This window comes from Leptosomus discolor, chromosome Z, assembly GCF_034619465.1.
Source record: "Leptosomus discolor isolate bLepDis1 chromosome Z, bLepDis1.hap2, whole genome shotgun sequence".
NCBI classification, from domain to species: domain Eukaryota; kingdom Metazoa; phylum Chordata; class Aves; order Leptosomiformes; family Leptosomidae; genus Leptosomus; species Leptosomus discolor.
Window position 1 is genome coordinate 15,314,601 of NC_141419.1, and position 62,101 is coordinate 15,376,701.

Consider the following 62,101-nt stretch of genomic DNA (forward strand, 5'->3'; position numbering starts at 1 on the left):
TCCCTTTTGGAGGGGACAGTCACAGCAAGCAGCTGGCTGCAATCTCCCACCAGCTGAATCTGAGACATCCTAACCCTGGACACAAATTAGACTGTGTCCCCTGACACGAAAGCTACCCCAAAGCACAGTGGCTCTGCAGGCATTATCCATGGAGAATCTCATTTGGCTAATGAACAATCAAATGCTTATTTTAGATTTCTTTCCTATCGTCTTCTTTTCAAAATAAACCAACTGTTGTCATGCTAGCTTGATTAGAAAATTTAAATCCTTCAAAATCAGTAATGTTTTTCAGATGTGGAAAAACACGGGCAATGAATTGAATAAAAAAAGACTTGTCAAATGGCTGTTGTCTCTGAGGTTTGGTTTTCCTTTATAACTATGTACTCCCATGTTCACCTGACTGTAGGGAACTGTGCCCTGGGGAATGCTATAACCCTGGTCCCATGGGGTGTCAGCTCCTACATCAGTGCACCAAGGACTCACAGTCTACAAATCCAAAGGGGAAAAACGAACCTCAGTTGAAGTTTCTTTGCAAAGAGTATCTAGAGAATGGGAAAACCTTATCCATGGACTTCTAACTTAAGTCCAAGAAAAGATACCCTAGTCGTCCAGAATAGACTGGGATGTTAACCTACTAAAAACTCTGGCTCCAGCAAGTGCTGGATGAATTTCAGGTACAAAAGTTCTTTGGTAGACCTGCATCTCAGGGCCAACCAGAAACATATTAGGTGGGGAAAGTAGAAGAGGAGGTGGCTGTAATAAACAGGCCTTCAGTGTCGTGGCCAAAGCGGATCCCCAAGGATGGCTGTGGGCACTGTGGGCAGTAAGAAATCACCCAAAGTAGTGCTGGGCTTAAGTGGCTGGAGATAAAAGCTTCATATGGCAAGAGCTAGGTGGCTGTAGTTATTTCTGTTTGCAGGTAGGCACTTAATTAAATGCTCAGTAAAGAAACAGCTACATTTGCCACACTGCTGCCTGTATAACTTAGTCTTGGAAAGCATTTACAGTTTGAAATGTAAAAATAGAGTTTCTCATCAAGGATTCCTTTGTAACTTGTGAAATTAATAACTGCAAGTTAATAAAGGCTATCTCAATTCCTTCTCAAACAAGAAGGTCAGGTCTGGTTTTAATCATGGGTTAGGTCTAGACCAAGAATATTGCCTAATTGTAACCCAGATGCAGACAGAGCTGGGGCCACAGTCGGAGAGGAGTGCAGGTGAACTTGGAATTACAATTTCCACACCTCTTCCTCCCCCAGTTTTTAAGCAGTCTGAGATGGAAGTTGCATTGTAAATTTATAAATTCTGAGCCATTCTATGTCAAAATTAAGCCAACAAGCATAGTTTACAGCTTTCTGATAATAATCTTTTTCATTTGCGTTTACAACCAGAGAGGGACCACACAAGTAAGTGAGTTATATTCACAACGATTGTGAGCCAATGACCTAGATCTGTTTTCTCTGAATTTAACATCAAACAGTCAAAGGGATTTATAAGAAGGCCAAAATTACTCTGAATGGAGAGGCTGGTATTAACACAACAGGTCTACACAATTGATTTATGACAATTAGTTGCTTCCACTTGGGTGTAAACCCCAGTCTGGTACAATACTTAAAGCACACACCTACCTTCAACCTCAGTGGGGTTTAACTATGTGCAAATGTAAACCCCAATGTCATTGCCTTACTGCTTTTCCCCCCACCATCTCTACTTCGGATAATTACCAGGAAAAGAAAGGGGAGTCTGCACCTGCCCACTAGCTCCTGGATCAGGTCCTTTCACAAATGACAAATAATTTGCCCACTTATTTTTTCGTCTAAAACAAGCATTCAGATTAGAGGTCAGTAATTACAAATATGCCCAGAAGTGCATCCATTTACTGTCATTATGGACAAGTTAAGTGGACTGTTAGCCACCTTTTCCCTTTTTTTTTTTGCAAAGTGAATGTCTGATTTTCCACTGGTCATCAGACATTCCTAATAAAAAAATCAAGCACTGAGCTTTAAATAGAGCTAGGATTAAATTAAAAGCATGACTGAGAAGAACTCTGAAGAGATAGCGCATGTTGCTTGACCTTATTCACTTGTCAGAACTTATCCCTCATGAAAAGTGGTTTTCATAAACCCAGTCAGCAGGCTTTATCTATAATCCTTTCTTTTTTATTAATAAGTATGGTCTGGAGTTCTTAGTTTGAGAAAAATACTAATTTTAATAAAATCAAACTACTAGTTCAAAGTTAGGCAAAGGATATCAGAAAATAACAAGTATATCAAAATGTAAGGCATATCATCCTGGTATGTGGCTAATGGTACTGCATCTGGTCAGCAGTGCAAGTGCAATTTCCAAGGCTCTAAAAGCAGTAAATTGCATACATTCATTCAAAGATTTCAGCCTCTTAACTTCACAGATGCTCACCACTAGCAAGGTGCTGAGTTGTTTTAACTTCCCTGAATCTGCTGTATATGAAAAAACTCAGCGGGAGAGCAATATATGTACTTAAGTCTCTACAGGTCTTAAGAGTAATTGCAGCAGTGGGATATAACAGTGTAATGTGTGTTCTTACCAGAGACTGTTTTGGATTCTCCTTTAGATTGCTGGAATAGAAAAAATGCATATAGGGCATTTCAGTGAATTGTTGGATGGATGTTAACTTCAGACCAGTGTTTGTAAAAGCCCTGTCATATTAAAAACTTGACTGGGCACTATCCAGTCTGTTGTGCAGAGCAACTCACATATTTGTTCTATTGCAGATACAAACAGAATATGACAAAGGAAAAAAGTCCAAACAAAATTCTACATCTTGTCATTTCCAATTGTCCAGTTTCATGAAAAGCCACAAATCAGAATCTGAATGGCTTAATTAGCCTTCGGGTTTTTTTTAGTAGCTGTCATCCCAAACAAAGGCTTAAATACAGATGTCTTTTCGTTGTCACAGAATCTGCCCAATGCCAGGATCCAAATCATCCACTATCATCCAGTTGTTTTCCAGTGCTGCCTCCTAGCTCACAAAAAACTCAATCTTTTTTGAAGAATTGTGAATACAACACAGAGCTGATCTACCTATTTCAATTTTCATTACACAATCATTTCATTTTTCAGAGAAATCATTCTCTATTTTTTTGTTGCTCGAATTACAATAACACCAATACTTGTGTCAACATGGTAGCATTAGAATCTGGAGTTGAGAAATATTTACGTTTCTATCGGTGTGATGCCAAAAAAAAAAAAAAAAAAAAAAAAAAGATGAATCTGCCCAGAGTTTTTCCCTTAATAGTTGCACAAATAATACAGACAAAAACAAACAAGCAAATCACATTTATGATTGAAAGCAGCTGAATTATTCAGGGTATTCAGGAGTAAACTGAAAAATCTGGTACTGAGTTTACATGTTGAACTACGTATATTTCTGCCAAACACTCTCCTAACATAGAGCCCTCAGGTTTTGAAATTGGTGTTGCAATTAATTGGTGTAATGGTGTAATCAGCTTTTGAAATTAACAGCTGGTGCAATTGGTGGTGATTTAGAAAGATTTAAGCTCTGGTCTTACATATGAAATGACATCAACGCCTTTGAAATATCTGACTTTGGGCACATAAATAAGTTACCTCTGAGAAAATTAGGATGTGAATTTACACTCTCTGCACTTCCATGTGATGTGATGTGCATCCATGACCACTCCTTTCAACTGCAAAATAATCTCTTTCTTTTTCAGTTGCAAGATGGATAATTAAAACAGAGGGTGTTTAAGGTCAGTCTCTAGGGACAGCTCCACAGGAGTAGGATCACTAAAGTCTTTCTGAAGTCAGTGGGTGTCATCTGGTTAAAAGACCAAACAATTCTTTGTAAATTCACTTTATGGCTTCTAATAACTACTTTTTGACAGTTAACACAGTGAAGGTTCTGTTTTCTAAGCCTTCAACACAAAGAAGGAATAGGAAGAACACCCCCAGGGTTATCGATGGGATTGGACAAAAAGCAACCTCTGCTCATTGGCACTCAAATGCTGCAAGTCTGAAGCCCACTTGGCACCCAGGTGGGATCAGTCTGGTGGTGTCTTTAGCAAAGTCAGTGCTGGAGGGGAGGAAGTGGAAAGCCCAAAGAGGTGAAAAAGAATGAAAGAGTAAAAAAAAAAAAAAAAAAAAACCAACAAACAGAAAACAGAGGGCCTCTAGCAAAGCACACTGCTTTGGGCAGACACTTCAGATGGCACCACTGCACATGTTCTTTGTGTTGGAAGAGGAGATGAGTCGTTACCCACCCGGCAGTCTGAAGGGAAGGAACATGCAGAAAGCTGCAGAGGAATCAGCCTCTAGCAAAGTACTTGGTTCAGGACCTCAGCCAAAGAGGTTCGCTGGCCTGAGGAACATACAACAAAGCCAGCTGGACCCATTTGTCTTGCTGGAAAAAGAGACGCACAAGCAGGAATCTGGTGCAAGCCATGCAGTATTTTCATATTCTGGGGCAGAACTGAGAGGCTGTAGAATTGCCACTTCCTGCAACCATAATGCATCATGAATTTTCCATGATCATAATGATCACTAAAGAAAAGCATGTTCTACAACACACAGAGATGGGATTCATTGAGTCTAATTTCAGTAGAAAGAGTAGAACAAGGAACAGTGCTTTCAAAATGTCTGAGTAAGGGCATGTAGCACAATTATGTATTACCAATTCTGACTGACCACACTGGTTGTCTCACAAAGTCAGATATCAGTGCTGCAAATATAAAAGCACCAGCAGACTAACTGATGTCTATCCCACAGATTATGAAGTGATTAAATGCAAAAGCAATCCCTTCTACTATGGAATCTCCCTTCATGCTCAGCAAAGACTTTTACCTGTATTAAAATTAAATTATATCCTCACGTTTATCCACTTACAGGGTGGGAATTTCCAAACCATTCAGCACTGGCCTGATTTTGCTGCCTTTTAAATCTATAGGCATTTCATCATAGACACCGCTGGGGGACAACTAGAATAAGCACAAGACCTTCTGAAAAGCTCATTCATATGGTACTGAATGATGAAGGCATGACTTTCTCAATACAGAAAGGAAAACTTAAGATTTGTATTTTGTTCATTAGGGGCAAAAAAAAAAAAGAGGGAAAATAACCCTTTTGGAGAAAAATAAGATAAGAGCAATAGTCTTTCCAGTGTTAAGATGAGTTCCTCTTGGTTTTCAGATTTCAGCACAAACTGCGTGTCACTCAGACATGGTAATCTCCACTCTCACACCCTCATCCTCATCTGCCTCCTCCTGCTTTTGCCAGTGTGCTGTGCTTTATTATCTTCCTTGTGCTCTGAGATAAAATCATTTCACCTGGGGCAACATCTAGCTAATCATTAAACTCACCACACAAAATTCTACCCTTAGACTGGTCTCATTCGTTTTCTTCTCTCTTTCGGTTTCTATAGTTAAAGTAGAGCAGCCTTATTACTGAAAAATCTAACACTGCTTTGCTTTAATTGATAGTGACACGGTACCTTCATTTTGACTTCAAATTATTGCTGACCCTTTTCAATTTCTTATTAACCTCTGCTTCCACTTCATTTCTTTTTGAAGGGATGATTCATCCAAGCAGATCTCAACACTTCCCTTGCAAGCACTTATCCTTTGCTAGGGATGGGAGCTCTCTGCTGGCCGGCACCTTTGGTTTAAAGCTCCAGGGATGTTCTCTGCTCAAGTTCTCCACCTCATCAGACCACTACCTATGAGTGCCTTACAGCTCCCAGTGCTTGAAACTGCAAACCCTTCTTAAACACCTGATTTTGTTAGAATACAGTCACAGCCAGTCCCAGGCATGTGAAAAATTTCTCCACCTCCCATAGGACCTGAACTACACCCGCAGACAACTATTTGAGCAACCTCATCTGTATACACTGGCCTCTACAGCTGCCAAGTCTTCATGTGGTCTGCTTATCCTGCTCAGGTACAAGTGTTCCTCTTCTAATGCAGCACTTTCAGCTCACAGGTCCCTTTAATGCTTATTTATCATCCTGGATGCTACCAGTTAGGCAGATGGCATGGCTCCCACCATGCTTCTGCTGTCAGGAATCAGCAGAAACAAAAGTCCACATACATAATATGTTATGTTCAGCAGAGACCAAAGAGCTCCATCCTAGAATACCAGAAGAGTTGCCACATGAAATTGCACATTCCACACCAAGGATTTTAATAAAACTGTAGAATCTGAGTGACGATGCCTGCAACAAAGCAAACACAGGATCAGAGGCACTTGTTCAAGTCCATATTGTCTGTTGCATTGATTAGTACATCCGACCTGCTTCATCATCAAAGTCATGTGAAAAAGGCAAATGCAGTTCCCTGGCACATCAGACAAGGTATCCAGGAGACAGGTAAGCCATTAATGTGATCTTATTAAACAGGGATGAAAAACTTCATCTGGACTAGTCTATACAGTTGAGCCATCTGTGTTCAAAGACGAGCTGAAACTGGAAGAGATACGGGGCTGGACTGCTGGGACAATCAGTGGAGGAGGCAGCAGCAGTTACAGAGGATATGTGAAAGGCTTGCTTAGCACATCAAAATCAGCATCGAGAGGGAGTATGATTGATCTCTAAAAATACACCAGAGGGTAAATCTCAGGGAGGAAGAATGGCTATCAAGCTAAATGACAGTACTGGCACAGTAACAAAAGCACACAAATTATCTGTTAATACTATTGGACTTCAAATCTATACATCAGAGCAGCAAGCTTCCCTCCAATAGAGGCAATGAAGGGCAGAAATTAGTAAGTTTTAAACTGGCATTCAACAAATGAATCACAATTATTATATGGCAGACTAGACCATATGGCCTGAGCTTGAGAAGGTAGTCCATCATATCTTCTATCATTTTTTACTTACTATTGACTCCTGCTTACCATGTTGTATTATTTTGTTGCATTTCATTTATTCAGAACTCTTTCAGGTTAAGTCCTGATGGCTTTGCCTGCTAGTTAATATGGGACAATATTTTATCATTTTCTAAGTTCCTCCAGTATCAGTCACCAGCTTTACGTCCCATATAATACTGTGAAGTCATAAACAAATTCTGCCAGGCAAAAGTGTATGAGACAGTATTCCTCTTACCAAAGTAAAAAAAAAAAAAAGAATTATTTTGCATCATATCTCATTGAATACAATACAGCAAGTTCCTTTATGATTAGGAACCCTAAGGAGTTCTTAACCTCTTCTAAATCACATTTGGTACCAGAGTGTTCTTTGACATAAATTTTAAATCTCCCAATATAAAAAAATTAATTATTCCTTTTGGCTTTTTTAAATTTGCTGAACCAAAACTCTTTATTGAAATAATAATAAATCCATAAAATATTTAGGCCAGCAGAAAATTTTAATTTTCAAATATTTATACAAAATAATTCAATCAGTTCAATAATGTAACTGATCTAATAACACTCTTTACAAGACATTTCACTTGATACCACACAACATTCTCATTAAAAAAAAAAAAAAAAAAAAGAAAGAAAGAAAAGAATGAAAATAACCCACATATGGCAAACATTAAATAGCAGATTTCTAATGGTAATTGTAAACAGACAACCAAAACCAAGTAGATATGCTTTTACTGCAATTGCAGAAATTAATTATTGACCCTATACTATATAACATTTTGTGAACAATTCAGAGAAAATACATAAAACTGTTAGTGTTGAACTAACAGTTCAGATGACAGCAAGACTGGGAGAATAGTAAACAATGAAGAGAGAACAGGACACTGAGCAAGAACAACCTGAACAACCTGGATTAGCCTTGGCATGTTAGTCTAGGCAGACAGATATAAAACCATACATGTAAGACAAATAATAAACATTATACATACAGGATATAGTATTTCTGTCATGGGAAGCAATGTTGTTAAATGATTCAAGGATGGATAATCTCTGTATCATGATCTGCTAATGTTAAATATAGGACTAACGGGAGTTTTGGGTGTGAACACACGAAATATTGAATAGGGATAGAGATGCTAAATGCTTCTGCATGTAGCACTGGGGCAACGACTACAACAATATTGTGTCTGCTTCAGCAGGTATATAAAGACATTGATAGCATAAAGAAGATTGGTATAACTGGAAGGAGCCTTATCACTGACTGAAGAATAGGAAAATTATGGTTAAGGGAGAGAGGAAGGCTTGGGAATATTAATCGCTTTAGCCTACTCATCTCCATGCAGAACAGACTTTTACCATAGTGGTTTTTAGCTGACCATGCATAGCTGCAACAAGCAACAAGGAGCTGGAATTAGAAGCAAAATAGTTCAAAGTAGAAAAAGACTGAAACAACTTATCCCATACCATAATTCATTTTCCATCACTGCTGATTTGCAAATCGAGAAATGGAGGCTGTTGTTAAAGACAGTTAATGGAGGGAAGTCCTAGTGATCACGCCAAAAGTCCCATGAGCCTACCCCAGTGGCCTCTCATTGCACATAACAAATCAGAGAGACACAAAGGTGAGGGGAAGAGACGGGTATAGCTCAACAAAGCTGCTCTCTGTATTTTCCAGTCTCTTTTGATGCTTCCTTAGCATGAGTCCTGCTGGAACTCCGTTGCACATTTCAAGAGCGATCTTCCTGGTCTGGAATTCATCCTGCAATATTCCTGTCCTGTCCCTGGAGGCCACCATGACCACAGTACAGCAGGAGGTCAGCTCATCACTTGTCCCTCTCAAGATCAGTCCTCTTATTCTGGGATATGTTCACAGACTTCAAAGGGAATTTCAGTTCTTCTTGACAGCACATCAGCATGTGGTGGTACCTCCAGCGCTTTCTTGCAGCGAGATCTGATGTCTGCTATCCCCAAGCTTTTCACTGGCACTGGTCTGCTACCGATCTGACACATCTACTGTAAAACAGAATGTATTAGACCCGAGATAAATTTCTCATAGTTGTATTTTAAAAGATATTTACTTTTGAGCATTGTGTAGTCTACTCAGCCTGCATGCTGTCCCAGCTTTCCAGCTCACATGATATCTTCCTTGATCGGGCAAACCCACTGTCTCTTCCACCACCCACTGGCACATTTCCTAAATATAGGCTTGTTTCTTAAGAATAGGGTTTCTGTTTACTATTCCCTCCTATCCAGGTCATGCGTATCGCCACCACCACCTGAGGCCCATGTTCCACTGCTGGAGGCTCTCCATTCTCTCAGACATGTGGATGGCGATTTTCCACTGCAGGAAACCAAACCTTCTTCCCTAGGCAGCCACGCTGACGCCAATCTCAGCAGCCCCTGAGGTCTGCCTGGGTTCTGGTGTGGGCAAAAGAGACATTATAGAGTTATAACCATTTTGCTATCTTCTACAAAGCTAGCAGTCTCTTTCTGAAGGCAATTGTTTATTTGCCTATTTCCAGACCTGGCCCTAATGCCAAAAATATCATCATGACAGTCCTTGAAAAAACTTCCATTTATAGTTATGGTAAGGAATTCATAGAGTAAATTACTAATGAGTTAATGAGTTTCTTATTTATTCTTTTCTAAATGAAGCAGACATTATCTATTGATTATTCCCTTCTTACACCCCCATCCTATGTCTTCCCTTGCATAAAATGTCCCTGGCTTGACTTCCTCTTTTCCCACAGTACCTCCAGGCATACAGCAATAACCTGTATGCAGAGGTTCTGTCACAGTGAAAGACTAGCCTTTACCTTCAGAAAACCAAAACGACTTTTCCCCACTGATTACGACTTTTTGTAGATCAGAACATACACATTTCCCTTCTTTCCAGCTACTTCCACCCTTAAAGTATTTTACAGTGAAGACCAAGTCTCTGTGTAAGAGGGCAAAGATAGCACCAGGTGACAAACCAGCTCTCTGTGGTTTTCCAATAGAAGATTCAAAGCCCAGCCCATAGCACAGGGACTACTGACCCAGCTTTTCAGCATGGACCATGTGAAAAATCTGTATTCTGCCAAGGCAGCCTGTTTGGAAAAGGAAAAAGTAATGTGAACATCCTGGGAGAGGCTCCACTGCTTTTTTGCAGAAACAGGGGGGTATAAGGGGGAATGATATTCTCGGTGTTTGTTTTAAGCACATCATATGTCCTGCTGGCAGTCTAGTAATAAGTGCATTTGCAAAAGTGGAAGCAAAGGATGATCTTACAATCATAGGGGTTTAATCATGCAACAGCTGGAACATATTTTAAACAAGCTCCTTAGCTTACTGAAGTTGCATGTCCTATATTTTCCAATTAAAAATCCCCTGAATCCAGGTGCTACACATCCCTGCAGCGATGCTTGATCAGACTGCTCTGCGTGGGATACAAGGGAAGTCCTGTCATGCAGAAAAGAGCATCTGTTTCCCATCTATCAATATCCTATGGAAATAAGCTTGCAGCCCTCATTATTTCTAACTGATAAATGTCTTTTGTACGTAGTCTTGGGGGAAAAAAAATAAAAAGTAACATGCGTTATCTGAGTATTTGTAGTTTAAGATGACTTGAATGTGCAGCTGTTGGGATTTTTCTCTAATTGAAGAACATGCAGCCTCTTACACCTTGGAATTTGTTAAAAAAAGAGTCTATGCTACTCTTCTGTTTGTCCTGGTCCACATACAGAAGCTGTCTCAAAGGGCAAAGATCTACCTGAATCTAGCTGTGCTTCCATAGTAAACACATAAGAGCTGCTGCAGCTTGTGGCATAGAGGAAGCTAGATTAACTGGAAATGGCCTTGAGCACAAGGTTTGAACTCACATCACCACATCTGCAGCTGAGTCTGTTCACTTCCCTGCTGTCACATTTAAACAAAAGCTGTTGCTCCACAGCCCCTGCTTATTATTATTTAAATAAGATTTATTTAGATCAAGGTTAAGTTAGCTACATAAAAATTCAAATAATTGAAAATTAAATGTGTTCTTGAGGCAAAACAGCTTTCATTCAGAGGACTGCAGAAATGCGGTTACTTTGGTTTTATCAAGCCCATACAAAGTGCATACTAGAGACGTAACATTGGTTAATTAGATTCAGGAAAAGTACGTGAAACAACCAGAAAATCTGCTTGGTCAGTTTTTTGATCTCTAAGTTTATCCTGAGATCAGCAAGCACCAAAGTCAACTTCAAGTATGCCAGGAGTCAAGAGGTGATACAAGGCATCAGACTGCTTCTTTCTAGGAGTAGTGAGCTATTACTCAGCCTTAAGAAAATGCTCATTGATTTGTAACTAAGAGGGAGGCAGAAAGAGAAGTAATAGCAAATTAAGCTGTTGCTCCTGTGAGCAAAGAAGCAAAGGGGAAACCACCCCACCCCGGGTGCCTGTCCTGCTCAGCAGAGCGGCTCCCTGTCTCCCCGTGCTGCTGCCGAGCACAAGCCCCGCAGGAGGACACATGAGATGGCCAAAGAACAGCCCTGTGCTGACGGAACCAGTCTCCCACCAGGGCTCATGCTCACCTCCAAGCATATGCAGCACCACAACACATGGGCATGCCAGAGCCTGGGCGCAAGGCTGGACACCATGTTTGGTCTTTATCCTCCTGACAAAAACTCTTCTCCTGGTACCCTATCTGTCCATAGGTTATGACTGGACAGAAAACCCCCACCAACCCATATGGATTGTGTCTCCAGTCACCTGAAGTTATTGCCCTGTACACCTCTGGCAAAAATGATTCAGTTCACTGTAGTGGCTGTAACTATGCTGTAAGAGGTAAATAGAAAAATGTACGCAGCCTGGCCTTACTGTACCTCTATTTCAGTTGTTTTCATGTTTTATAAGAACACTGTGGCAAGCAATAACCTATCCTAGATGATGTTGTTTGATGTGTAGGGAGGATGGGCTATTGCAATTGGCAACACAATGAATGAGATGTTTCTTCTTTCCTCAAATATTATGCTGGAGCCGTAATCTCAAAAGGTGATAGTCACATCCCTGCTCTGCAGCATTCGGCTACGGACATCAGACCTGATTTCAGCAGAGATTAATTAAACAGTATCAGAGCCTTCCCTGAACTGAGGCCTTCCCTTAAAATAAGGCTAATGGATAACACATAGGCGATGGAAAAGGCTGTACAGCAATCACACGATGAGATTTTACATTGCATGAACAAGTCTGACTAGGAGAAATAATCTGTAAAGGGAGCAGAATAGTGCTGAGGGATGTGTAGGAAAGAGCTGAAGAAGTTTCATTACACTGAAAAAACCAAAGATCACTTCATAGCATCACAGAATCATAGAATAATTTAGGTTTGAAGGGACCTCTGGAGGTCATCTAGTCTGACCTGCTCAAAACGGGGCCTGCTCCGAAGTGAGATCAAGTTCCTCAGGGCCTTGTCCAGCTGAGTTTCAAATATCTTCAGGGATGAAGAGTCCACACACTTTCCAGGCAACCTGTTCCAACAGTTAATGACCCCTACTATGAAACAACTCTTTTTTTATAGCCTACTGGAATTTCCCTTGTTGCTACTTGTGTCCGTCATCACTCATCCTTTCACCATGCATCTCAAAAGAGTTCCTACAACCATCAAGTAGGTAGTTGAAGACAGCAAGTAGATTTCCTCCCCTTAGCCTTCACTTCGGCAGGCTGAACAAACCCCACTCCCTTGGCCTCCTGTTCTACACCCTAATCATCTTTGTGGCCCTGTGCTGGACTTGTTTGACTGTCTTTCACATAGTGGTGTCACCAAAACTAGACATAGATGCAGCCACAGGAATTCCAAGTAGAGGAGAATAATTGCTTTGCTTGACTCACTGATCCAACACTTGGCAATGGAAGCCTAGCAAATGGTTGGCCTTCATTGCCAGAAGGGTGTACTGCTCAACTGTGTTCTGTTTGCTGTCCACTATGACCCCCAGATTCACTCTTTGCAAAGATGCTTCCTACTCTATCACACTGAGCTCTGTAGAGCTGCGTGAGGCTGTCCCTGCTCCCTGTGAAGGGCATCATGTACTGCCAGCTAAGCTTCACATCACTGATCTCAGCTTTAAGCTTTCACTAACCTTGTACTCCACCCACCCAACCCATATCTCCACAGTTTGTCACAAGGATCCTACAGAAGATGAAGGTCCATGACATGCACTACTCTCCCCTCATCTGCAGGACCAGTCAACACAGAAGGCAACTGGGTTGATCAGGCAAGATTTTTTTCCTTGAGGAACACCTGCTGGCTTTTCCCAAGTATCTTATTTGCTTTCTTGTGCTTGGATATGACTTCCAAGAGGATTTGCTCCAAAACCTTACAAAGGACTGAGGGGAGACCAACCACACTGCTCTTTTCTGCACCATTCCTCTTGTCCTTTTTGAAGATGGGTGTGACAATTTCCTTTCTCCAGGCATCAGAAGCCTCCACTAATCACTAAGACCCTTCAAAAATGGCACAGCCTCTCAGTGATGCCCACTGGCAGCCTCAACATCCTTGAGTACATCCTGTCCTGTCCCAAGACTTGTGCATTTATTCTGTGTAAGACTTGCATATTTCAGCCTTCATTTGCTCCTTGGTAGTATTTCTTCCCTAACAAAGACCAAGACTGTATTTTTGTAGCCCTAATTTCTCTGATTTTTGAAACAGCGATCATGAATACATCCAGGCATTACCCAACACCAATAAACCTATTTTGGAATTCTTTAAAGAAGAGGTCTTCTTTAGGGCAAGATGTCTTTGGAGTAAGTCAGACTCCACCAAAAATCAAGGCCTATAGTTCTCAGTAAAATACTCTGACTACTACAGCAGACAGATTTCACAGACAGATAACTCATCCCAGACCTCGCTATCAGACCACTTTGCACCTCATCTATATACTGCCCGAAACCTTATTCAGAAGCAAAGACTAACAGAGGAGATAGATCTCACAGCAATTCATTTCCAGGGGCTGACTTGGTTACATGAGGCATTTTGATTATGAAGATGAAGGGGTGGATCCCCTGATTTTTTGCACTCCTGATACCACTCAGGCAAGGAGAGATCTTGTTGGGAACCCTGTGTTAAATTCCTGAAGATGCACTTTGCTTTTTCTCTGAGAGTCTTGATGCTAAGCCCATCAAAGTCAGTGGAAAGATTTTATTGCTTTTCAGTGTTTCCGTTCTTCTAGTACTGCAGATGCAATATTTTAATTACAAGCAAGCTGCTTCCAATAGGAACTCCAGTTCATCAAAAGTATATACACTTTTTTAAGTTTTGTTGCTTTGATGTAGAAATGGCATGTGACTTCTCAGCTGTTGAAAGAGTTCAAAATAAAAATACTTTAATCATTTAGCTTTTATTACCTTTTGTTCCAGTTTCTCTTTGGACCAAATGAAAGATAAAAAGTAATTTGGCAAATGCCAGCCCTTTGCCAAAGTTCACAGTTTCCTAACATTGTGAACAAATCTAAGCACCCATTTGCTCAAAACAGCTTCTGTGCACTTAATTTTCCATAATCATAATCAGGGAGCTACTGGAGAGAGTCCAGCGGAGGGCTATGAAGACGATGAGGGGACTGGAGCATCTCTCTTATGAGGAAAGACTGAGAGACCTGGGGCTCTTTAGCCTGGAGAAAAGAAGGCTGAGAGGGGACCTTATCAACACTTATAAATACCTAAAGGGCGGGTGTCAAGAGGATGGGGCCAGGCTCTTGGTGCCCAGTGACAGGACAAGGGGCAACAGGCACAAGCTGGAGCACAGGAAGTTCCACCTGAACATAAGGAAGAACTTTTTCACTTTGAGGGTGACAAAGCATGGGAACAGACTGCCCAGGGAGGCTGTGGAGTCTCCTTCCCTGGAGATATTCAAAACCCATCTGGGCACGTTCTTGTGTGACCTGCTCTGGGTGAACCTGCTTTAGCAAGGTGATTGGACTAAATGATCTCCAGAGGTTCATTCCAACCCCTGCCATTCTGTGACTGATTCTGTGATTCTGTGAAGTGCCTTGGGAAATTCATTCTATCAGGAATATAGTATTCATCCTCAAATTAAAAAAAAAAAAAATATCACAAGGGATGCTGTGATTAATGCTTACAAAGGCTACATGCAGCTGTGTAAATTCCTCAGGGATTGGTTTCAGTCTGATAAGCCGGAAGTGGTGTGGGGCAGCAAGGGTAGGGAGTCAGTCAGGAAAACCTTAAGCAACTCTTTTTTTCCTCAATCCTCTATGCAGTCCTGGCAAAAGTCACAGGGGAATATACTAAAGACATAGGAGAGGGAAATTTATGCAAGGTATGGCAGATCACCCTGATGCGGTACCTCTTAATTTTTACCTCCCTGTGACAGCAAGAGCATGGCCGGTCCACAGCAGTAAAAGAAAATGGTGCTAACGAGGCCAGGGGTAATTCATCTCCTGCTAAAAACACTGCATGTCTCCCACTGACTTCAGTAGCAATGAAATCAGACCCACAATTTACAGGTACCTTCAGAAAATGTTACCTACTGCAAAACAGGCTCAAGCAGATAGTGTTAGACACAGACATGAAGGAAAGGACCCATCTTCAAAGTGCTTTAAGATGGAAAACGCAGCAACACCTCCTGGGTTCTTTCTAATCACACTTTGAAAACACTATTTGGATTTACACTTCTCAGGCTGTGTCCTCCTACAGACTCACCTGCCTTCCATAACCATGTAAGACAGCCAACTGTCTGTGCCTTCCAGCACGCAGCATTGTGTGACAGAATATAATCCAGCCCAGCTCCATATTTCAGAACTGAGGACTTCTGAACTATTTAGCAGCTCTGGAACTTAAAGACGGGTGTCATAAGCTGTAAGTCATTTTCTGAGTTCACAGAGGCTTCCTTTGATATGTCGTAAAATTGCTGGTAATTGAATCCCATAAAGGATTGTTTTCAGAGCAGTTTGTGAATCAAACTCTGTTAACAAATAATGAGTTTCTCATGTTTCCCCCTGTAGGAATGTGATTCTGCAGATCCTGAGGTTTCTCAGCTCTCACCGATGCTGCAGATGTCAAGGAATGTGGCCCTCCAGTCAGGCTGAGCAGTTAGGTAGCATGTTTTTTCCAAGTGAATGCACAGCAGTTAACAGAAGGAAAAAGGTGCAGGACTGCAGATTTGCAAGCATAACATGACAATCTGTAAGACAACAGCTCAAGGCATTTCTTTGTCCTGCCAAGCCTTACAGATCTGGCTGGAAAGCAGGAATCAGCCCTGTATGGTTACAAGTCTGCACTCCCTTTGCCTTCTCACCAGCAAACATTTTCTCTGCTATTTCTCTCTGGTTGCCGCTCACCTTTGCCGCCTGGTGTGGTCAGTCTCTACTGCTAACCCAAGTCCCACAACCCAGCTGTGCTCTGAAAGAGGAGGGAGACTGAGGAGTGTACCCTGATCTGGGAACAGGACTTTGCTTCTCCAGGCAGTGCTGGAAACCCTCCTTGCACTAAACACTTAGTCTCCAGCCAGGGACCGTGCCAAAATTTCCTGACTCTGGTCTTTGCTTCCTGGCTCCCTCCCAGGTCCTCTGAAATCTTCCACAAGCAGCTGTAGCCCTCCAAGAAGAGACAGTGTTTGCCCATGCCTTGGCAAGTCCTGTTCAGCCACGCAGGCACAGGACACAACTCAATATACCCAGGGACTTGGATGTGGAAGGAGAGGCACTGACTTTCCCTGGCAAGATCAACATTCCGCAGACCAACCCCGAAGTCAGAGGCACTTTGGCGAAGGAGAACTATGCTCTGGCATCTGTTTTGTGCCAGGGGAGACATAAAACCCATGCCAAACACAGCCTGCACAGCTGTGGGGGACACTCTGCCATTGACCCTTTGACTTCGATTTGAGTAACCCTGGGTTTCCAGACTGCTAGTAGAAGAAGTCAATGTGACCAGAGCTACATGAAGGTTATCTGTCAAAATGCAAAGAAAGCAAACAGGAGCTTTGTAACTGTACTTGGTTTTGACAGCCCAGTCCTTAAGCTGATGTTTCAGACAGTTTCGACCTCAGCTTCAAAATCTTTGCGTCCAGTTATTTCCCAGATGTCTGCCTATATGGATCATAATTTGGGTAGCTGCCATCTGCCAGAGAGATCTTCCACCATGGAGATCCTTGGTTTTCAGGCACTGGAAAGCCTCTTGGGTTCTGACACAGGGCCTAATTCAGATTGTTGTGGTTGTAGGAAAAAAACTGGTAAGCAGAAAGGGAGCTGCAGTGGCAGATGGAAGAAAATCAAATCCTGTGTCATCAGTCCTGCCTCTCTCCCATGACACTACCCTACACAAAGACTTTTGATGAGCTCAGGCACGCAACTGGCAAAGTGATGTGCACAGCTTTCACTGCAAGGCACACGCACGTGTTCATTACAGGTGAGAAAGCTACCAAAACATGTAAGGAGAATTAACCTGTTGCAACTGTAGTCACACTGTTAACATTAAGAATGAAGATCTGCAACAGATACTGAGCTAGGCAAGACCTCCAGTTCCTACCTTTAAGCAAACTATACCTGTCTCCAGATCTTTTTAACCACATCTCTTCGAATAACAGCACCTGCCTTCTACAGAGCAATACCCCACAACTACACACAGCCTTAGAAAGCCAAGCAGCTTCTTTCAGCCATTATATTTCTTTGACATTGCTGCTTTTAAACTCAACAGCAGCCTACAATTCAAGGGAGGTCCCATACCTCCCAACATAAAGGAAATTATAAACACTATACTGTGTCTAAAAGAATTATAGAAGATCTATATACACACAAGCATACACACAAACATATGATGCTATGGAGTATCAAGAGGGAGGACGGTTGTCCTTTCTCCTCCAACCTACTATAGGTGGATTATACACTCCAGCTTGTCAAGCACAGACTCCCCCAGCATTGAGAGGAGGACACTGCACAACAGACAAGGAGATGCAGGTGTAGGCAGGGGAGCAGCAGGGCTCTTCCAGATGGCTCATTTCCATCTGCAGAGTAGCAGTCCCTCTCCTGATCCATCATCACATGTGCCAGGCATAGCCAGCTCACATCTGGGGAAAGGAAGGAGACAACTGTAGGCCCATGCTGCACATGTGCTCAGCATGGATCCATCCGTGAGGACATGAAAAGCCAGAACCAGCTACGTGAATCTCACTTTCTGCACGCAAGGCCTGGCAGAGCAGTTGTATTCCTTTACACTCCTGGATTTAATTGTGTCATTGTGAACCACACATATGCATGACACAAACTAATTCAGCTGACTTGACTGAAAGATGTTGCCCTTACAGACTGCAAAGTGACCCCTTGTCCTTAGATCAAGGGGTTTATTTGAGAAAATATCCCCTGCTTGGCTGTCTTTATATCCTGCAATAAAGTATGTCACACTATCATATTTCCTCCTCCCATTTGCCTTTCCATGCTAAGTAGCTCTTGTCTTTTTAAAGTTCTCCTCATGTGGCTTCTCCTCCCCAGGCACTGGGTAATTGTCGTTGCCATACTCTGGACCTTTTCTCTCATACAATAGCCTCCTTTAATCTCTTCTCCTGTGAGATGCAGTAATCTGCCACCAGGTTTTCAGGATATGAGGAGGAAAAAGATTTTCCACATCTTTAATTGTATCAAGTTGAGATTGTAGAAGAGCTGCCTTCTCCCCAAGCATCTGCATCCCCTTATTAAATGGATTGCCTTCATCAAACTGGCATGCTCATCACAGCCAGCCTTGACCTGACCCTCTTCTGAAAGAGGAAGAATGCCTGAGGCTTGTGATCACTCCTCTGCTTTGCATCATCTCTGTAAGGGACCATGGGAAATCACATCTGACAACCACAAGGAACGAACAGGGGGAGTGCAGACCCTGAAGAAAGAATCTACGGGAGGGCAGAGAGCAGCAGCACTCAGGCTTGTCAAGTATAAAGTCTCTCAGAGTTGAAAAAAGGTTGGGAGGAAAAGAACAAGGGGGAAGAAAGCTGGCAGCAGCCAGACGAAAATTCCTCGTTGTCCTGTAAGGCGGTTCACCAAAGGGTAGGCTTTGGGTTACTTGAGCATCTCTGGTGAGCAGCTATGGAAAAGGTCAGATAGGAATTTCTTGACAAGGGTGTGAGCAAAAATCCACAGAAGGAAGGCTTTCACAGCTGTCTGCATGGCAGGAGACAGAAAAGGGAAAAAGACCACAAGCGGGATGTTCCTGTGGCTAATTAAGGTAGCCATTCTGCACAAGGCAGATACCAACCTCTTTGACAGACAGCCAGGAGGGAAAGATCACATTGTGAGAAACCAAGCTGAACAAGTAAAGAGGAGTGAGACAGGCAGAGAGAAAAATTAAGATCCCCAGCAAACCTGGAGCAAGAGGTTCCTCTTCTTGCCAAAGGGCATAGGCTGTGCCTCCACAGGAGGTTGGGCAGGACCCACCTCGGATGTACCACATGGCACAGACTGATGGGGTCACCCCAGGTTTCATCTAATCCCAGACTCCTTTGTTATCCACCGCTGATGGAGCGGGGGGAAATAGAACACTGGTCTGATTGACCCATGCCAACTCCAAAGCCCACTAAATCCCTGGAGAGATCTCCACTGGCTTTTCTGGTATTTCAGTTAGAATCCCGTATTTTAAATGAGTATGTAGCAAGAAGTTGTAAGAAGGCAAAGCAGCACACACTTTGTCTAAAAGGGATTACATGCCAGTTTAGAATCTCAACAGACTGAAGTATGCACAGTCAAGTAAAGCCTCTTTATAAGGCAGTATATGCTTTGTTTAGATTTTTCCTAAAAGTTTATAAGGCAGTATATGCTTTGTTTAGGTTTTTCCTAAAAGTTTATAAGGCAGTATATGCTTTGTTTAGGTTTTTCCTAAAAGCGGATCCAACAAGCGCAGTTGCTGTGAGAGAGGAAAATCATAGAATCACAGAATCATAGAACAGTTTGGGCTGGAACTTTAAAGCTCATCTAGTCCAACGCCCCTGCAGTGAGCAGGGACATCTTTAGCTGCATCAGGTTGCTCAGAGGCCCATCCAACCTTGAATGTTTCCAGGAGTGGGGCTTCTGCCACCTCTCTGGGCAGCCTGTGCCAGTGTTTCACCACCCCAGACTTGTGAAAGTCTAGGACTGAGGCAAGGCAGGAACGGGGTGGCAGAAGGTTTTCCCTGAGCAGGGAACGAAGCGGTCTTCAGACTCACAATCATTGTTGCTTCTCTCCTGATTTCATTTCTCCCCTGTCTCCCAGCTGGTGACTCAAAGGAACTAAAAAACGGTAGCCAGGTAAAGTCTCGTTCCATTTGTACAGAGCAGGAACTTGCCACTTTTCTGTGTGTATCCCCAGCTCACAGTGGTGTTTTCTTGCCTCAATGCACACAGTCCAGCTGACCCCTGATAAAAGGAAAGGTGCAAAAACCTGGGTTCCTAAGCGGATTTTTCAGAATAAAACTGACATTCCTATCTAGAATGCCTTTGCGCAGGTTAAAAGTGACTTTGGCATTTGATAAACATGGACACTTATCAGATAGAAATAGAAAAGGGTGATACATGAAAAACAAACTTTTTAAAATAAAATCCTGTTAGCTATGAGAAGCAACAATGAGGGTGTACAAGCACTGCAACTACAAGATAGGCTCAAAACACTTACCACTCAGATTTCTTCATGCACTTTTTTTCAGTGAGCTGGACTGAAAAGCTTAGACTAGAAATAACTCCATCTCCTCTGCTGAAACACTTAACACCTGCCTACTTTTTTTCCAGAGGTCTTGTTTCAGCACCCAAGCAGAGGCTGATGGGGGATGTTCTCAAGTGTTTTGTTTACAACAGGCAGACGAAACTTCTCTGTGTTCACAGAGGAATGTATTTCAATTCTCTTGGGCTAGGGGAGGTGTTCATCCCTTACTTGGTGGCTCTGCCAGAGGAGGGCAGCTCTCAGATCAGCTTCTCGAGGTTAACCATAAGACATCTTGAAGCTCTGCAGCTCACGGTTGCCTTGTCCACTTCTCCTCCCTGCTCTGTTCCACAAGCCACACCAGCTGGTTCCAATCCTGCCCCAAAGAAGGGTGGGTGGCAGGCAATTTTAGCACTCTGGGTAGGGTTCTCTCTCTGGAACATGGGACAAAGCAAGACAATGAGTAAATCTTGCCTGAAGACAGTCATTTGGACATGCAAGGGGGCAAATTAGTAAATATAAACACTTCTGGACAGGGACAGAAGACCCATAGACTATAGAAGAAAGTAACTGACCTTCTAACTAACATGTACTACCTTTTACTTGGTGTTGCTGCAATGTACAGCACAACGGGGACCTGATTCTGCATCGCACCTCTGGAGGACTCCAGAGGAATACAAGCAGATAAATATCCATAACAGATCTTACTTCTCACACAGATTAGAGCCAGAGTCATTTCCTGCCCTGTCTCTGATTTCATTAGTCAGAAGAGAGAAATTGTTTCGTTTCTCCAGCAAAGAGTCCTTGTTTGTCTCTTTTAAAGTTTCTACATTCAGAGCTAAGAAAATACAAAGTGAAAATGTCCTAAAAAATAATAAATAAATGCCAGTCTCCAGAGAAAATGATGGTGTGTCTGAATTTCCAACACTGATATCAGCAGCGGTTTCATTAGCTTATAAAAAAATTATTGAGCAATGTTATAGAGAAAATACAATGGTGGACAGAGAATGTAACATTTTACTAGACGCATCTTCTACTCAAGGAATGGATTTTTTCTGGAAACCTCAAAGAACATTGTAGCAAATATATTCTTGCATACCGCTTATGACAATTGCTTTTTTTCAAGCTCAAATTACTGTTAAGGCTTTTCTGATTGTTTACATGTATGTCGGATCTTTGCACCATATGCTTGCTTTCCTATGTGTTGTTCTGCTCCCATAAAAGACAACAGGAAATTGTTCATGGCAGCAAGGCTGAGTTCACAGCTAATGAAGGTCAAGTAATTTCCTCATCAATAAATACTGACGGAGCATTGAATCTGAAATACAGACCTGAAGACACAAAGACAGTATGTCCACATTAAAGTCCTCATGATAAGGACCAAGGTGATAAGAAGAAACAAAGACATTATGTTCACAATCAAGTCCCTGAGGATAAGGAGAGTCTAGCAGATTTTTATTGTTGTCTTACAGAAATTTTCTATAAGCTTTAAACCCTGTTTCAGCACCTGTAGTTTTCTCAAGGAGAAGGCAGTCACCTCGCCACACATCTCCAATATAGACAGCAGAAAACCTGTATTTTGGGACACCCTGATCACCTGCTGAAACATGAATCTTGTGTGTATTTTTGTCCACTAGAAAAACAACCAGGGAGCCTAGGATAAACAATGTAAAAACAGTTGTTAACAAAAATAAATATAGACAGGTTTACTGCTATTTAATTATTTCCTTGTTTGAAAGAAGAAAATAGGCTTTGCAGGGAAATTACCTGGTTTTACAGAAATCGTTAAAAGCTTATTGCTGCAGTTTGGTTCTAGGATCCTTTGAAGAGTAGTTCATACTAAAAACCGTACTGCATATATCTGAGCAAGACTTCATACTCTTGGACTTGACCAGTCCTGTTATCTTGGGATGAAAGGAGAACAGCTGAGCAGGTTTTTACAAGTCTGAAGACTCAATAAAAATAATCTGACAAGGGATCCCAGTCTCCTTGTAACTGTCAAAAAGATTAAAAGAGATAAAAAATGGTAAAGCTTGAGGAAGAGCATAGGAGATATTCAGCCAGGGCTTGCTCTTTCCTTGTTCCACATAAAAGACTGTAAGCATCTGAATGCGTGGGTGAAAACTACTGATACTATCTTTTTTCTTGATGGTTTTACCTTCCCACTATCACATTGCAAGTAAGAGTGCCTTCAGGCAGAGCTTGTGAAAAAGGTATTGAAATCAGGTACCTTTTGAGGAAAGAAGTGTCTGCTGCCAGCTCCAGTGACAACAGAGAAAAAATGAAGACCACATTATTTTTGAAAGTTTAGGATCCTTCTCATGTTACACAATATTTTACTGAATTTGGATACAGCAAATATGTAAATAATGATCTGTTTCCAGAATAAGGAAGTGAAATCATACCTGTTAATTTTAAATATAATTTGTCACAGTTTTGGCATGATTATACACTGGCCTCCGTCAAGCTAGCTTTCTGCTAATGTCTGCTTATAACCAGATATTAAAGAGAAAATTTATCAGAATACATGACTTGGAAGATAAAATTAGCACCTAACAGAACTTTTTCATCACTGCTGCTGTTCTGTGAAACATATAGAAAACTTTTATGTATCCACCCTTTGAGGAACCAAGGTTTTAAGTAAATGACAGAAAACAAGCTTTGACTGGATTATGTTGAGACATAAAAAAAAACCCAAACCTATATTAAGCACAACACTGTGGAGAAGAGCCCCAGAAATTTTTGACTGGATGACATCTGTTTAAAGTGATAACTTGGCTCCCTCAGTGACCAAACTGATTACAAGACAAGTGGAAGGACATACTGGCACTCTGGAGTCTCAAGACTGCTACAGCATGGAACTGAATGATTTCACAAACTCCTTCCAGATTTTACATGGAAGAACACAGCAGTCTAAACTTACATAAGGAATATATCTTATCTAGATTAATAGTCCTAGTGGAATTTCTTCTTGTCTAGTGCATCTATTTTTCTGTGCTCCTGCATATGACCACAAACAGACAGGAGCCTATTAACACTACAACTTCAGCAATCTCCTATATTTCTCTAGTACTTGAACCTCAGCTTTCCTGAAGACCAAACAAGCTGTAACAGGTGCTAAGAGTTGCCAATGATCAAATACCTTTCTTGTTCTCCATGTGCCAGTCAAGGAGACAACATAATTGTCTTTAACCAACATCACAGGACATTCACCAACACCAGACCCTCCCAGGCAGGCATCAGACAGCAGCTGGAGGTTTGCATAGTTGTTGGCTCCACAGATCAGTGGAGAAAAAGTGCTATTGTCTGGAAGAGCACTGTGGTTTTGCTGGTAATGGTGGTACTATTATTATCCTTCACATTCCACGCCTTAGTCTCTTATGCAGCCACAGAGCACCAGGGTTGGCTTCATCATTTAGAGGGTTTTGAAAGCACCGGAACATGCCATGGGCCGCCTGGAGTGGGGTGTTGTTTATTTGCAAAGGTTGTAGCCTTAAGTACGTTAAATCTTTTGGAATTATCTTGTTAATATGTAATCTGAGAGGGTTTATAAGTCTCAATCCTAGCAGTTTATGTAAGCTCTGCTGGTAATACACGGTGTACAGCGAGTTGGTTAAGAAGAACAAATAAGGCCCCTGGCTAAGAACAGAAAAATAAATCTAGATGAAGTTTAGATAAACTGATGTCAGAGAATCAGTCCATAAATTAACAATCTTGAATTTGGGATTGATTTTTCAAACTAATTTTTCTACCCCCAAGTGAAGTCTTTTTGTTAACACATGTATGCAAACTAATTGACCTAATGAAGCTGGTTTATTTGTAGAATTTTAATACAAAAGGGGGAAGCCATTTTTCCAGGTCATTGGATGGAGATTGTCAATAGAAACATAATTTATTGGAGCTTCACCTACTAGAATTAATTTCAGGTTGCTCTATAATTGCTCTTACAAAGCAGTTCCTACAGAGCTAGGGCTAGTCTAGCAATTCAGTGATGTCTCATGACTTTTTATTTAATTTACTGGAAACTCAAGAATGTCTGATAAAACGTATGACCTGAAAAAATTTCTAAATCCATAATATTTAACTGGAGCAGTGAAGATCACTGCATCATGAGAATGATAGTGAGATCAAAAAGGGCTAATCAGACTGAGGTATCAATTAGCCCCAATCTTTCTCTGCATTTACTAAGGACAGGGAACTGAAGAAGTTCCTCCCTCCAGGGATAAGCATAGGAAAAAAGTGAACCCTTCAGAAAACAACACAAGATCAAGAGAGAGCCGTCAGGGCCATCATAGACACTAATGGGCTCTCATGTCCCTGACCAGCCTCCCTCACTTCTGCCCATTTTCCAGGGCCCCACTTCAGCCCAGCCTGGGTCCTCAGTCCCTCCTCACCATGCTCAAGGGCTGTGGGACATCTCCCTGACCCTTTGGGAGCAGCCCTTTCTGCACCCTGGCAATGGCTCTTTGTTTGTCCTGGCTTGTATCACACTAAAAGACTCAGATAGGTCTCTGCAAGGAGCCCCATTTGCCTCCCCATTAGTGGAGGTGGCACCTGGTCCCACATGGCAGGAGCCTTTCATGGGCCACAGGTCTCCTACTGGGAGAGCTGAGGGGTGGGGGGCACACAGGATTAGGCAATGAGATTAGCACCATTAGGCTGGAGCTAAGGTCCAGCCCTCACTCTAGAGGGGCCAGGTCGGTCTTCGTGGTGTACCAGTGTCTGTCTGTCAGCACTGCAGATGCTCTCCCGCAAGAGGCACAGCTGTCTGGCACATCTCCAGCAGCAGCACATGAGGGTTTTCATTCTCCATAAATCAGCTCAGAAACATTACCTGTATTTCCTTTGAAATTCCCTATGACCCTTTTTGGTGTGTCCTGGAAACAATGAGAATTTAGTAATTCAGAACAATTTGGATATTAGGCTTCCTAATGGGCCAAAAAAATAATCATTAATAGTTGCAACAATTAACTCACTTTTGAGTTTGGAAGTGGAGAAGAAAAATTAGTAAGATCCCAGCTCCAAGCCCAGATCCTGCATATCTTGCATGTAAAGTGAGGGTTCCCACTGAAATCAGGTACCACTGATGCTAATGGCACTGCAGTAATCTCTGGGTTGAAGTAATCTGTTTGCATAAATGATTTGCAGATTCCTGGACCTGTAACCTTCTGATTTCAGTGGGGCTTGTGAAGAACATGGACTCCCTCTGCCTGGAACAGCTTGCAAGACACAGGCTGGCATCAGCAGCTCATTCCTGTACTCGCCTTTATGTCTTTCTAAAAGCTTGTTCAGATGCAGCTCATATATCCGGATGGGCTCCTGTGGCAGCCGGAAAACAAAGTCCCTTACCAACAGGTCATATGTTTGTTTGTAATATGCCAACAAAATGACCGATACCTTCTGGCAGGGTGATGGTGGTCACATAGTGTGGTCTGATTACCCAGGAAGAAAAACGCAGGGGAATTATTCTATTTTAAATTCCCCACCTGCACCAAAACCACCCAGCCAGGGAGCTGCAATGGTTGGAGGAGCTCACCAGGGGCTGTCCGGCTCTGGACGCACACAGAACCTGGCTGCAAAGGTGTCACAGTCCTGCAATTGCTCCTTTGTAGAACAAACAATAAAAAAAATGCATGGTCTAGAAATGTCTTTCTAGCAGTTAGCCAAAGAAACATAGTCAAATATGTATTCAGACACTACTTGAGTATGATGCTCCAGCCACTCCCACACAATTTCCTGCAAGGGTTTTATGTAATTCACTAAGCAGATTTTCAGGAGAACAAGTTTTCCTGATCACTCTAATTACATGAAAAATCTGCCTTCAAAGGTTTACACTACGACTTCCCCTGTGGCAGTCGTTCATTAAATCATCCAATGCCACAGCAAGACTATACGTGTAATTCTGTATCTTTTTAATTTTCGCTATGGAGTTCTTGCAAAATTTAAGAGACTGCATGGCATATCCCGGGGACAAAAGTCTCGAGTGATTTTGGCAGAGCATCAGTTTTACTGTAAGTGTTTATATAAACCATTTCAACATTTAAAAATTCCCAGCTGGTACTACAAGCAACAGCCACAATAACAAAAGGGATCCACTAGATGAAGAGCCAGATTTAAAATTCTTTCTTGTATTGTGCACAGAGCCAGGTCACCTCAAAACAAATGCAACAGAAGCACACTTGAAATGGAAGAACAGTAATACTGAGGGTATGCTTCTTTGGGAATAGGTTTAAGGATTTCCACCAACAGGATAAAGAAAGAAAGACCTGAAAGGATTTCTCCAGGGACAAACCTAACCAGCACAAGGTATTTTTAGAGGTAACTGCAGAGCAACAGGTGTCTAGGTTGGAGGACATTTGCAAAGTGTTTTTGAATCTGAGTTCTCCACCATTTCCACTTTTTCTTCTTTTCTTTCTGCTTTCCCTTGGGCCTGAATGTTTGTCTTCTTTAATATCACCGTTTCTTTACTCTGAAAAGCAGCCATACTGTTGGAGGAGTATTTCTGTGTATGGTAAAATACTACAAGGGCAGCATATTGTTCCCATATTTCACAAAGACACCACTTTGCCAGCAGGGATGTGGGAGCTGGCTATTTTTATTTGGTGCTCAGACTTAAAGCTACGAACCTCTGCTCCACAGCTCGCTGATTAGGGGCAGGACTTGTAACGACTCTGCACCTCATTTTACAGGCTGTGGTTTCAGACTGGTTGAATGTGGGATTTTCAAGGAGTGAGGCTAAAACTGTCCCTTTCTCTTAGGCTTTACATTTTTGAAGTTACAGTTGTAACGGGAACAAAGCTTTTCAGTTTCTTGAAGAGCCTTGATTAGTATTTGTGGCATCTATTGGGGATCGAATGTCTCTGAACAGTAGTGCTCATGAAGATGCTTTTGAATAAAAGCATTTGTGGTGGTGCTACTTCTACTAAGGTGGAGCTGGGCACTTTTTATTGTGGGGTCTTTTCTGTGCCCTTCTCACTGGGAAGACCAGCTTTAGCTGGAAGAAAACAATGAGAAATTATGTCCAGGGCTGAAAATATTGCTCATTTTTTTTTTGTCAGAGAAGACAGATAATACATGCCTTCCACTGAAGACATGTAGGAACAGCAGAAAAACTGTTTTTCTCAAAAGGATGCTTGTTCATGTGATGGCAGTGGCAGGGATGTGGAAGAGAGGAAAGCACCCAGCCACCACCACTGGTGGCCTCTTCAGAGTGCCTCTGGAGACCTGCAGCTAAAGCTGCTGCCTCTCCGGGCAGCTAGTGTGGCTCCCAGACATCAGAGGGGCCACTCAATAGCCTAATAGGCAGCAAGGGGCCAAACAAAATCACAAAATCATAGAATAGTTTGGGTTGGAAGGGACCTTTAGAGGTTATCTAGTCCAACCCCCCTTGCAGTGAGCAGGGACATCTTCCACTAGACCAGGTTGCTCGGAGCCCTGTCCAACCTGACCTTGAATGTTTCCAGGGATGGGGCTTCTACCACCTCTCTGGGCAGCCCGTGCCAGTGTTGCACCGTGTTCACTGTAAAAAATTTCCTCTATTACTGCAAGCAAACCAAGCTCAAAGGCCATGCAGCGTGGCATCCCAACTAGTGTGGCTACATGCAAGCCACAGCTCTTGATGTGCTCCTGCAGCTGGGGCAAATTTTGAATTCTAATGAAGAGTTTCTTACAATGAATATGATTCATATTAAATGACTTGCTGTTAATAGGATTTGCTCAGCTCTGAAGGTAGTTTTGGATCTTTGTTCTGTAACATCAGATATGGCCTGTAATGTTAGAGCAAACAAATTAAGGTGTGAGCTAGGAACCACTGATCCAGATTTCAGATCTATCAGACATCTGTTAAATGTCATGTTAATACAGTTTATTTGAAATGAAGAAAACCTTAAGAGGTATTAAAGCAATGGTGAAGAACAGACCTACCCTGATAAATGCAAACATCAGAGGGTTAGCTGAACTATGGAAGTCGCAGAGAGAACTGACGACTGATTTGCTACTGCCTGAGTTACTAAGAGAAGATATAATACAGACAACCAGTAACCCGAATCCTAGCCCAAAGCCCTGGTGCTGGGTATTGGAAGATCTTAGGATGATTCTGACTAATGATTCTCCCATGTGAGTCAACCCTCATAGCAGTGATCTTCATATTATTGCCAGCCTGTCAGATGTAGCAGTTCCAGCTTGGGAATTGTACTTTCACCAACCCTAGCTTCTGTGCGTATAAATAAGAAGCAATGGCAGCGAAGGACACGGTTCTTTGTTGTTCATGTTTGAACACAGCTTTTCAGGACTGAAGTGGCAATTTTGCCCTTTGTACTAGGCTACCCTTTTCTCCAACGGGCCTTTTTTCTGTGCTCCTGGGGACAGTTTCTGAAACTGAAGGTTGCACTCAGGTTTTTGAAAGTCCCCAATTAAAAAAAAAAAAAAAAATCTACCAGAAATACTGGTGCTGTTACAGCAAGAATCAGTATTTAAAGGAGGGGAGTGAAACGCCACCATTTTAAAACCCTGAAGGAAAGAAAGAAATCTGTGTCTTCTGGCTTGCTGGGATTTAGTGTTAGTTAACAGCTACTGGACCCATGTTTTTTCTCCCGGTCTTCACAGTGACATTGGCTTTGATTATTCCTTGTGCATTTGTAACTAATACTATACTAATAGTCCACCACTTTAGTTCAAGCAATACTTAATGTACTGCCTGAAAACCTAGTTTTTCCCCATTAAGGGGTTATTATATAAAATTTTAACTACAGCAGCTGAAATGTATGAGAAATAATTGCTTTTATTTGTTCAGTTCAGTGTTACCACCACACAGAGAGAGCTGCATAGTCTGTGAAATTAATTCTGTTTCAGTTAAAGGAAATGAGACTCTTCACCTCAGCTTTGAGTGAGAGTGGATGGGGCTCTGAACCAGCAAATGAAAAGATGTTATAAGGCTTTTTTCTAAATGAATGTATACATGTTGAAAAGGCTGCTGTGTTCTCATACAGAAACAAAATTATGCAGAATGTGGACCATGTGAAAAAGCTTACGTTTTATTAATGAGTCTGTTGGTGCCAATGTAGCTTTTTTTTGTAGCAAGCAATTAATTTGAATTTTCTTGTTTCAGGACCAGAGCAATGGAACGTCTCTGTTGTTCAAAAATGTGCATTTGATAAGGATCGTTTGGCTTACAGAAAACAAAGCCTACCAGGAATGCAAAATCCACACTTTGTCTTTTTCAACCGTGTGTGCTTGCTTTCACATGTGGCACCAGGAGACAGAAACTGCAATAAGGATTTTTTCCTTCTGGTGCTGTTTTTCCACCAAAGCATCATTAACTCTTTACAAATATATGGCTTATAATTCCAGTCCTATAACTGAACGTTGTATTTCCCGTCTAACTCAATTGGTGTATTTTTCCTCTCTAACTCTTGCTGGCACCTCAGTAGAACTGTGATGATACTGAGCATACCTGGCGGACTAGAATCATCTGGCACTGCCAGGAAGGACTGCAACATGAAAAGTCCCAGCTGAGAAAACATAATTCCTAATTGTACTTCTCAACTCAAGAGATCCTGGGTGTAATACGTGATTTAGAAAAAGTAGAGAAAAACAGAGGAATTTTCTTTTTTCTTGACTATTCTGTATTTCTGTCTGCATTCTCTTTTTCTTGTGAAGTTTGCTCTGTAAATAGTGGGTGTAAGTTCATCTCTCTTTTTCAAGTGCATTCCTGCTGAAAGGGGCCCACCCATCTTTTAATTCCACACCAAAAATCCTGCACTGACACATGCTGGAGATTTGCACTGCTGAGTCTCTCGAGCATAAAGCCGGCGGATATTATCTCACCCTCAAAACCAGAACATACGTTTGTTGGAAAATAGCTAGGGAAAGAGGTTTAGAAGGACATGAGGGACAAGATTAGAAGGAAGCTCCCTTACTCTTGCTTTATCAGTCTCACAAGTACCTCTTACAGCAACAGTGCTAATATTGCCTGTTTAAAACGTGCAAGAAAATTATAGGTAAGAGTTATACCGACATCATCAGCAGATGCTAACCAGAAGGTTAAATGAGCTCTGTGGGAGGAACCAGCGCACTTGTGCCTCAGAGAACACGAGGTTTAGAGAGCTCTGCCATGACCAAAGCCACCATGCACTCCTCTGCAGAGTGGGTATTTTACATCAGTGAATGACCGTAATTTTGACGGTCAGGCTACCAGTGATTATAGTGTCAGGTTTTTACTGCCTGACAGGCAAGCAAGCCCCAGGCACAACAGCACTGCTCTGCTCTGAGGAACACCACTTATTTAGCACTGGCATCCTGAACTCCTTCTAGTGTTATCATCAGCCTACATCTGTCATCACTGCCTGTAAGCAGAGGGGACCAAGTCCGTGACTGTTTTGCCATTCCATATAGAATACTATATTTTTTATTTGCACCTTCTCCTTTTACCATCATTTACCTCATTTTACCAAGTTCCCAAGCATTCTTGGTTTTCCTTTCTTCCTTTACGAAACAGATAAAGCTCAGCAGTCACTGGCCACAGGCAGCCTTGCCAAGTCCCCAGAAGCTTCTCTCTTATGTCTGGTTACAGTTCAAAGATGGCTTTTTTTTTTCCCTCTGAAGTGCCTTCCTAAATCAACTAACTACTTTGGACTCCACATCTAGTCTGTGTGTCATCTGTGCTAATGAACAGGAGAGCTTCAGACATCTCTCAAGGTGTTTAAAGAGCACTGCAGAATAGTTTACAAAGACCACAAACAACTAATTAGATCTAATATCTAAAATAAAAAGGCATTTGTTTACTGAAACTGGTTTTGCAGAAGGTTTTCTGACATGCTGAGCTTTGTATTACTTGTGACCTTAAAGCACTACAGTTAGTACATTATTGCATCCTTCCTTGCTAGAAATCAGGGTCAAATTACAGGCTAATTTGGATTTCCCAAACTTTGACTCTAACAGAAGAAAGGATGAGTGGGAAGACAGTATCGTAAACACTCAGAACGAGAAGCGAAAATTATATCACAGTATCCAGTATTGTTTTCACTGCTGAGGAGCTTCCACCACTTCGTATATTTTTTTTTTTTTCAACTATAGCACTGGCTATCTCCGTTCAGGTAAAATGCCCGAGGGAGACTGATGGGATTTGATAGAAAAGAAATTAACCTAGAATTACAGGGTATAATGCTCATAATCCGTCTTTTGGCGTGGAGTTGAGCAGGGAAGTTAAGGGTAAGCCTTTGACCAGATGTCTACTGTTCTCCCCCTAGATCCTTACAGTAAGCCTCCAGTTTAGACAGAGAAAAGTATCAAAACGCTGCTGTACTGGAGCCATCGCTATTTCATCAGTGTAGTCCATTACACACAGCTTATATGGCTCTGAAGACTCCAAAGGAAAAAAAGGAATTTATGAGGACAAACAGCAGAGGACGTAATTTGGAAAATAAAATAAAACATATACTGAGAAAGGAACAGATGCTATTTTGTCACAACACAGAGCAGGGTGGATGAAGCAAATACAAAACCAGGAAAAATCTTGCCTTCTGAAAGAATAAGCAAAGAGCAATTTTTTTAAAATTTTTTGTATTTTTATTTAATTTCAAAGGCTCCATTATTGATTCTTTCTTCAGGGCTTGGTAAGATGGCTGAAAGGATATGCATTTTGGTTTTGTACTACAGGAATAGACTCCCATCACACAAAATCTCTTACTCACAAGGGAATTTTTTCTCTCTCATCTTGTTTCCCAAGGCATCTTTGAGATGGTTATCAATAAATAACAGGCAATAACTCACTAAACAGTCTGTCACCTACTTTTCCTTTCATCAGTTGCTGAAAAATCTGCATAAACTACATACGACAGTGCCAGCAAAAGACAATACCACTTGTTTCACTGAGACAGATGCATACTGCTAAATATAGATTTTACAGAACTGTTGGTTTCTAAGTTCATAGGACTCATTTCCACCGCTTCTCAGTGGCTCCTTCTCATCCCCCATGTCATTGTCTTTCATTTGTGCAAAATAGGCAGGAGAAGCTTTGCATTCATAGTGCCTGTCAAGAGATTTCAGGTGGATTAACATATGAAGAGCATAGGCAAGAACCAGAAGCAGAATCAGCGACATAACCAATCCCATAAGTATTGCTGGAGAGAAAAAGGATGCACAGTCTTTTGCATCGGCAAAGTGTCCTTCTTGAATGTTAAAACCTTGAATCTATAAAGAAAATAAAAGGGCTCATATTAATTTGCTGTCTTGGTTACAAACAACTTCATGAATTTGCTCCTGATGCCAGTAAGAATTTTTAATTTAATACCTGCTTATTGCTAAGTTGTATGTGTCAGTACTAGCTGGAGTTAACGATCAGAGTTTATCCAGGTCAGTCTTCTAGAAACTGCCAGTTATTCTAATCCCCTTCACTCTGCTGCCCAAAGGATTTGCAGTTGTGTTTTAAACAAAGTCTTCTACGATCACTCTTGATAGCCCAGTCATATTTAATTGCAAGCATGATACCTTTCAAGTTAACAGTGCATTTCCAGTATCATTTGTTGAAAATATCCAGAGTCTCTGTTTCAAACTGCATAAACTTCAACATGACAAACAAGGAAATATTCTCAATTGCCTATCCTAATATTAGATTTTTTTCACCAGATCTAAGCATGCAGTATATGGCAGCAAACCAGCTAAACTGCAGGAAGTTGCATTTAACTATGGCAAACACCAGTAAGTTTTAGTTGTGGCTTCAGATCTAACATGAAGTTTACCACATTGACATTCAGGGAGTTGACTTGTTTGCTTCACTAGATCAGTCCTTGGGCATTTATCACATGGTGAGAAAAGGGGGATCAACTTCCCCCAATCCCCTTTTTCAGCTCTTCATCCCGTATGACTTAGGTATTCAAAAGCAAGACATACCTAGTCCAGTCATCTTAAGCTTCCTTACTGTCAAATGCAGAAAAATAGGCCCTTTCAGAAGATGATTAATCTCATCTTAAAATAAGGACTTAAGATGAGTCAGAGGAATTATCCACCGGCTTTAGAGGCAGACTGGGGTGACCATAATCAGGGCACAAGGTTAAAATTACCAGGCATCAAAAGTTAAGGGAAATGAATCCCATACTTGGTGACTGATGGTGCTATTGATGCTGGGTTTGAGAGCCCAGCTCAGAGAGATGTAACACTGAAAGTTAAATTCAGTCCCCATGCTAAATGCAAACCCAGGCAAGAGACTACAGTAAATCTATATAGCCCTTCATTTCCCTTGACAGGAAGATAAGTATAATAATTTAAGTCTTCATTTCTATTCAATTTCTATTTCAAGTTCCATGGAGATCCTGCAAACTGTACATGGAAGGTCATTACACTTTCTTGGCAGTGAAGTGCAAAATTCCCCATCAGTCTACCTATGGGATCCATTCGGCTTAATTCCATGACATTACCTGGAAATCAGTAAAAGTGACTTCCCAAAGCTTTGAAAGATCATTTGCAGAGCTGGGTATGAGGAGTGCATCATATCTCTGCAAACTGCTCACATGTTCACAGTGGTAGGAGTAACTTGAGGGTGCGTATATTCTGGTTGCATTAAACGTCGCTTGTATGGAGTGGTTGTAAAGAAGCTGCAGTCTGTGTAAACGGAACCAGTTCTGAACAGACAGCTGGTAATAGCTCGTTGTTAATAAGAATCTGAAAATGTTGTATGGGAAGAAAGATGAGTAAGAAAACAAGTCTAAGAGTTGTAACTATTAAATTCACACGTTGAACAGCCTTAGAAGACACACTAGTATCACCAGAGTTTCACCCACTTATATCAGTGTGAGTTCTAGTTCCTTCTACTGAGTCTAGAAAGTGATTTGAGCTTCTTCATTGCTGCAGCTTCCACACAGTGACAGGAAATGGAGCTTCTCCTCCAAACAGTGAGAGGAAATGCAAGGGATTCTTCCTAAATGACTGAGAAAAATCCCTATGCAACATTGTACATCCATTCAAGATACAGAAAACTATTTATCAAGAAATGTTTTCTCCTTCAATTGCCAAGAAGTGAACATAAAGTAGGTCATAGTCTGATGCTTGAATAGCCCACACTATCAGTTCTTGCGGCAAAATTCCAAGACAAAATTGTGGCTAATTAGCAAGGTTTAACAAAAATCTTAGACATGGGAAGATTCTGTTCAAAAGAGACGAACCGAACCTTTCTCGTGAATAAAAAAGTCAACATCGAAGAAGAAATGCCTTAATAAAATATAGCAGACCTTGTTTGTAAAATGACAGACCTATTAAAAGCAGATGATTAAACAATCAACAGTTCTACCACCTTATTTTTGCTTACATAAACTCTCCCAAAACAAATTGCACAAGCAACTGCATAACAATGGAGATTAACATGCAATATTTTCTTTATCATCTTTATCTTTTCTTTAAATATCTAATATTTTCTTTATCATATAAACTTACCTAATAACAAGTCCCTTTAGATTGCCAATGTCACCAAACTTCAGAGAAAGCCTAGGTCAAAAAGCAAGTAACATTAGGCTACATAAAAACTTCAGAAATCTTAAGAGAAAAGAGCAGCACAAAAGATTAAGCACAGTTATACATGGAGCCTTTTGCTCAGCACACCTTTGAAGAACTGAAAGGACTATATCTTCCTCAAGCAAAATCCCGTAGTTCAGCATCAATTTGAGCGAGGCTGGAAAGAACAGAACTGCATGCTCAACTTTCAACACATTTCAATCCCACTGCTTCCAACATCAGTTGACAATTAGGTTAACTCGATCTGTCTTCTCCTTCGCAAGCCATGGTATCTTAGTCATGAATCACTTCTGTTTGTCATTAGAAAGTGTAAACAGCCACCTTATTCTCATATTTTTAGATACTAGAGCTAACAAATGCAGATGACATTTACGTTCAAATTTCACACATGTGCATCACTAGAGCAATATAAACACACTGACTGTGAGGTAGCCTGGCAGGTTAGCTGTACACTACTGCCTACTCTGCTGGCCTTCTACTATTTCTGGAATTAATGCATTGTAGCACTGCATGATTGAGTGGCATACCGTTTTTTAGCTTAACAATAATATTTTGCCTCTTAAAATATGCACAATAGATTCTGAGTGCCGACGTAACGTTTTCAGACTAAGCTAGAGACAAAATATAGTGAAACCACGCAGTATCTGAAAGACTGACAAACCTAAAGTTGAAAGAAAACAAACAAACAAACAACAAATACCAGCTAGCCCTATGATATCATACAAAATCTAGACTTTTTCTTGTACCTTGACTAACACCGGTCCAACAAGCCATGATGCTATCCCTTGCTTTAATACAACGGGAAATCATAGATGGTTGAGGATTAGACAAAGGCAAATACGGCATTCAATTCAGCGGCATAATCCAGAATTCGGTGCATAAAAAAAAAATCCCACAGGTTGGATTATTATATTCATCTAGCAAATGCATGTGTGTTCAGTGTCAAACATTTTTTCCTGGCTCCAGCTACTTTGCATTGATTAGACAGTAAAAACCAGCTTTAATGCTGGCCTAAAGCCACAACAGAGTACTGTCTGAACAAAGAAGGCTGAAGAAGGGAGCAGTTTAAGGGACTTTTCTAGGGTGAGAAAAACTGGGCAATGCATCATGTGAGCACTCAGCCATCCACTGGCATAATTTAGGTCAATCCTTAAACTTGAGACTACAGAGCAACATTCAAGCCAGTTTTTCCCTTTCTTCTCTGCTACAGTCAAATGCAAGCTGACTGAAAATCTAACACGAGACATGTATTTGGCAATTACGCTGAGTCTAATCCTGATTGATGAGCCCAGATTATCCATTTTCCTACCCACAGAGCATGATTTCTAGACACAGGGACCTCGGTCAGTACTTAGATGCTGTCAGTGGCAATGAATGAATGGATACTTGAAACATACAGTTTCTAATGCCTTGATACTTGTAATCTAGCAGAGATGCCACAGGTCTGTTCATGCAATCTGTAACATGATCTGACAAATGCCTCCTAGCAAAAGCTCAGAATAAGCCAGGCCTTTCCTGGTTAGGATAATAGAGCACACTCAAAGGGCAGGAGTCAGTGGGACTAGTATTTCTCAGTGTATCCTAAATAAGCAAAGTATAGAACATGCAAGAAAGCATAACTGTTGGGAATGGGCAGCATTTCCCCTCTCTCTCCACAGAACAGAGGAGAAAAGGCTCAGTAGCAACAGTATATCTCTTGACCCCAGCAAAAAAATGCCAGCCGAAGCTTCAAACTAAGCATCAGGGTCCTGCCTGCCTTTAGCAGCTCTGTCCCTAGTTCAAGGCTACTCAGAAAACTATGGGAAAAACATAGAGAAAGATCAGAAGGCATGGCAGATAAGATGGCTGTGGACCCACAGATTTTGAGATCAAACCTCAAATATGATGAAACACTGATAAAAAGGCATGTCAAGGGTATGCTGTAGAGTAGTTCTGCTTCCTGACTTTTCTCGCAGCTTTTTAATGAATAATGTGGTTTATAAATTCCAAAATACCTTCCAACATAATGCATCAAGCAGAATATACATCCCTGTGGCGGGTTGACCCCAGCCAGCAGCTAAGACCCATGCAGCCACTCAGTCACTCTTCCCCCTCCACCCCGCAGCAGGACAGGGGAGAGAATAGGAAAAGACAGAGAATTCATTAGGTCAAGATAAGAGTTTGATAAGTGAAGGAAAGAGGGAATAAAAAAAAAACCCCACAAAGTTTTGCAAGGGCAAACACTGACCCTCTCCCACAAGCAGACTGATGCCCAGCAAATCTCTGAGCAACGGCCACCCTGGAAGACAGAGCCCCTACCCACTTCTTCATCCTCTACCCCAGTTTTTACTGCTGAGCATGATGTTGTATGACAGGGAATACAGCACTGGACAACTTGGGTCAGCTGTTGAGGCATCGTCCCCTTCCAGCCTCTTGCCAATCTCAGCCTACTCACTGTGAGGGGAGAGTGACAGAGAAAGCCTGGATGCTGTGCAATCACTGCTCAGCAAGAGTCAAAACACTAGGGTGTTATCAACACTGTTTTAGCCACAAACACAAAACACAAGAGAATTGTGGCCCTCCCAGCCAGAGCCAGGACAAGTCCTAATTTCTTATAACGCTGTATTTACAGAATGAGGCATCCACTACTGTAACCAGACTAGAGAGGTACCTGTGACAGACAGGTAGGCAGAATAGCCTGCTCAAATCTAACAGTCTTCAAGCAGCAAGTCCAGTAGGAGTCTGCTGTCCACCACTACACTGTCTTATTTTTCAAGCCTTTTGAACAACTATAAAACTATACTTCATGATTTGAAATTTCCTTACTTTTGCATGAGCATATTTTCTATGTAGGTTACAATTGCTATTAGTAAGACTTGAGATTATTTCTGAATTGCAGACCAGAAAAGAAGTGTTTATAAGTTATTACTTTTTATTTTTAAAATAATATTATTCCATTCTCTACCTCTGCCTGTCAAAACATAGTGCTGCATTAGTTCACAAGCTGATGAAGTAAAATTCAGGTTGCCTTGTTGAATACTATGATACTACAGGCAAAAAACCTGGCTTCTTTTTCAATTGTACTTTTAGTTTTCTTGTAACCTCACCAAAATTTCTGTGCACCTTGGGTTATCCTTCACAGATGTACAATCACAAAGAGGTAACACCTGCTTTCTGTGGAAACATCTGTAGATGTACAGTTGTATTAGGAGTTAAATGAAACTGCTGGCTTTGGTCATGTTACTTTTATCGTTGTGTGTCATTACAGATTTAAACACCATTTATGGGGTAGACTCAGTGATCATGTTCTGCACATGCCCAGTCAGGTATTCACCTCCTAATTTTTAGACTCTTGCCTACCAGAGTGGAATCGATGACCTGGTATTAGACATGAAGCCAGCCAGCACACTTGGGGATGTAAATATACATCTGCATCTTGTACCAATGCTTTACATTATTGCTGGCACACTTCCTACAAAGGGGTAAGTAGTTATGCACAGAGAGCCCCTAAGCCCCCCTATTCAGCGTAGGATCCACTATCCAATCTCGCAAGCAGCTATGTAAAACAGTTGGCGACTAAAGATATCGACAGCTTCAGCCTCATAGGCACTAAGAGCAAAATTGGCTGGCTACAAGGATTGACTACACCACTGCAAGAGATGAAGACAGCCATGTACATCTATGTGCCTCATGAAAGACTAGTCTGAAGGAATATAACCCGTGCTGCTGTCAGGACTTTATAGGAAGAAGCTTGACCCTGCGGCCCTACACTACATAATAAAGGTCTATTTCCTTCAGTACATATTTACTAGACTTGTTATCTGGTACTAGTTCCATTGGCAGAGTAGAATGCCACCTTACATTGCGTTGTCTTCACTGCAGTTTGAATCTCCAACATCCACTGTTGCATGGACACCAAATGTTTTCTCTGTCAAATCCAGCTGTGTGTGGTTTTCAAACTTAATCATGATCCTTTTGGCCCAGAAGAGAATGCAGGGGATTCCATTAACTGTCACATTGAGAGGGCTGTAGTGGCTGTGGGTGAACGGCCTCCAGGATGCCTTTTCCCACTGTCCTCTCCTGCTCCAGTTGTAGCTGACAACCTGATTGACCACATAAAAGATCAGTATCAGAAGATGTATATTTCGCATGGAGCTACTCTCCATCCTACCAGAACAAATGAGGCCAGCACTTGGAGAGCATCTGTGGAGCCAGTTCTCAGCTGCAGCCACAATGAACTGAAGAAGCAGAGAAATCTCTGGCTAACCCCTTCCCACCATGGGAATGGCACCATACAGACCTCTATCTCCGGCACAACTGGCCAGAGAGCCAATATAAGTTTTATTTATTCTACAAGGGTAGTATCACTGGGGCAAACCACATCTCACGTCACCACAGTGTACAGCTGCCCAATATAAAAAGTTGAAGGAAAGCTAGAAACACAAGGTGTTTACCCCAGCAGAAGACTCTCTAGGACACCTGCTGTAAGAATTACTTCAGCATACTAAAGAGGACTCAGCTTAGGCCAAGGACACAGGCTACCACGCTGAAAGCACACAAGGCAGCTGTCCAGGTGAAATAAATGTCCGAGTCTACATCTACCTGCAGACAGCTTGGCTCCCAATGACTTTAAAATTGCAAAAATGCCTGCTGCAGAACAGGATGGCTCAAATATTGATCTCTGCCATTACAAAATCAGTTGTTCACAAGATTAAAACCTGGGGACTGTATCTTCCATGTCATCTCTAGACATTAGAAAAATGTTACCCCTTCTAAGTCAAATTTCATAGCAAAAGGAAGACAATTTGGCTGTCAGGCAATGCAATTTGAGACAGTGACTTAGGGCTCGGAAAGGACTTCAAAATTTAACTGTCATTTCCATATTTCAAAATAAAATTTCCAGACACCAGTTCTTTTCCATCTACACATATATCCTATCTGAATATGATAATGTATACAACATCTGCATGGCTGGTTTGCATGTCATATGATTAAGCAAGTTCAAATCATGTACAAACTAGAGAGGTGTTCAGAGTCCCAGTCATAACAGCACCTTACCAGGCTCCAGAAGGGACGCAGTTAAGCCCCAAAGCTTTGTCTTCGCTTAAAGAGAGATTTTGTTTGTCTATTTGCTGTTCAGATTAGCCAATCATGTCTCCCAACTCAGACCCTGAAAGACTCCTTTTGACACTTGACCTTAAATATGGCACAAGACTGCTTTATGATTAAAATTAGTAAGTACTCACAGCAACCAGCTGAAAGCAAGGCAAGTTCATGGTCAGAAAACATGATGCAACAGCCAGCAAGAAAATGTTGACTATGACTGTCACTTGTATAAATGACAAGGCTGTCTTCTCAGAAGTAAAGATGAGAGAGATTGAAACAACAGATTATTTACATTAGATTGCACCACTTGCAAAGATTTTGGTAAGGCAGCCTCTTATGCTCTGCTTTTGACAAGATCTACTGACTGGACTCAGGAAAAACTCCCACAAAATTTAAGCAATCTGCAGTTTTGCTTCACCAATTCTTTTAGTTCCAAGTGATCTAAGCAAAATACTGGCCACAGCAATCAAATGGCATCAGACAGAATATGGACAATAGGATTTGGTTCTTTCAGTAACACCCTGTGCTCAAACCCACTGCCAGTCAGCACCAGCAACGGCAACAGAAGTTTCACTTCACTTCGCAGAAAAGCAAAATTTATCTAGTGAATTGGTACCACATCACAATGATTTAGACAGTTTTGTTGAATTGTATTACTTAATTCAATAATGCAAATTAAAAGATCTCAATGTGCTATGAAAAAACTTTACAGATCCAGTCCTTCAAACATTACCTGTGTAATTGCCACTTGATTTACATTAAATTTTGGCTTCACGCCACCATCAAAATGTCGACCTGCAGAAGAAAGTGTGTTACTAGCCTACAAAAAAAAATCCAATCATTTATAAAAGCATAATCTTGCACGTTCTTATGCAAACAATAATTATCCCTGCATGGAATCTGTATTTCAGAATACCTGATTTTGTTTTGGAAAATATTTATCTTAGTGCAAATATTGCCTTCAATACATGCATCTTCTAGTTTACTTTACCTTACTTGAACAACAAGGTTCCTCTTCTTTTCATTGAACGTCTTGCCACACTTACTGGGAAAAACTCCAGCATCCAAAAATTACAGGATTCAGCCCATACATGTATTCATTCATCCCAAACACACTTAACAAACACTTCTTCTTTCTTCATACAGCAAACTCTGTCGTCAAAGGGTGTGTGTTGAATTGCATGGCAAAAGCATGCTAACTACGGGTGGGAATTTCTTTCCCTGCACTGGCCACAGATGGGAAGCTGTGACAAATAAGCTGATGGCCCAACTGCTTGCCTGGACAGTGAAGTTTCACAGATGACAGATCATTTCATGGACACTCTCACAGCTCCATCCTTCAAACATTCAACTCTTTTAATTTGGTTTAAAAAAAAAAAAAAAGTCAATGCTTTCTTCCACATTCTCATTTTATCTGAGAGTCAGTCAGTGAATGATTATTTTAACCAGATAAAGCCTTTAAAGAGTATTTGTTAAAAAGGGATATGCTTTAACAAAATGTTTGACAGAAGAGCCACTAATGCCAATAGAAGTAACATCTTGGAATGAAGATCTTTTACAGCTGCACTAGCAGAGCCAATATCCAGGCATTCAGCCCACTGAAAAAGAAGAGCCTTACCATTTCTTTGCAGAGAATCTTGATCTGAAAACACATGTGAACTAGAAGAGAGGAGAAAAATATTTACTGTACAGCATCTGGATTTAAAGTCTGCAGCAAGTTTACTGGGGAGAGTTCCCACTCCTGCTTCATTCAATAAAACATTCAAAAGGTAACTCAGATCCTTGGCTGGTTAATGTCACAGGAACTGGGCAAATTAATCCCAAAGCCAGTGTACTCAGGATAAAAATGAATTTTCAGAGATTCCTCAGGTGGATCAGCCTGCCAGGCTTTCCCATATCATTGACTAAAGACTTCATTACTCCTCTTGTCCCTTTCCATGGGACATCAGTTTTGGGTTAGCCAGTTCCAGGTCACAAGCAGGGGAACACATGGACAGTGCTACACCACCCTCAGCCCCCAGTGAGGATCAGAAGCAACGCATTGAATTCCTCCAAGATAGAGCAAATACACTGTACTAGTATGCATTAAGCCCAGATTTACAGCCATCTAAAGACAGCTCCTGAATGGTTCCAAGCAATCCCAAATCCCATTGAAGCACATCTCAAGTGACAACTACCAGGCTCATTAAATTTTCAGCCTTTGATTTTCTTCTTTGGTATAATTTAGGTATAACTCTTCAGCTGGTGTAAGTATAATCTACACCCTGCACTACTTCTGTCACACAGTGCCTTTCAGGGGGTAAGCCATGGTGGGGCCAGACCTGCCTCACAGCCACTACACGGAAATATTCTTTCATCTTCTTTTCCTGCCTTATTTCTTACCGCCTTTCCAACCCACCACAAAAGCAAAACAGTTGAAAAGATATACACAAAGACCAGCACATAAGGACTAGGAATAAAAGCAGTTTTCAATATTTATGTATAAACTGTACCATAAGGTATTTGAATTGCAGAGTCAAGCCTTGGCCTCACTGGAAAGCCCATGAACAGCTGGGTGAACCCACTCCCCAGTGGACTCCCTGGGAAGGGGGATCTGTGTTACCCACCAGCATGTACTGCAGGAGTGATCCCAACGTAATTTCCATCATGGCATCCTTAATGGCAGATAAATATGAGTCCGAACAACATAACGCTGAGAAACGTGGGACAGTTTAGAGCCTGCCCTGCTTGCTGCCATGCCCTTGCGCCTCTGGCAGTCAGGGAGTTTGCTCACATTGAACCTGGCTTGTCTGAAACCCACGGCAATGTCACCACCTTCAGCAAAGCCCAGATTTCACATGCAATGTCTTATTTACACTTGAGGTTTGGGAGGGCAGCAGGCTCCTTCTGATCAGTGTCTCTCCAGCGAGAATGTCCTTTTGCAGGCATCCTCTCTGCGGCCACAAATAGATCTCTCGGGTCCCCTTGCAAACTCCTCAAACCCAGAAGGCAAAACAGACAAAAGTGAAGTGGAGTCTCTATTCCAGCTTGTCACTTTGCTGCCAAACACCAGGTCTGACGAGCAGCTTTGCTCCAGACCATCAGGCAGGCTGCTCAGTCCCTTCAGCAACCAGGGCAATAAAGCAGAAGACAGTTTCCAGAGAAATTGTAACACAGCACAAAAAGAGAGCTAGGCTCTGCGGAACCACAGCAGCAACTGTGATCTGAGCTGAAAAAAACCTTAAAAAGATCTTATGTTCAAAAAAGCTCAACGTTTAAAATCCATCTGTCAGTTTTATTCACATATCGCGAGACCAACTCTCTCCTCAGCTGTAGGTGCTAAATCCCAGTGACTCCAAGGGGGCTGTGCACTTTCAGAGTGGATCCCACTTTCTCCGACTGCCCTTTGAGTGCCAGGCTAGGCTGAGGTCTCCAAGCTGCTCGAAGGTCTCATGCCAACAGCAAGCAGCCTTCAGAGATGGGTGGAAATAATCCTAATTTTGACAGACAGGTAACAAAAGACACAGCTAAAATGGACCAAATCCTTCTTCTCTTGCTCAGGCAAAACTCTCTCTTAGGTTGTTTAACGATTAGGAACATGGGTTTTGTGAGTTGATGCAGCCTTATTTTTCTTTTCTAGTCGTTTCATGACAGATTGTGCCTTCAGGCTGGAAAAGGCAATTTTGGGGCATTTTTTTTATGATAATAGCTACAAAAATGAGATACATCACAAGAAAATTGATGTAAATTATTTAGTTATACTAAGTTTAGTTATATTTAGTTGTATCTATATATATTTAGTTATGCTTAGTGATACTTTTAGCTCTTTCCTACCTACATAATTAAAAGCTCATAGCTCATTACTCCAGTTTGGAAATCACTGCTGTAGTGTGCAGACTAAAACATTGGGATGAGAGGAGACTGGCATAAAATTGTGTAATTCCTTTCATTCCCTCACCGGACTTGAAAGGTTTTTATGCTGTTCTGGGAAGAGGACAGGTTATTTTTGTTTTCATGACTGTCAATTTAAAAAAAAGAAATCATTACTTAGCTTTCCCTCTGGGTTAAGGCTAATACCATGGTCACACCAATTAAATCACCTTGAGGAATATTAATTGATAGGCAACACCAAGCCTTGAGGAGAGCATACCATGAATATATGACGCATACTCATTGCAAACGCCCTGTGCAGTTACATGGTGAGCAGAACGGTTGTAGCTGGCCTCCACGCAGCCCACGGGCACAAGTTGGGAGCTCATGACAATGCAGTTCAACTCCTCTACACCACATGTAAAACCCCAGCAATGTGCAGCCGTGCTGCTCCAGAAGAAATGTCAAGTTTCTGCTTTCAGCATGAAGATACTCAAACATAGATGAATGTGCACAGCTAGTGAAATATTTATGTTTTGATGAGGAACGCAGCAGAGAGAGTGACCCAGGAACCACCACTAAGTACCACAGTATGACAAATACGACCAGCCACATGGCAGGCACACTTGGGAGGCAGGCAGAGGCATGCAAGAGAAATAACCCTACCTAGGTACTCCTGTTCGTTACTCTGTTTATTAGCAAATGCTGGCTGCCTCCCTTCCTCCCGCACAGTACATGCTGCCCCACTACAGAAAGGCGAGGGAAAGCCATCATGGTAAGGCCTGTAGTCTTTGCTTTGCCCTACTATGGCCAGAGTGCTACGGCACAGACAGTCTATCAGCGGTGTAAGGCAAGGATCACCTCTCCCTTTCTGAGCAAGCACAAGCTGATGTTGATGTTATTGGCTCTGTCAGCTGCCTTTGACACTCATAACCCTGAGGTATCACTGAAGTGTGTGATTCATGACAGGAACGGGTGGCCTTCAATAGCCATCCTCCTATCAAATCAGCAGCCTTTCCAAACAAAAGGCAAGCTGGGGAATTCACAGGCGATCTCTGGCAGCAAAGCCCTCTTGCCCTCAGCTGGCACATGTTTCATTGAATAAAAAACATTGAAAGAAAAACCACAACAATAACAACACATTAAAAATATGTATTCCGGTTTGTGTATAAAAATGTTAATTACACCTTTAAGAGACAGGAAAGTGGCTAGCACTAAAGCCATCTTCTCCACTGCCTGCAAAACTATCAGCAAACAGTGACAGCAAATCATTTTTAGCACACTGAATTAAAGGCTAGACTTTTAAATTTATCTTTTTTTTCCAGCCACTCTATCCTAAAACTTCAATTCAGTTGCACGCATGGATATGTTTTGTTGACTAATATTTTTCCTTACGAATTCATAATTAACTAGCCCAGATACACCCAGACATGTATGTTGTATGTTGAATTTACCAGACCAAGTATGTCAGGAACCCACATGAAATTGGATTAGCCCTAATACAAAGCACTGGGATGACTAATCACTATGTAAAACCCAATTAAATAAGATTATAAGTATAAAGAAGTGTAAATTCCTTCTTATCAGATGACTTTATCCATCTGCATAAGACAACCAAGTCTGGCTTGTTTGTCTGAAAAAGTTCATATAGATTCCAGCACTTGAAGACTTTCAGGTGAGCAGTCTTTCGTCCACTGAAACAAGACATGTGAATAAGCCTGGCACTCAACAGCGACCGAGTGTGGAGGCCACAGACAGTTTTCATGCCATCGGGTTAAAGGAAGCCATATTCACACCGCCTTTTACTCTTCATATTGCTGCTCTGGTGAACTACACCAGACAGCAAAACGTACCCTACTGCAGTATTTTGATAACTCCAGAATTATCATTCTAATACTAATATTGTCTAGCTGCAGAATACCTCTCTGGCTGCTGAACTAGTTTCAATTAATTTATGTAGCATTTAATTGGAAAATAACATGTGAACCTTCAAACACACTAAAAACAAAGTTATGACGAAAGGTGACGAATGCCTGCTGAGCACCTGTAGCAATGAATTGCTTGTAGTTTCAGGGACATTGGTCACAAGTAACTTAAATGAATTTATTAAAATTATAAATATATAAGCCTGGAAGTCCAGTTTCAGGGCAACAACTAGCTCCTTCTAAGAAACATCCTAACAAAAAATGTTATTGAATTTTAAGTGTATCTATTTAAGTTCTATCATTAAGAAATACCTACAAAGCCCATGACTTAGAGTTTTTAAATTTTAAGTATTCTGTGTCATATTCTGATAGCCTCATGTGTGATTTGACACAGGGAGATAGATTTACATAATTATTTTACAGTGTACTGAGTACCAGGGTTTGACCTGCACTTTAATGGATGTCCAGTAAGAACTGGATCAGAACAAGATACTCAAGCTTTAATTTTTAATATAAAAAAGAGAAACCGAGCTCATAGAACTTCTAGCAGATTAACGCTGTGCAGGCACAATCAAACCTCCACCAAATGCAAAGGCAAAATCCCCATTCAATTCACTGGCATCAGGATCACAACTGCCATTTCTTAATATTTATTGCAATAAAGTTCATGTAACGCTCCACTGCTTGCTCTCTCTCAGATTCTGATCTGATTGCAAAAAAGTGCAATTATGCTAAGAAGACACTAACAAATCTGAAAACTGGCAGAGGAGAACAGCAAGTAAGCTATTTAAATGAAAACATATTGCAGTATTTATCAGTAACTGACTACCAGATCTCTTAATACAAGCTTAAGCAAATCACCACATGTCTTTCTTGCCTTAAATGCACAGATTTTACTGCCAGCTGTGACCTTCATCAGCATATTTGATCTGTCTGTTATTAGTGACTTTGGGGCATGATTCAACTAACACAGTTTAGGCTGGTTTCACTTTTGTAATGCTTGGCTCTAGAAAGTCCTCTTTTTCCCCTGCTATGATTTGGGCTTCCTATTTATACTTCATTAGAGAATGAAATAGCACTATAAACAACAATAAATCCAAATCTCTAGTAATTTCCAAGTTTAATACTGCTTTGCAACATTGAATTCATGCTTCAAATACTCATTCTACACAAGTAGAATATTTTAGCACCTATGTTTCTTGGAGCAGTTTTCACACCCTTGCTGTCACTCTATTTATAACTGGTTTTACACAGACCAGGGAAAGTCAGTGCGAGAGTCATTGAAATGTAATTAAATGTAAGACAGATGCCCAGAAAACACTCATTTGAAAACCATTTCTAGTACTGTTTCTAAATTTGTTTTAAAGTTGCATTTTTAATGCACTGTATGCTTCAAAATAATTAATTTCTATATTAGCCCCAGGTGTTTTCAAACCTGAAAAGAAAATTGAAACCACATCCTGACATTCTAAACTGTGATCGAATCCACTGCCACAGAGCACAAATGACCAAATTACAACATTTAAGACATGCGCTCAACTCCACCAGAACTGGTGGATATACACACAATTACTGACCTGCTGTCCTCTGTCGCAATCATTTGCTCCACAGACACTGTGAATCCCACATACAAAAGAAGGAGTAGGAAGCTAAGGGCAGCGTTTCCTTCCATTGAGAAGAGATCCAGTCCCTCCACACCCAGCACATCTGCTGCTCTGGTCCAGCGGGCAGCCGGCTGCCCGCGCTCTGCCCGGCAGCGTGACGGGCAGCAGGTCCAGCCAATTGGGGCGGGATTCGCCGCTCCATCACTGCACCGGTACCCACGGGAGACATTCTTCATGTGCTCAGATTTATTCTGACAGTGGACACCTACTGCTGGCATGTTCTGGCTTCCTTGTGAATTAAAGATTACACGTTCTGGGGAAATTGTACCAGGATGTGAGCTGTTTGCTAAGGAAAAAAAGAAATAAAATCAGATGGTCTCTCCAGGCTCTAAAATCACACAGAAGAGCACTTCCTATCTGTACTCAACCCTAACCCTAACAAAAGGTGAAGGTGCTGTTTTCAAACAGCTCTGAAATTTCTCCTTCCATGTGATAACCACAGAAAGAATTATATGCATCTTGAAGTTTTATAATAACTTCAGACTAATAGCATTATCCCCATTTTACAGATGTGAAAGCAGACACAGCAAGCTTAGAAGTCAAATATTTGGAAGGAGCTTCCTTCCTTTAGCACTAATTCAGTCTATGCGTGTCTGGCTTTCCGGCTCAACTGCTTTTACACTTAAGGTAACTCTAAGCCAGACCACAGAATTGCAGTGCCTGTGTTCCGGACTGTCAGACCAATACACCAAGGTGCACCACATCACTGTGAACACGGCAGGTTGGGTCTGGGACAGGTCATTCTCAAAAGACACATGGATCACAGGCACCTCTTCCACAGACCCTCTGTCCTCATCAGCCTTCTCAAAACATACATCAGCCGTGCTCGTGACAGCAAAGAAGAGGGCAAGCCAGGTGAGCTGACTCCTCAAATCCTGGGACCCACGTGCGTTCTTCACACATTGCTCACTACCTGCAGCTTGTATTCAAAGTGCCTACACAGGACCAGGAAAACTGAAATCAGGATACTTACTGGCAGACCACGAGCAACAACACTGCTCTGCAGCGTGCTCACATGCAGCCGGGCCACCGTCATGAACACCACCATGGATCTGTGACCAGCCTGGAAGGAACCCTGGGGCCCAGGCACAAATGGGTTCCTGGTGCCCGTCCTCAGCGTGGGCAGCTCACTCTCAAAAGGAAGCTCGCACCAGCGCTTGGCTGGCATTTAATCACACTGCACCCTTCTCCACTAAAACATCAGACAGGACATAGTCACAGCCTGCTCCTAGACAGCTATCCACGTACACACATACTCCCCCACACACCCACTGATTTCACACTTAGCAGCGAACACCAGCTACCTGCCAATGTGATCACACAGCATACTTCACTGATTAAGAGCTCCTGTCTCTTGCATTCCAGACATAGGACAAAGACAGGGGCTTTACCATCGTAACTGTGCTGGTCTGGGCTGGGGTAGAGTTAATCTTCTTCACAGCAGCTAGCACGGGGCCATGTTTTGCATTTGTGCTGAACACAGAGCTGGTAACACAGGGATGTTTTTGCTGTTGCTGAGCAGTGCTCACACAGAGGCAAGGCCTCTTCTGCTTCTCACACCGCCCCACCAGTGAGCAGGCTGGGGGTGGGCAAGGAGCTGGGTGGGGACACAGTTGGGACAGTTGACCCCAACTGACCAAAGGGATATTCCAGACCATATGATGTCATGCTCAGCTTATAAAGCTGGGGGAAGCAGGGGGAAAAGGAGGACCTTCAGAGTAATGGCACTTGCCTTCCCAAGTCACCGTTACACGTGATGGAGCTCTGTTTTCCTGGGGATGGCTGAACACCTGCCTGCTGATGGGAAGTGACGAATGAATTCCTTGTTTTACTTCACTTGCATGCACAGCTTCTGCTTTACCTGTTAAACTGTGAGTTTTCTCACTTTACCCTTCCTATTCTCTCCCCCATCCCACGGTGGGGGGGAGCGAGCGAGCAGTTGTGTGAGGCTGAGCAGCCAGCTGAGGTTAAACCCCGACAATAACCATTAAAGAGGACTTGCCATCTTAATTCATTCTTTTTCAGTGATATGGAGAGTATGCACTAGTCTTAAAAATCTCTCAACAGCTTGTCCTCAGTAGTACTGTTTCTATCCAATTTAAGGAGGAATCCAGATGCTTATGTGAGAATCCCAGCATGAAAAATTAGATAAGGGAGCATAGTGATAAACAAGGCCCAGCTGAAAATAATCACTAAATTTTCCACAAAGCAGCAGAACGGTATGATGCTAAACTCAGAACCCAGTACAGAGACACGGTCAGCTTCCAACCCATAGCCTCCTAAACAAGCGAGGTGAAAAAGGTGCCTTGAGATTTCATCCATGTGCTGCTGTTTTCTAAGTGTTCTTCATCAGCATGGGAGCAAAAGCTAAGAAATAAAAATGCTGAAATACAAACCAGTATGGAACAAATGAACAAATAATGTGTCCTTTGAGAGCAGGGAAAGGGAGATAGAGTAGTATAAACAAGTGTCAGGCCACAGCTAAAGTCAGTACAGGCTGAATCCAAGATAATGTCCTGTAGTCCCTTCTGTAGCGACAACAGAATGTGTCTTTAATTGTACTTCCAGTCTGCGTGTTTCCATGGTGCTATCAGTTTCTAGAGGGAACCTGCCTTCTTAGACCACCATTTCACAGAGTCAGAGAAGAAAAGTACACGTCAATTTGCTCAGAAACAAAGGGGGTTTTGCAGCAACACAGAAAACATGTATGGCAAACCGCTAACACGGGTTAAACCAATATAAACCAGTGAAAATACACTGACTTCCTCACTATACACTAATGCTATGGGTGCCGATAGTAACTCATTAATCAGCAGTCATCATCTGAAATAATGATAAAAGCAAAGAGCTTTCCTTACCTTTTGGTACTTTCTAATAATAGTAACAACAACAATAATATCAAACATTTGATACAGTTCTTAAAAATGCTGGGTTTTCTATGAGTTTCAAGCATAGAATCATAGAATCATTTTGGTTGGAAAAGACCTTTAAGATCATCAGGTCCAACCATTATCCTAACACTGCCAAGCCCACCACTAAACCATGGCACTAAACACCACATCTATACATCTTTTGAACACCTCCCGGGATGGTGACTCCACCACCTCCCTGGGCAGCCTGTTCCAATGCCTAACCACTCTTTCAGTAAAGAAATTTTTCCTAATATCCAATCTAAATCTCCACTGGTGCAGCTTGAGGCCACTACCTCTTGTCCTGTCATTGAGACCAACACCAGCCTCACTACAACTTCCTTTCAGGTAGCTGTAGAGAGTGATAAGGTCTCCCCTCAGCCTCCTCTTCTCCAGGCTAAACAGCCCCAGCTCCCTCAGCCGCTCCTCATAAGACGTGTTTTCCAGAACGCCCACCAGCTTCGTTATCCTTCTCTGGTCCCGCTCCAGGACCTCAACATCTTTCCTAAACATAAACTCATGAGCATAAACAGACTCACGTGGTATCTAAAAAGAAATGAGATACACTGAAAGCAAGAAGTCATCCTAAGCATTTACTTCATTCTGGTGAAGAATGATGACAAAACCATCATCTCTGCATTACTGAGTTTAAAAAGAAAACTTAACAGAGCCTTACATGCAGTGGTCCTCACAAGCGCATGACGAGACGAGCTCTTGTGATTCAGTTGACGAATCCCTGTTGTAATTTGCCTGGTTTACATGGAAACAAACCAAACAAAGCTTGCTCGGCCACATGCTTCAACTACATACATACACGGTGGACAAAGGGTGAACAGAGGATCACAGGCAAAGCCCACACACTGTTCTATGGAACACATGAGGTCACACTCAGCTCCACAAAGGCACCTGATGAACCTCCTGCAGGACACTCAATGGGCAGTCAACAGGGTTATTTACATCCTGTAAGATGGGCTGTGGTAGGCTACAAGTGGCCAACATTCCAAACAAGAGGATTAAACTGCTGTTTATCATCTTTTTCCCCCTCTGGCAATAAGTTTTTGGTCATGATTATTCTTCAGGCAAAACTCGTCCTTTCATGGTAAAACAGCTACCACTGAGTTGTCTTCTGCTTAGTATCATGGTAGTTCAGACATTTCCACCGCCAGGGAGGAGGCACAGCAGGAGATCTTACTGTACTTTAAATGTTGCTCTTTTTTCGAATCTACCTCACAGAAAAGGTAGTTAAGAAAGCAGCTGGCAATTATATTCAGCAAAATGGTTCACAGTTTTGTGAGATTTGTGAAGCAAACAGTCAGAGACTGATAGGTTAGCCAGTCAGTATTGTTGGCATCCCACATTGACCCTGAATGTGTCACCACAGTCCAGCAAACCCCCTGTCAAACAGGATGATTACATGAATGTTGATGGAGACCCCAAGATGACAGCTGTTCTGCCTGATGCTGCAATGATTATACACACACTGAGTTTTAATGCAATGAATGAGACTGCAGACATGATTTTAAACATGGATAATTTGTCTCTTTGGCTAGCATCTCCTCAGGCAGACAACGGGACAATCTATTTTCAACACAGTTTATAGTTACCTTCAGATGACATATCAGGTCACCATGAACTGAGTAGCTTTCTAAAATAACAACCAAAGTATCAACCAAAGTATGAGGTATCAGCCACGGTACAAGGTACTAGAACTCAATATAGCATTATTATTTTTTCACTTTGAGACATGTATTGTTCCTCTGATTCAGATATATCCACGATGCACTGGCAATGCAACAGAAGCACGGACAGAAAATTGGCAGAAAACAGCTTGTCTCAGTTCCAACAAAATCCTCTCTCTGGGTAACTAATTTGCCCACAGGCCTTTCAGCCTTCATCTCCACCACACAGGCTAGGATGATGCAAAAATTAATCCCATTACAACTCTCTTTCCTGCCTCCCTTCTACTCCTTGCACCCTTCCTAACAACCTCAAAGGATGCCAACCTGTCCTGAGAAATCTCCATACAGACTCCAGGCCCTACAACAGCTGGTTTGGAGGGAGACTGGATCAAGAATGAAGCTTCTGATTCTTGGCCTACCTTCAGGGTAGTCGGGGGGAGGACCACAGAAAGAAAAAAAAACAAAACCTCAGTCTGTGTTACAAGGCAGATCTACCACTTGTGGGGTACAATTCCACTCCCTTCCTGGGCTGCTCGGTACTCAGTGTGATTCCCCCCTCCCTGGGCCACACACCAGCCTAGGGTAAGTCACGGGTTGCGAAAGGCAGCGGACCAGAGCTTTAACACTCCCCCTTTTCAAACCTGGCTTCTGCTTCCTCTGTCATTTGGGAATAGTAACGACAATCAGTCACCTCCTGACTGCCTAGCACATCTGTACGTGCGCTGTGGCCCAAAGGGGGTGAGACCAGAACTCCAAAATTTGGCAAGTTCTGGCCCTGCACAACTGGCAGAAAGTACCAGAATATTTCACCATCCAAGCTGGGCCAAAATAGAGACGTACCTGAGGAAAGTCAGTTATCTCAGACCCTATAAACAGCGACCCTAAGCGAGAGCCTTTGAGCTCTCCTGGATTGAAGCAGGCTGTGACCAGCACCTCCCCTGAGGTGGGACGCCTCTCAGGCACAGACTTCCCTGAAGTTCAAAGACCGTCTGCCGACAAAGCTGATGACTGGCCAGGGGATGACATCACCCTTCTCGAGACTCAAGTGACACCTATTGAGAAACGCTGATGCATTGTGAGTATTTACTCCAAACTTGAGTCAAGAGGGAAGTTCTCACTATAGGCTAGCCTCTTACACCCACCTCTCTACCTACCAATGTGTTTGAGTACATGCATTTGCCTTCATGGGTCTGGGTGTCTATATATTTCACTGGATCCAAGTATTTATCTGTGTGTTTGTATTTATACACACACACACACACATATATATATATATACATATATATATATATATATATAGACTTTGATTTAGGTTACCTTGTAGTAAGTCAGTGGTAATCTTGTCATTCTCAAATCTGTAATTAAGAAGCTGTTTTAATGACAACATATTCTACTGAATCACCTTGTTAATCTTTAAATCGGTTAATGAACAAGTGCTGCTAAAATTCAACCTTTTGGTCCACTTCATACCATTAACAAATCTTGAACTGCTGCCAAATCAGAACCACGTCAAAATACTTCAGCCGCGACACCACTGCAGAAGGAAGCCCCAACACTGGCGTACCTCCACTCCCCTGGAGAATGTAACTGTGGCAGCCGGAGGGCTTGGTTCGTTTGATTTACACCCATCGGTGTTTTACAGAGCACTCGCCCTTCAAGGGAGAGAAAGCCACAGGCTCTGAGGTGCCAGGTGAGGCAGTCAAAACCCTAATTCTCCTTCTGTTTTCTTTTCGACCTCCTTTTTGTCGTTCTGCCCGCTGGACGAGGCCCGTTCGGACACACCGACGGCATCACACACGCCGGCGGGCGGGGATGCGCTACGGCTGCGGCGGGAGCGGGGGCCGGTTGCGGAGGCAGCGGGCCCAAAATGGCGGCGGCGCGAGGGACGACGGGAGCTGTAGTTCCCCGTCCCGTGCGAACCTCGGCGGCCGCCGGGCCGTCGCCTAGAGGGGCGGTGGGGACCCGGAGAGCGAGGGACCGGCTGCTGAGAGGTCGGTCCCTGACACCGTCCGGCTGAGGCTCTCGTTTTACAGCTCTGCGGGACGTCAGAAATCATATTTCGCGGGCAACGCTGGAGGTCAGATTGTGCCGGGAGTTTTAAGATAAATTGTGGGATTTGGGGTGGATTTACCTTCTCGGCCAGCCGAAACATTTAATTTTAGAAGCGCTTATGTGACAGTGCCGGCATTCTCCAAAGAAAAAGATCCGTTTCCACCCAGCTACCAACAGTCCTCCCGGGTGGCTGTTCCCAGCAGAATTGCTAATTTGGGATATTTCAGTGCAAAAACACCTAGCCGGAGAGAAGAGGGACTGCATGTGAGCAGGGTCATGTGGCACACCTCAGCAGAGCCCGGCAAGGCACCTGCGGCTGGGAGCATTGGGGCTGGGCACCTGCAGCTGGGAGCATTGGGGCTGGGGCTGCATCCGTGCCCGTCACATGGAGTACCGGGGTGTCGGCAGGGACTGACCACGGGGCTGCCCCACGTGAAGAATCTGCTGCTCGGTGTCTGGTTTGGTCCTCTGTCGAGCGGACCCGCGGAAGCGAAGCGGCCCGACTCTGCTATCGGGCAACGCGTTAGCACCCAGCTGATCTGGAACGGCAGGAAAATCATGGCCCTTGTTCCCAACAGTGGTTCCCTGAAATTGAAGGTGAATAACCTGCACCCCCTGCCAATAAAGTTAACTGACCCAGTGTAACTGCTCAGAAATAGGAAAGTTACTCACGCTGCGCTTTGGAGAGTATACAACTAAGGTGTTGTGCTGGTCACTGAACACAGACTCTGGAATCATTGAGCTTGGATTTCCCAACTTGAGGCTATTTCAACAGATTCCGGGTGCAGCTACTCCACCGTACATATGCACATAAATTTACGAAAGCGAGCCTTACTTTGTTCTTATTTGTTATTTCCATTAAATCATACAGTTGTTTTTAGCAGTCTGGGCACTGCTAAACTCTAGGAAGACGGCATGGTTGCTGGTTTTGGTTGAAGGGTCGCCCCCTTGGCAGCATTCATGGAGTTCAAGGTTGTCAAAAGTTGCACGTGTTTCTGTGTCGGTCTCGTACAAGGGTGAGAAGGAGAGACCAAGATCACAAGTTCCTGTTGTGCAAGCTAGAGTACTAATGCATATTTTAACTTTGTAACTTTAGTATGCCTTTCTGTGTCATAATAAATGATTTATATATAAATGGTTTATATACAATATATCCTCTGCATGTTTTTAAACACTGGGTGAGATGTCTGAGTGAACGTTTTTACAATGGATGACACTAAACCTGAGCGCTTCTTTTGGTTTTGGATCAAACAACCAATACCAATTTTGCAGAAAATGGTCAAATGAAGAAAAACTGTCGTAACAGAGGTGTCCCAAAGTCCTACCAAAGTTTAAAAAGAAACAGCGAAACCTACAGCAGCATCATCTGAAATGATCTTCCTAGATCTTAACATCTTAGTGAATATTTGTGCACCAAATGCCATAGTTTGTTTCAGTATATTCATTTTATTTATTCACCAGTTTCCTCCCTAGTCAGCTTTTAAGTATTCCTAATGTTCTTAGGACTGCAAAGCTGTAGTGTTCTTACAGGATTAACTTCCCTATTCTTAAAATTACCAAATAGCAATTGTGTTCTCTGCAGTGGAATTGTATCTTCTAAAGAGCTGATTTTTATAATGGTAATGTTTGCTCCTGAAACTGTTGCTGGGTTTTCTGGGTTTTGTTTGCTGTTTTCCTGATTTTTTTTTTAATTATTTTTTTTTTTGTTACTTATTCTATCCAGGTTGAATATAAAAACAGCCCTGCATAAACACACAAAGTATGTATTTTCTATGTAAGGTGTAAACACAGGTTGTGTTAGTAAGGATACAGCTAGGTCTGATTACTGCCCCTTCACAGTAATTCCAGAAAGGGAAGTGAACGTTTATGACTTTTTCTTTTAGGGAGTGGACAACGAGGCAGCTCTGCCTAACAGTTGGCATCTGCAGATTGCTAGTTCGGCAGTATGGCCTAATACTAGGCCTTTCAAAGTTAGTAAATGCTTGTTCCTGTTACAGGATTTTACTCTGGTGTAGATCCACTGGAAGATTCAAGGGCAATAGAGGTATACAAGTCAAAAGTCCGAAGTAAGAAGTCCTGGCTCAGCTACCATCAGGGCTCCTTGGTATCCTCTTCGCTCACCCTAAACACACCACATGTGTGCTTTTTTTTTCTGCTTTTGCTTGTGTTGTGACCAGCATGCTGCGTACATCTGACAGGGACGCAGAGGAACCGACTGGGCTGGTGACCTCCAAGAACACTGTGGAAGGGTTGTCCCAGGCTGCAGCCGAGCCCGCTCCCGCGCAGAGCATGGGCGAACACCATGCCCTCCTCGCTTCCAAGGCTACTCCATGCCTGCTCCGAGTGCGGAAGTCACCCCCCGTTTCCCTTCGCCGTGGAGGGCACTGCGAGCACCCCTGACGCCACGGAGAAGGGCAGCAGAGGCGCCATTTGGTGAGGCCGACCTGAACTTCAGCGCCCTTCGCACCTTGCCCTTCCCGGTTTCCTCACGAGAAGCTGAAGCGAAGCTGCCTCGCCTCGGGGAGGCGGCCGACGCCTGCGCTCCGTGCATGCCCCTCTCCCTGCCGAGGCCGGTAACTCCCAAAGAATCCGGATTCAACAAGGTAAAACCCGAGACACGAACCGCCGCCAGCACCACGACCAGCTGACGGCGCCCAACTCCCGCCCTCCGCTCCTCCCGCTCGGCGGGGCCAGGCCGCGCCGGGACAAGCTGCCCCACCCGGTGCCGGGCCGGAGTTTCAGTCAGGCGCGGCGAGGGCAGCCCGCGGCGGGGCCTCGCGGCGGCAGCTAGGCGGCGCGCAGCAGGCGGGCCTGCCTCTTTCGCGCTCGGCAGCCGCGGCGGAAAGATGGGTGAGCGCTGCGCCGGGGAGCGGGCCGGGCCGGGCCGGGCCGGGCGTGGGGCGGGCTGCCCGCCCGCCCGAGGCAAGCGGTCGGGGGCACTGCGGTTGCGGGGGCCGCAGCGCTCTACCCTCCCTGCTCGCCGAGCCTGCAGCCGGCTCTGGGCCCTCCCGGCGCCGGGGTGGGCGGTAGCGGCAGCATTGCCGCCGCCATTAACCGCCGCTCGTCGGGAGCGGCGCGGCCGGGCCCCGTCCCCACAAACGCAGCGGAGCGTGGCCGCACGCCGCTGGGACGCCTCCTGGGCCTGGGGAGTGGGGTGAGGGAGCGGCGGCGGGAGCGGCCCTCATCCCTCTCCGCCCTTGTTCCGCAGGGAAGTGCCGAGGGCTCCGCACCGCCCGTAAGCTGCGCAGCCACCGCCGCGACCAGAAGTGGCACGACAAGCAGTACAAGAAGGCCCACCTGGGCACGGCGCTGAAGGCCAACCCCTTCGGCGGCGCCTCCCATGCCAAAGGGATCGTCCTGGAGAAAGTGTGGGTAGAGCTCCGCGGAGTGCCGTCGCGGGGTGGGGTGGGTGGGCGGGCGGGCGGGCATGGGGCGAGCACCCCCGGTGTGCCCGGCTCCGCCAGTGCGCGGCGTGGCGCTCCTGGATGCCCTGGGAAGGCCCGCGGAAAATGAGGCCTTGGAGAGGGACCTCGAGAAAGAAGCACTGCCGAGCTATCTTATTTTGTAAATACGCGAGAGGCTTTGCTACTGGTAACATGCCACGTTTCTGTTGGTTCCTGTGTGCTAGAATGAAAATGGTTTATTTTTCCAAGTGGCAGAGCTGAAGAGTTGGTTTTTTTTCCGTACACGTGTCACTAAAAAATCTGCTTATTTAGAAGGAAAAGAATAAAAATGCCATTTAATTCAGTTTAGGATTTAGAGAGATGGTGGATTTTGTGTCAAAGATCTCATCGACCTGTCTTCTGGCTTTTTTTTCTTTCACAATTTACAAGCTTCATTGGGACACTACCAGGGCTCCAGGGTGTTTCTCTCTGCCCCCCCCACCCCCTTCCAGGTTTTTATTACTGAATTAGTATGTGTCTGTAGATAATGAATTCTAAACTTTTACTCACCTTAGGAAATGGCCTTTTCTATATTGAGTAGCTTTAAATGGGTAACTAAGAGCCCTCGAAGTACAGATACAGCTTGCACTTAGTACAAAGTAATACAGTAATTTGTGATAGTGTAATGAATCATCTGCTAGTTCATCAAGCTGATTTTTGCTAATTTATTTCCATGTGCTTCCATTTTAGTGGAGTGGAAGCTAAACAGCCCAACTCTGCCATCAGGAAGTGTGTTAGAGTTCAGCTGATTAAGAACGGCAAAAAAATAACAGCTTTTGTTCCCAACGATGGCTGCCTGAACTTCATTGAGGTAATTTTCAAGAAGTGATCTACAAAAAGTTGTGTATCAAAGTAAAGAAGCACATAGTGGGTGGATTTAGGGGATGGTTAGACAAGGCTTGGTGGCATTCTGCACCACATGTATCTTGGAGCTGTGGTGGCAGAGGCAGATGAAAAATGTGAGATGATTTTGTACTTTCCCTTTCCTTAGCAAAGCCAGTTCTCAGCTGTGCTGCTGCAAGCTAAATGACATCTCTGCTTACATTTCCTTTCTCCAAAATGCTGATGGGGATAACAGTCTCCTATTAATGTGTATCTCTCAATAGCCTTCAGTATTGCCACCCTTTCTTTAAATTTGGTCCACACCCTAGACTTCCTAATGTTACCCATTTCAGCAGTATGTACAGGTTTGATGTCGATGGCTCTGTAACTACATGGTTTTTCATTGCAGGAAAACGATGAAGTTCTGGTTGCTGGTTTCGGTCGGAAGGGTCACGCTGTTGGTGACATTCCTGGAGTTCGCTTCAAGGTTGTCAAAGTAGCCAATGTTTCTCTGTTGGCGTTGTACAAGGGCAAGAAGGAGAGACCAAGATCATAAATTTAGTTTAATTTGACAAGAATTTCAATAAAATTTTTGATTGGAAAAACTTATACGCTTGTTATTTGAGGCTTGTGGGGGGGGTTTTAAATGTGTATCTGCAAATGACATTTGCCTCAGAGATGTTGGGATGTACTGGTTTTTGTGGTGGGCAGATGCTTTTCCTTCAGTAAATGCTTTGCTGTTGAGAGATGGCGACTTTATAACCAGCAGGTGGGTTTAAAAAGCACTTGCGTTCCCAAATTTACCTTTGTGTTGTGTCGAGCAACACAGCTGTCTGCCAGGAACTTCAAAGGTTTACTTCATAGAATTAAAGGGTGTTGTAGCACAATCCCAGTGCTGTCACGAAGGTTTCTTCAGCTTTATAACTAGAGTAGTGACTGTCCTGCTGTCAAGATGGATTGATAGATCTCTCTGAGGCCTTTATGCACTCGTAAACCCTTCCTGGAAGCTGTCATGGAGGGATGCATGAAACAATTTCTGGACTGTTCTGTGGCCGGTTGTGCAGAACCTTAAAGATTTTGAAGCTTGGGTCCAAGTACAACACTAATGCAGAGCCAGCTGGGTCTCCAACTGAGGGAACTGGCTGTGCTGTAGAAGGGAAAGGTCTCGGGCGTTTGCTGTGTTGCCCTCCTGGTTTAGGAGGGCCGCAAGAGCACAGGGAAGGGAAAGCGCTGTGTTGCCCTGGCACACGTGGTCCAGCAAAGAGCTGACTGGCGCCATGTGCACAGAAAGTGAAAGTGAGCTAACTGTGTCACAGCCTTAATGAGCCCGCGGGGCTGCGTTATCAGGAATCTTACGGATCACTTCTGCAGCAGAAGGGGTTGGGGGGGGTAACAAGTTTACTGCCATGCCTTGCAGTAAAGTTAAGTTTCCTTGTTTTCCTCTGTCAGTAAAGGTCTGGAGTGGGTATTTTGTACTGGATGTTAGTGCAGCACTTGGGGAATGTAACTTAGGATGAGAAGGTTTGTTGGGCAGCAAGGTTAGATCCTGTATCTGTTAGATCTACTGTGACCTTTTTGCTAGTCATTTGATATTCTAGAGTGAGGTAGTTCCAGTTTTATAGAATACCACTGTATTCTACAAAGATCGATTGCTTTTCAGGAGCACAGGATAACCACTTTTTCTTTGGACACTAAATAGTTAAACTGTCACATAACTATGTAAAGATGTGTGGTTGTTGGGTGGGTTGGTTTTTTTTTCCCCAAAGCCTGAAATGTTACATATTACTCCCTGGTTTTGCCTATCTGTTCAATGGCTGAGCGTAGATGCTGTTTGAGAGATGTTTGTATTAACTGTAATAAACACTACAGAATCCAGAACTTAATTACAGACTCAGTATTTTTAGAAGAAACAGGCCACTGGAATTTTATCTTCAATCATCATGTCAGTCATAAAACTCTTCCCGTAGGAACTGAAATGAAATTTCTTACTGCTGGGTCTGGCCAAAAAAACCCCTAATGTTTCTCTGGGACTATTAAATTCATCAGGAATCAAAACATCCCCTCAAGCAAGTTGGGAGGAGAAATGACATGTATTTTAATGTTTACTTTGGAACAGCCTTCCTCAAATCAAAAACGGTCACTGTAAATGTTGAAAATCGTGTTTATTAATGGTCTTCAAATGATGACAGCAGTTCTAGTTTCTGGTGTGAAGACAGGCAATGGCACCTGACACACAATTCATCTCATTTAGGTCCTGAAGGGATTATTAAACCATTTATCTAATCTCATCTCTGTCCTGCTCAGCCCATAGAACTTCCCCCAGCTGCTTTCATGTTAAGTGGAAATTAAGTCTTAACTAGTTGAACTTGGGCAAGTCTGCCTGCTTTGAAAACACCAGTTTCTTTTAGTGCATTCCAGCTGCTTCCATTTAGCTGCTGTGTACTGACTTGAATATATCTTTGAGTAGGGCTTTTGGGTTTTCTTTGCTAGATTAAAAATACTTCTATAAATAGTTGGATTTTTTTACTTTTTCAAAGACGTTTGCACCATAATCAGGCTATTTGAAAAACTGAAGTATTTCATCAGTTCGTATCTTAAACCATTTTTTTCTCCCTATTGTCCAGTTTTTCAACATCACTTTAAAATGTGGATGCCAGAACTAAGAGAGAGTATCAAACAAGAAGCCAACACGTCCCTCTATCAGCCATTAGATCATTGCCAGATCTTCCATTCTGCTGATACTTGTACTCGCATATTTTATCTTGAATTTGGCCCCTTGAAAGTACATTTTGCAGAAAGGTTGTAACAGAGCACTAGGTGCTTTGTTTCATGTTAGAGCTATTTTATGCACTAAAACCTCAAAGTTTATTTGTTTGGCTGAAGTTAAGAGTGTAAACAATTTCCTCAGTATAATCACAACTCATCTGTGTGTTCATCCAAATTATCAATTAGTATTATTTTACATGAAAATGGAGTAAAACTTACTTAAGAACAGCTTGAGAATCTCTACTACTGGGTATTTTGTAGCTTAGTCATCTGGGAATTTGTGAGATTTGGATTCAAATCCTTGTTTGGGTGCAGAAGCAACGTTGAACTTGGGTCTCCCTCATCATGGTACATGCAGGAGCCCCAGTCATAACGAAAACGGCTTTTGCTGCAGCCCCTTCCCAGCCTTATGGGGGAAACCTGGAAAAGCTGCTCTCTGCGATTCCAGAATTGAGACTCCCTCTGTTGGAACCTGGCTTAAATACCCTTTAAGATTACCAGAGCGAGGCCTTAACTCCTTGACTAATCTTGGACACAGTGAAATGCACAGTGCCTGCAGTGCACTCCGCTCAGGTTGGAGTGTAAGTAAGTGAAGAGGCCAGGCAGCCCATGCCATCAGCAGCCCCCACGGCCCCCTGGGCGACCCAGTGTCATTTTTATTTTTACTGTGCTTTCTGGTTTCCTAGCCCTTCTGTTTTCTTGGCTAGTGGAGGGTTAACTGCTGATAATTTTCTTCCTTTCATGCAGCCATATGCGTGTTCTGGATGTCTTCTCTTTTCACCCAAAATGTTATATGGATGGATTTTGAGGATCTTATACATCTGCCCAGTATTTCTTACAGCTTCAGTGAATCAGAGCTACTGTTTATGGAAGTAATTTCCACGATACTATTGTATGCCCAGAAATCCTAGATACATCCTTACTGTGT

At 42.8% G+C, this 62,101-nt stretch overlaps 2 protein-coding genes across 2 annotated transcripts; one reads left to right on the forward strand and one right to left on the reverse strand.

Moving 5' to 3' along the window:
• Positions 1-32,363: 32,363 nt before the first annotated feature.
• Positions 32,364-47,510, reverse strand: LOC104344014 (V-type proton ATPase subunit S1-like protein). The gene is made up of 7 exons (XM_086480365.1): positions 47,416-47,510; positions 41,683-41,723; positions 40,798-40,859; positions 38,820-39,061; positions 34,902-34,952; positions 33,890-34,133; positions 32,364-32,666 (listed from the first exon to the last, which is right to left on the reverse strand). Exons 1-7 carry the CDS (start codon positions 47,508-47,510, stop codon positions 32,364-32,366), a joined length of 1,038 nt encoding a protein of 345 aa, XP_086336491.1.
• Positions 47,511-56,988: 9,478 nt separating this feature from the next.
• On the forward strand, positions 56,989-59,016 carry RPS23 (ribosomal protein S23). Its single transcript, XM_086480035.1, has 4 exons — positions 56,989-57,168; positions 57,293-57,510; positions 58,276-58,396; positions 58,817-59,016. The coding sequence occupies exons 1-4, from the start codon at positions 56,989-56,991 to the stop codon at positions 58,961-58,963; spliced, it is 666 nt and encodes a 221-aa protein (XP_086336161.1). The 3' UTR covers positions 58,964-59,016.
• The last annotated feature ends 3,085 nt before the right edge of the window (positions 59,017-62,101 follow it).

Excerpts from the sequence above, each read along its gene's own strand:
- RPS23 (XM_086480035.1), top strand. The coding sequence starts at position 56,989 with ATGGGTGAGCGCTGCGCCGGGGAGCGGGCCGGGCCGGGCCGGGCCGGG. Across the intron at positions 57,169-57,292 it reads TCCCGGCGCCGGGGTGGGCG|TGGGGTGAGGGAGCGGCGGC; the intron begins GTAGCGGCAGCA and ends GGGCCTGGGGAG. Across the intron at positions 58,397-58,816 it reads GCTGCCTGAACTTCATTGAG|GAAAACGATGAAGTTCTGGT; the intron begins GTAATTTTCAAG and ends TTTTCATTGCAG.
- LOC104344014 (XM_086480365.1), bottom strand. The coding sequence starts at position 47,510 with ATGGAAGGAAACGCTGCCCTTAGCTTCCTACTCCTTCTTTTGTATGTG. Across the intron at positions 41,724-47,415 it reads ATTGCGACAGAGGACAGCAG|TTCACATGTGTTTTCAGATC; the intron begins GTCAGTAATTGT and ends CCTCTCTTCTAG. Across the intron at positions 40,860-41,682 it reads AGATTCTCTGCAAAGAAATG|GTCGACATTTTGATGGTGGC; the intron begins GTAAGGCTCTTC and ends TTTCTTCTGCAG.